Genomic DNA, 61098 nt, shown 5'->3' with positions numbered 1-61098 from the left:
AGCCGAATTCAGAAGTGGGGAGGAAGTTGCTGTTGTTCCATTCACATCAAGGGGGTTGTATGAGTTTGGAGTCTAGAATGCGGAATTGGTCCTGGTAACAGCACGGAAACTCGTCTCGAAGGAGAGCGCTCTGGGGAGGCGAGGTGAGGCCTTTCCAGGTACCACCTGCCTCTGGCTCAGCTACACTGCAGAACGACATTCCCAGGCCCTCAGCTGGAATCCCAGGGGACTCCATCAGGGAGAGAGGTTCATCTCCCAGAGCCTCCCTCCCCTCTGGGGCTCCTGTTCTGATTCTAGCTCCCTGCTTTCAGCAGAGGTCAGAGATGCACCCTGGTCTGGTCTGGCCTCTATTCAGAGCCGCTCCGGGAATGCAGACCTGTTTCACGGCTGTGGAAAGGAGCGGGGAAGGAAGAGGATGGAATCCACACTAGTCTGGCTCAGTGACCCTCCAGGCTGAGAGGACTGGCGGGTTCTAGTCTGAATATCCAGGCCCCGGTGAACTGGTGTCCATATTACAGATATACCCCTTGCAGTTGGACCCCTGCTGGCAACCTGAGAAGAGAGGCTGAAGACTGATGAGGCCGTGGTGGCCAAATTTCCCTCTTCGCCCTAGAGATGGCCCTGCATGGCTGGGTTGGGCTGAGCGGTAAAGCAATTAGGCCCTGTTCTCATTTACTCTCCAGCCCCTTTAAGATGCTCTGACAGTGTCAAGAGGTCTTAAAATAGGCAGAAATGCCCACCACCCCGATAATTGCTCCTGCCTTAAAGGACCTCCAGCTTGTGGAGAGAGTTCTGGAGCTGCCCCTGCTCCTAGCGGAGGGGGTGGATTGGGGCATGGTTGGAGAATGCAGTTACAGCTATTCTCGAATACCCAGAGGCCACAAGGATCAGTGGGATGTAGAGCACTAGTTAGAGCAGCCCCAAGGCTGCTGTAACTTACACTGTGTGCCAGTTAGGACTCTGCAGGACCCCACAATACCAGAAGCTCATAAGGGAGTTATAGGGCTCTCTCCCACAAACCTCTTTCCTCTTCAGGAATGAAGTAACAGAATCAGCTGCTGTGAATCAGGCTGTACCGGTCATCGGGACTCACGTCCAAGGCCATCAATCTGGCATCCTTCCCCAGCATGTTGCCTTTCTCAGGTTCAGCTGTTTCAATTCCTTCCTTCCCCAAAGAGGGTTCTCTCCCCTTCCCCCTTTTAAATTGTAGCTGTAACAGACACAGCCCCCGTCTTTCCCTGGCAGCCTCAAATCAACAACAAAATAAAAATACGGCTGTGAGCAAGGTTCCTCGAGTGCCATTCAAGGCAAACACATTAATTGTTTGTCATGACGTCTCCCTATCTGTGAGCTATTATGGTGCAGCTCTTAGGCAGGCAAGCAGCAAGGCTGGGGTAACAATAACCAAGGCACAATAAGAAAGAAGTGACAAAGGATTCTTTGCTTTTCAACTTGGCAACTGTTCTGTTCCAATGTGCGTACACATGCGCATGCAGACGCGCTCCCTCTCTGCTCTCACGGGGCTTGTCATGCAGGGAACTGACCAACAGAACCAGAGCAGAACAAAGATTCCCAAATAATTCCGCCCACTAGTCAGTTTCCCTGCGGACAAGTCCTTAGCGGAGCCGGTTGGAACAGTGTCCATGGAATGGTTTCTCATGGAAAAACGCTGTTTCGAAGCTGAAACATTTGCAGAGCTGGATCATTTTGATCGGAAGGCTTCTGAGGTCCACTCATCAGTCGATTCCAAAGAGAGACCCCTGAACTGAAAACCCGAACGTCTCGATCCAAAGAAGGGTATTTTGAGACAATTCCATTTAGCAGGGGAAGGGGGGAGGGAGGGACTTTTGAAAGATTTTGGTTTCACTCCAACACAAAATGAAAAAAAATTAAACCCTCGGAACTTCTCACAAACTGGAATCGTCATTCTCCAGCCAGCTTTAGTCTTTAGTCTTGTAACTAAGACACTGTGCTGGGGACTCTGCCAGCCTTGGGCAAGCCAGAGTCTCTCTGTGCCTCATTATCCCTGTTTCAGACGGGGGAAACCGTTTCCCTCTGGCACAGTGGGTTGGGAGGATTGTGCCATGTTTGTGAGGTGTTCCTGAGGATGGGGAGATCTTTGGGCTACAGAAGTCATGACGTTTGAGCAGGAAGAGGCCTGGGGCATTAAATTACTCATGTTTATTTATAACAGACCTTCAGCCAGTACAGTACAAAACTTACAGTAGTATATCTCCATTACACAAATATTTACTTACAATATATTACAGATACAAAAAGCTTTTGCGGTAAGAGTTCTGTTGAAAAGCGAGTCTAACCTCACAAAAAAGGGAAAAAAACCCGAAGACAACAGCAAATCCATTAACGATATACAAATGAAAAGTCATTAGAAAGGAAGGAGGAGTTGTTGGTGCTGGAAGAGGGTTGGGGTATTGCACATCATATTTTTTGTTGTTCATACATCTGATTAAAAATATATATATATATATATATATATTTACACAAGTAAAGCAACCTGGAGTTTTACAAAATTCCTACATTTGTTTTAGACTCTTTTTACAGGTAAAAGAAAAAAGATGCGGAAAAAAGGTGTTTATAAAGTTCAGAACTTCCCTTTCCCTTTGTTTAAAAAACACCCCCTCCCGCAATATTGTGTTGGTTTTACCTTTTGAAGAGGGGAATGGGAGGCATGGGGGCAGCGGTTGTGGGGCTCTTCATACTTATTCACAGTCTACTGGGGATAACAGTCAGGTTGAGCTTAACTTAATTTCGTACTAAATCAACAATAGGACAGTGCAGCGGTTGTGGTCCGAAAGTGACTATAAAACAGACATTTTCATTTAGCCCCTTGGCTGTCAGGGAAGCTGAGCAGATCTGATCTGGGCAAAGGAGTTTTTACTTCTGTGAGCCCTGCAGGAGCCAACTGAGCACCCGAAGGGTGATTATGTCCTGCCGTGTGCATCAACGGTCAGCAGCGCTGGTCCACCTGTGGACTTTAGAGGCTGGAGGTAGAACTAAGCCAGCCGGTTTTTCAGACTGAGTGGGAGATGGTTGGTGGCACAGAAGTTGCCTTTGCAAGTCAAAAGGTGGATTTTTCAAAGTGAATCGGAGAGAGCACACACAGTAGCAATAATGTCACCTTTACAAGTCTGCTTTTCAGACCACAACCGTGCTTTAAAAATCCCCCAAACGGCAGCCAACCCGGGCACCGGCTTTCCATGACGGAGTTTACCAAATGACAGTCAGAAAAGGAGACCCACGTCTCGCTCTCCGCTTAGTTTCCAGTTTTGCTCAGAGAAGACCGCTTTACATGATGTTTGTTTCCTTCTCTCTCTGCCAGCTCAGCTGCAGACAAGCAGCAGGGAAAGTGCATCGTTTCCGCGTGAGAACCGACAGTTTGGGGCTCCGTTGGAGAACACTTCTCAAAAATTGCACACAATCGATCCATTTTGCCTTTTATTGCTACCTTGTGGAAAACCAGCAGTTCCTTGCCAATTTAACAAGTGCTATCCCTAACATCCAGAAAGTCTTAAAGGCATAGCACAGCCCTGTGTAAATTGCCGCAAGGGGCCTGCCTGGTTTTCGTATTCATGCCGTACCTAGATGGAGATTTCTGCAGTCAGATCATATGGCAAGAGAAATTATTTCTGAGCATATTTATGAAAAGGGATTGAACTCCAGATCCTGGTATTTTGAGGATTGGACCAGTGCTGAAAAAAAACTGCTAAGGCAGTGACTTTGAAAAGGTTGGCTCTCTCAAATCACTAGGCCTAGAACTGAATGCTCTGAAGTAACGGAATCACGTCATTCTGATTAACATCTTGCTTCTCACTTCAGTTCTGTTCAAAGCAGATGCTAGCCCAAGAACCACTAGAGTTTAAAACCCCCATCGGCAGCTCAGGAATCCCACCTCTTGAGAGGTATAAAGTATGAGGTCAACATGTTCGAACAAGGATGACATCAGGCTCCTAAATATACACGTCAGCCCCTGAATAAGTAGCTTTATGCTCAAAGGTGCTAGCACCTACAGATCTCTTGGTCTTCAACAGCAGCTGTGGGAGCTCTCCAATTCCAAATAAAAGAAATACAAAAATAATCAGACCACTTATTTTAGAAGCTTAAGGATTGGGGTTTTCACAGATGCTTGAGGAAATGAAGTGCCCAATTCCCAATGAAAGTCAATGAGAGTTGGGTGCCTTTTGAAAAATCCCAGTCCAAATGTGGAGGTCAGTGCTCAATTTTAGGCAAAATTTTAGTCTCAATCTAACTTTGGTCACGCTCCAGAATGACTGATACAATCAGGCTTTATTTCGCACTTCAGCTGGAAGATGGTAATCAGAATGCTAGGATTTTATGGTCTGTTTTCTTGTGGTCTGCCAGGGCTCAATATGCTTTGGTGGAAACTAGTACAAAATGCTTTCTGAGCCACCACCACTGGCTCTGGAGAAGAGACCAGAAAGGAATAAGTGAGTTTGCACCACAACGGTTATATTTATAAACTGGAAAGGGGGTGTGTGGAGAATGTCTTCTAGGGAACTTTCCTAACCTCCTCGAATGAATTCGAAACATAGCATCAGACATGACAGGCCCTTCTGCCCAAGCCGGTCTGTGCCGTCAACGGGCTTCTGCAAAGAAAAACGGCTCTGCGGTTTCGTTTCACATCTGGATACACAAACACCGTCAACAGAAAAGCAAGAAGAAGAAAATAAAGAGCAACGAGTGTTGCAACTTGTGAGGTGGTTCTGTTTGTTTTAGTAGAAAAAGAACAAGCCTTTGGTTTAAACCTCAAGGGAGCAGTTTGTTGGGCTGCTGTTGAGTGATTATTTTTATGCATCGTGGGCCTTGGTATAAAGCAGGGTTCCCTCCTCTCACGCCCCTAAGTTATGGCCACTGGAACACAGTCAGGCTCTGGGGTCCTCCCCCACCCCGCGACTCATCTGTTTCCGATGGGCAGCATTATCCAAGACAGAGCAGTGGGGTTAATCGACACTGTGGCCTACTGACCAATTTATGGCAGGGAAGGGGAATGCACAGGCTCCTACCCCTTTTGTGTACTGAGGCCTGGTGTAACTCTCACGCCCCTTCGAAGTGCAAGTACCATCAGGATCCCAGTTGCAGGAGAGGTGGAGGTTTTTTTCCCTCTATAAAAATAAAATAATCGTGGGTGCTGCATGTTTCTCTGCCTCCTCTCTGGAGCAGGTGAAAGCCCGGCCATTGGCTACCAACTGCCCATCATTGCATCCCTCCCGCTCTTTGTCCGTGGACTGAATGGACTGTTTTCAAATCCCTCTCACGGGGATCACAGCTAGTTCTAGGATTCTGGGGACCTCCCGCTCATTATTTTGGGGCCTTCCACTGCCATGATTTCCTGCTCATCCTCTTACTCTGGGAAGCGACAGCAGAACCCACAGCCCCACAGCTCCTGCTGGTTTTGCACGTCCCAGAAGCTAGCAGTCACCTTTCCCCATTTCTTGGATGTTTCCCTACAGTAACTGAGCAAGATCCTGGACAATTCCCTCGCTCAGGAGGCTTGAGCACGTACCAGTAGTTAGCAGCCTGCTGGAGCAGACGCAACTCTCAACAGAAGCCACTTCTCTGATGCAGCAAATCCCCTCCCTCCCCCCCCCACTTAACATCACTCTAAAGACACAATCTGCTTACGCAGACGTGCTAGAGACGCAACTTCCACATCCCTCTGCTGTGCCACGCAGCGTCACAACTATTTGTGGGACCAAACGACCCCAAACCAACTCAACAACAAGCTTTCACATTGAAAGTGCAGCTCTTTAGGGCCTATGCAACTGACCCAATTCCTCTGTGCAAATAAGAGCCAGATACGCACTCCCTGGGAAGCTACGGAATCAGATGGCAAAGTGCCCAACAGCGACCCCTGGGGAAAGCTGCTGAAAAGGAAGAAACTTCAACCATGCAGCACAGAATGAAGCGACGGGATTAGGGTTCCTAGGGGCTGACCCGTTTAGCGACCGACCTTCCTTCCCTGGATACTGTCTCCAGCCTGACCCTGACAACAGTTCACTAGGTGACACCACCAAAGTCCTCCTGGGATCAGGTCCAGGTCTCCAGTGCTCAGCAGACGGAGGGGTCATTGCTATGCTTTCTAAAGGAAGCAAAGTGCTTTGGGGGAGCGGGGGTCAGTGACAGGTGCCCAATCCAGGACGGAGGCCTACACCTGTTTCGTACTCACACTTACAAGGCTATTCAAGACACAGGTGTGACAAGGAAGAAGTAATTCAGCCAGTTTCTCCTCAGCTCTCTGGGAGCGGAGTGGGCTGAACACGCCAGTAGATCCCAGCAGGGGAGAACAAAGCCGCCACTCAAAGACGCTTGCTATCCTCCCGGCTAACGTACTTTCATCTCATCACAGGCACAGCTGGATCCCACCCAGACCGTCCAAGTCTTTACCCTCCTACCTCTGATCTGAGACCGAGTTTGTACTTAAAAGCCACGAGCGTCGCAGCCCTGGCAAACGTCCTGCTCAGCTCCACCTTCCTTCAAACAGGTGGGACTGTGACGGCTGCCTACAGGAGACTGCACCACGAAGCTGTCGAACAGCCGCCTTGGGGACAGAGGGCACTATTCTGCGTTCCAGGCAGTTTCATGCCACAGAGATATCACCCATTAAAGCTTGGGGCACGGTCACCCTACGGACCCCTGTGGCTCGCTCGTGGCTTTCCTGGCCAGGGGAGTTCTCTTGACTTTAGCACTGACTCTGAGATTCTCGTCGCCCGACGGTGGCCAGGACTGAAACTGAAAAGAGTTAGAAGGAAGGGGCGGGGGCGAGAGGCTTAAACCGTAAGACGCGTGTGCACGCGTGTGCGTGTTACGTCAACGTGTGCTTGAGGTTTATGTGCTCCTCTCGGCAGAGAGAGAAGTAGATCAAGTCTCTGACAAAAATTCAAAGAGCTTTAGGGAGAGAGTTATAAAGAAATAAAAAGCTTAATAAATAACTAAGGGAGGACCAGGAAAAGCACAAAGAATGTAAAAAATCCGTTAACAATATTTAAATAACTCCGTTTATAAAAAGGCAAATCGTTAAGAGCTCCCCTCGTGATTTTTTTTTTTTTAAATATTTTGTAGCCAAAGTCAGTGCAAAGGAGTATAAAAGAAAAACAGGTCCATGCCCAGTGGGAGGGGGCGGAGCTAGAGCCAGGGGGAGGAGTCATGGGGAGATCAGGGCGAAGGGGCAGGATTGAGTTAGCCTACACTTTGTGCTCCCCCCGCACTATATGGGAGGAGAATTCGTACCGATCCTGGCTGTGGTAGCCACAGATGTTGCACTCGAAAGGGTCTCTGAAGCCATGGCAGCCCATGTGGATGGTGAACATCACGTGGTCCAGGAAGAGGATCCGGCAGTGCTCGCACTTGAAGGCTTTCACCTGCTCCCCCTCCTCGTTCACCACACGCAGGATGTCTTTGGCTGAGCTGGGTGTTGCTCGGGCAGCGGGGGTGCCCTCCTGCAGCTTGGGGTCCTCTTTGGCATAGGCTGGGCTCTGCCGACTGCTGGTGCAGTTCCCCACCGGCAGCTGCGAGGTCCTCTCTTCGTGGTTGCTCTCAGTGTCTGTGGAATCCTGGCAGCCGTTGCTGGGTGACACGCCCTGGTCGCGCCCCCGGTACACAATCTGCGCCCCCTCAGGAATGTCCTCGTGGCCTTCAGCAGCTTCTCGGCTCCCCGGGATTTCCAGCCGGCCCGGGATGGGCTGGATCTGGGTGTAGACGGAGCTGATTACAGGTGTGATCTCCGAGATGCAGTTTGTGGAGGGGAGGCGGAGGGGGCGGAGGTGCTCGGCCCCCACAAACGACAGCGAGCTGCCGTAACTGGGGTCGATGGGGTGGTGGGCGGCCACCAGCTCCACATCCTTCTCGAAGCTGGAGTTCACATCGAAGGGGAGGTCGGAGAGGTTGAACCGCATCTGCTTCTCCCCTGGGGGCAAGGAGCAAGGGGTCAGAACCCAGGGCAAGCCCCACACACTCCGCAGAGGGTCTTCGTCTAGAGACGAGCTCCGCTCTGCACGGCTCAACCTGTGATCCCTTCACACTGCAACCCACGCGGGCCTGGGCCTTGGCAGTGACTAGTACTCCTCCCTCTGGATCAGTACCAACCCTACTGCCCCAGGATGGGGCCAGGGGGAGCTGTGTGTGGAGGGAAGGGTGGCTCAGCAGGGGGTGCTCTCCGCTTTTACAGTACGATCAGGGCCCTGCTGTGCACACACGCTGACTGCAGTGTCTCAGCGTGGTCTAGTGCTCCTGGGGGGCACAGGCTTCCCAGTGAAGGTCCCTGGTCAGCCCTTGGAATTACACCCCCTCCTCCCAAACGCCCCCGGCAGTTTCGAATGGAGGAACGGTTCTACGCTGCCCCCTTCTGAACACCGCTGTGGTCCCAGTGCAGAACAGGTGCCATGTTGCCCCACCCCCGAGGGGGCTGCATTTCGGGGGGAGGGGGGTGGAAGGATCCCTGTCTGTACAGGACTTTGGGGGCCTGCAGGATGAAAGGCGCTGGGTAAGGTCAGTGGCATTTGTATGTACAGGGCCGTAAGCTCATTCAGAGGGGGCCCCGTAGAAGCGGTCAGTTCCTACACGTAGGGCCAAGGAACTGCTGCCAACCCACCCTCACCTCTCCCTCTGCTCTTCCCGGGAAGCAAAGGGGAGCCCCTTACCCACAAATTTCTGAGGTGTGGAGCGTTTCCGTTTGGTGAGGCTGTTCGCCAGCCGGTCGATAAACGTCGGCCGATCGGACGAGGGGTGAAGCAGAGAATCCGGCACCATCTCCAGGTCTCGCATCTCATCGCCTGCCAAGACAAGGGAAACCCACTCAGCCAATACCCGATGCGGGAGGGGTGAACAGGACCGGGGAGGTCGCTTCCACTCCCCAAGCTGAAGGCAGGGCACACGGTCACACCTCTCCTTTTATCCACTGCCTCTGGCTCAGTCTGCAAGCCAAATGCTTACCCACTTCTTTCACGGATCAGTCCTCCGACGGCACCACCAGCCACCCCACCACACGCTCCTTTGCCTGAGCAGCCTGCCCCGCTTGGCCATGGCTGTGCGGCACCGTAACCGCCCTGGGGAAGGGACTCTCTGCCCAGCAACGGCGCTAGAGAAGGGCTTTGTGGCAGGAGAGGCGTCTCCACCCCTGCCGGCAATCTGTCTCTCTCACCTTTGCTATTCGGGGGCTGAGATGAGCCAGTTAAAGCGTTACTTACTGACTACGCCCTCACCGGACTGGCATGGCACTTGGTTCTACAACTCCCCCCTTGCCCCGCAGGGAGACCCACTCCCAAGCAGGGCTTTCTGGGCAAAGAGCCAGAGCCCTGCTACTGCCCCTCGAGTGTACATGGACAGTGCTCCGACAGCACGGGTGGCTGCAGGCTGTTGGGGAAGAAAGGGCATGTGCTGCTCCTCAACTTGCCTTCCCTGCCTGGCCTCCCCAGAGTGCCGGGTCCCAATGTGGCATCCGACTGACACTTGGTGTTGTGTTTAATTTGGATTGTAAAGGCCTCAGCAGAGCCCTGCCCTTCCTGTGGCTGTGAAGTACCACCTATGTCTCTGGCAGCCTAGGAACAATAATGATGGTACAGAAAATTGGAACTACAAAGAGGCTGATAGAATCTCAGACAAACTGGCCTTGTAGCTAACATTCAGTGCAGCATCAGATCTGCCCTCTCTCCAGGGGATTACCCTGCCCTGGCTGGGGAGAGCCACGGAGCAGGTCCTGGAGGTCTGCAAAAAGAAAGCTTCACCATAAGCTGGCTGCCCCCCTTCGACAGACCGTCAGCCAGGTTAGACTTCGCTAGCAGGGCGGGTCTTTATGATCTTTAGGGTTGACTTTTCCTTTGAACCAAGGTGCAGATGTTGAAACTAGCCCGCTCGTACGAGCTGAGCACAAGTTTCAGTTCCACAGAGCTGATGGAGACGCACAGAAAAGCGTGTGAGATACACACCCACAACGCCAGGCCTGTCCCGTGGGGCAGGTTGGCGTACGGGGAACTGGTGTGCAAAGGAAGACGTGCACAGATTCTGTTTTGGCCCAACGTGGTCTGGATGCAGAATGATCTCCTGACCACGGAGGTGCCATTTTGGGAGCTGGAGGTGCTTTACACACTGCTGGAGGCTGTTAGATTTCAGAGCACAGTTAGTTTGGTGTGGATCAGTTTGGAGATTTTCCAGTCGTTCGCAAGACTCCTGCTTTGTAAGGTTCAATTCTTTGTTACAGCAGATGCTCAGTAAGCAGAGCCCAGGAAGGGCCACACTGGGTCAGAGCAATGGTCTGTCTAGCCCAGTGTCCTGTCTTCCAACAGTGGCCAATGCCAGCTGCCTCAGAGGGAATGAGCAGACCAGGGTAATCATCGAGTGATCCATCGCCTGATGCAAAGAGAGGCTAGAGCATGGTTCTGCACAGTAAAGTTCTGTTTGTTACTGGGAAATGCTTTAAGGTGTTTTCTCCTAATAGAATTATTTATAAAAGGATGTAAGGTTATGCTCCAAACGATCAACTTCACCAAATGACAGGCTCTGGGCAAGGGGATGTTCATAACGAGGGAATACTTTGCACTTACTTGGGCCGCAATATTAAGAATTTGTGCACGCGTAGCACTGTCCATCCCAGGGTCCCTAGAGCATTTTGATTTAAATAAACCTCAATTAATTACGCCCTCCCGCTTCCAAGAGCCATTATCCCGTTAAAGAAATGGGAGGTGACGTGTCCCAATGGTTCCTAATCTAGAGTCAGTGGTGGAGCTGGGAACAGAACCCCGGAGTCCACACTCCCCATTTTCTACTCTAACCGCTAGGCCACATGCCCTTCTGCAGCCAGGAAGAGAAGCTAGAAGTCCTGACTCTCTCCCCTGCTCTAAGCACTAGATGTCCCAGCGGGTGCCTGGGACTAGCTAGTCACTCGCCGGTTACTGGACAACGTACTGACCTGGCTGGCCGGCCAGCGGCCGCGGTTCAGTGTTCAGACTCTGCAGATAGCTGTGACAGCGCTCCTTGTGCTCCTCCAGCGTGCTCTGCTGCTTGTAGCTCCGGCCGCAGTAGTTGCATTTGTAGGGCTTGCCGACTGTGGGGGAGGAGACTGGAAAAAATGAAAAAACAGATCCTGGCCATCAAAACAGACATTACACAGAAACCCAGATATTACCCGGAAGCTGTCACAGCTACGTGCGGGCCAGCCACGTGCTGCAGCAACTCAGATGGGTTAAGGGCATACCATGGCTGGGACCGAAGCAGACAGACACAGAGCAGGCGGATTTGCCAAGGAGTGGATACTGACGTGCAAGGTCACTGAGTAATCGAAGCACCTCTTGGCGTTTGATGCCACAGCACGTCTGAGCTGGGCACCAAATCGGTCAGGCCCTTCTTGCAGACTCCAAACGGACCCTTCACATATTTCTCCTCCTCTACATTTTAGTCCGTAACAGCTTTTATAAAATAACTTTACTAAGTTTATCCAATGCACCAGTTAGTGTCTCACGTACGTGTCAGATTTAAAATGATGCTGTTTTGAACCAAGAGCTGATGAGATGTTTCCTCCAAAATAAACGAACACGCCAGTATGCCTGGCCTAGTCCTCGTAGGAGGCAGGCAAGCTCGATCCCTTCTTTACAGATCAGGTCCAACACAGCGAAGATGTCTCACTGAAGACTGCAGCAATCCAAGAAGAGTCAGGACCTCAAACCCAGGCCACTCACCTGGCTCTAATCATTGGGCGAACGGCCTTTCCAGAGCCAGGATCAGAACCCAGGAGTCCTGCCCCCCAAGCTCCTGATCTAACCAGGCTCCTTCACATCATCCCAAACACAATGTTACTGAATATGTTCCAGCGGCTCTCACTTCCTTTTGTTGAAGATTTCTCTCCTCCCAAGCAGTCTTCACCCAGCAACAAGGCGTCAGACGCTCCTGGATTTTGAAAGGGGAGGGGAAGGTTTGAGCTTGTGGAGTGCTGATTCAGGACACCAGCCTCCTCTGACCCGTCCTTTACTGGTGCGCGCTTTGTTCTCTAACAGCTGGCCAGCCACACTGTCCTGCCCCTCTCGCATAAGTGTGGCTGGTCTGCAGGATTGGACCTGGAAGCCAGGGCAATATTTAAAAATGCTGCTGGAGCCCTGCTGGAAATCCCCAATGCTTCGTTACATCTCTCAGCACATCCGCGCCGGGCCTGTTGCAGCTCACTGCAGAACGGTCGGCCGTTTTTGACTGGTGACTGATTGCTGCCGAGAGCCTGTGGGCTCCGAAAGCACTGGTAAGAGAAGTGCTTCGGGACGGGTCCAGGGCAACACTCTCACCTCTACTAATTTTCCCATTGATGGCTGATGGTTATCTCAGGTTCGGCCACTCGGTTCTGCTCCATGAGGGTCGACAAACAGCAGAGCCATTAAACGTTTTGGGCCACACTAGCCGGGCATACAGCAGGTTGCACTGATGAATTAGTATGGAACTTTTAGCTGAGTACTTCAAGAGGCAGACAGATTTGCAGATATAATCGTGACAGCCCTCCTAGATACCCCAACCCCTGAGCAGCTGTTGCAGTCTATGCAGAGGACGGGGAAGCACTTTTGCATTGTTTTAAGACAATTGGCTGTATTATGATGAATCCTGGTGCCGGGGAGCAGGCAAGGATGGAGCTGCATTTTGCTAGGCATTATACAAACAGAGCAGGGGATGGTTCTTGCCCGGAAGAACTTCATCGACACAGGCAGCACAAAGGGGGATACAAACCCAAGCAGAGCAATCCATGGGATGGCGGCAAACGTCACATGAGCTCCATTTGGGGAGGGGGGTTCGGCAGGCAGGAATACGCTCAATGGAACGAAAAGGGAAGGGAGAAGGGGGCAGCTCATGGGAGGAGAAGGGAAGATGGGCCAGAGGTGGAGTTTGTGGATGTGAATCCTGCAGGTGAATGTAATACGCCTTCTGCGACTCATTCACTCTTAGCAGCAATGCTCACAATCTTTTATCCCCATACGCGTGGGGCACGGGCCCCTAGCTGCTCGTTCCTCTCAGCCGAGAGATCACGAGTGTTTGATGTCAGAGGAGTCTGGAAGCTGCCCAGATCCTGCACTGCTGGCCACAGAAGCTATTTCTTAAGTCCCGCCAGAGGATGATTTTGGCCCCCTACTGCCCAGGAGGGAGCAGTTCCGCAAAGAGCAGGCCTTTTCCTACGAAGACGTTCTAGGGAGCGTGGAGCTTCCCTGAAACCCTTCAAAGGCCTTTTACACGAGTTCTAGGTAAGCGGTAACCATCACAACGCTCGACACGCCGCCTGACAAGCCCTGTGCTCTGAAGCAGAGGGGCTGAGCGTACCACCACGGCAGCTAACAGTACTTTGGACCAGATGCCACTAAGCATGTTAGTGACAAGCTGCCTCCCCGTGTCATAGCTGAAAAAAAAACCAAAGGCCCCGAGGTTATGCAGCAAGTCAGCAGCGGAGCTAGGAACAGAACTCGGGAGGCCTGACTCCCAGGCCTCCTGCTCTAACCACTATGCCATGCTTTGACCTTTGCCGAACACTCGGCAGGAAAGGGAAGCCCGTTCCCGAGACGAGGGGGCGCAAACAGGGCACCGCTAAGGAACTGGAACGTGCCATTACCGCCGATGGAGAGATGCACCACAGGGAAGAGTGTGGTCTGATGGGTACAGCGAGGGACTGCAAGTCAGGATTCCTGGGTTCCCTTTTAGACTGGAGCTAGGGTAGTATTCTGCTTTGCAGTCGACTTCTCTGAAATTGTGAAGTGCGCGCGGGGGCGGCGGGGGGATTCCTAGGTTTTTAGCCAACTACCAGAGTAATAGTCGGATACCGGCCCCATTTGCGAGACTCAAACGCCTTGCCAGAGTTCTCTGAACCATTCAGAGGAAGTGCCTGCGTGGAACGAAACCGTCACTCATCAGATATGGTGGCACCTGCGTCACGAATGCACCATCTTGGGGTCTGAGGCTCCGGTGGAGTTTTTCCCTCGCTGAAACCGCCATGCTCAGACCTGCCCGAACCAGACTTATTGAGTCACGTTACAAAAAACGGTTATTTGTTTTGCAACGTGTGGTTTAACCTTTAACTACTCTGATTTTTCAAGAAAAAAAATGATTGCCCCCTATCCGCTCACGCAGCTTTACTATGTCAAGTTTTGCTCTCTCATAAAAATCACTTCCTATGTATAAAGCTTCTTTCACCGGAGGACCTCAAGGCTACTTCGCAAACCTTAGGTAAGCCTCAAGCTTCTGGGACCAGGGCCAGTATGGTTACCCCCACCTTACAGAAGGTGGAAACTGAAGCACAGAGCTAGGAAGTGAGGTCAGAGAGTCAGTCAGTAACCACATCCTAGGTCAGCACTTGGTAAATTTAAAAATTCTAGCCAGAGACCTGAGCTCATCTCAGGCCCTTCCCCACTCCTTATGAAATACTCCACACTGCAGACAGGGCCCCAGGACGTGAGTTACTAGTCAAATCTTTCTCACCTTCAGTTGCATGTTAGTTCCAAGGTGCCCAGGTGGGCAAGAACCAAAATTTAGACAGAACAGAAAAGCCGATCCCCTTGTGGGAGTTTTTTGCTGTGGAGGTCAACTACATTCGAACTGCGTTCGTGACGCAGACGCCACTGTATCTGATGAGCGACACGTTCATTCCACCCAGGCACTTCCTATGAATGGTTCAGAGAACTCTGGCAAAGCATTTCAGATTCTAGTAACTGGGGCCAGAATCAGAGTATTACTCTGTTCGTTGGCGAAAAACACAGGACCCCAAGCTCCGCCCACTCACACCTCCACTTCACAATCTCAGAGTAGAAGACTGCAAAGCAGTTTACAATGTAATGTAATTGTAACTAAATTATAAAATTTGCAGATGACACCACACTGGGAGGGTTGCACGCATTTTGGAGGACAGGTTTAAAATTCAAAATGGCCTTGACAGATTGGAGAATTGGTCTGAATTCAACAAGATGCAATTCAATAGAGACAAGTGTCAAGGACTTCAATTTGGAAGGAAAAATCAAATGCACAACCTACAAATGGGGGGAATGACTAGCTAGGTGGTCGGACTGCTGAAAAGGATCTGGGGGCTCTAGTGGACCAGGAACTGAATAGGAGTCAACAAGGCAATGGACTTGCAAAAGAGGCTAATATGATTCTGGGGTGTTTTAACAGGAGTGCTGTATGTAAGCCACAGGACCTAATTGTCCCGCTCTACTCAGTACTCGTGAGGTCCCAGCTGGAGAACTGCCTCCAGTCCTGGGCACTGCACTTTAGGAAAGATGTTGACAAACTAGAAAGAGTCGAGAGGAGAGCAACAAAAACTTCTACCAAAAACCTGCCCTGAGGAAAGGTTACAAATCCCGGGCAGGTTTAGTCTGGAGAACAGACGACTGAAGGGGACCGGAGAACAGACGACTGAAGGGGACCCGAGAACAGCTTCCAATACATGAATGGCTGTTACAAAAAGGACAGGGATCGATTGTTCTGCAAGTCCACTGAAGGCAGGACAAGCAATGGGCTTAATCTTCAGCAAGGGAGACATCAGGAAAAGCTTTCTAACTCTAAGGGGAGTTAAACTCTGGAATAGGTTTCCATTGTTGGAAGCTTTTAAAAGCAAGTTGGACAAACACCTGGCGGGGCTGGTCTAGGTTTACCTGGTCCTGCCACAGTGCAGAGGCTGGACTTGCTGACCACTCTAGGTCCCTGCCAGCCCCGCATTTCTATGATTCTATACTTGAAATGGAGAAAGGTACGAGTCACACACAGGACACTGCAGGAAATGTCTGGCTTTGGATTCTAATAGAGGGAAGTTATGTGCAACTGTCGGGCTCTTGGGAAGATGCCAAATACAACCTGAGCATCACAACATTTGGACACCTGGTAATTCAACACCCAGACCCCAAGGAAGCCTCTGTCCCAGCAAAGCCACAATGAGTAAGTTTGCAAAGCCATTGTTTGACAGCTGCGAGTAGGAACTGACCAACATGGAACTGGCTTGTAGTCCAGGGACCAAATTCAGCCTTGGGGTAAAGGGTGAGGCGTCTTCACAAAGCCCACGAGGTTTACACCATTGCTGTGGTTATACAGGGAGAGGATGGATGGGTTTGGACCTGGATCTCCAGGGGACTGGCCCCATCCCAGACAAAGTGGTGCAACTAAGTCCAAGATCTTCACCAATACTGCATGTCAGGAGCAGATGGCCGCTTGTTAATGCCCTACACAATGAGAAAGCAAGTGTCATCGCCACACTTGGCTTCCTCTCTGATTTCCCCAGCTTCAGTGCTGGATCAAACCTCAGTCCAGGCTACTGGACCTAAGACGTCAGTGTTATTTTCAGCCTGAAAACACCTACTTATAAATCACTTCGGAGGAGTTGATTGCAGCTGTAAACCCCTTCCTTCCTCCCCAACTAAACAGCATTATTTTCATACAGCAACTAAAAATCTGTTTAACCCAGCCGCGAGGGAGACCGGCTAATGTAGTCTGCAACCACAGACAGACAACTTTGTGTTAGAAACATGAATTTATTTCCCAAATCTTTAGCTATTTAGATGCTAGTGACTTGACTAAAAGTTGCATTGCCTCTCATTAGTCTAGTGCTCTCAAAGCTCTTATGTAAAATAGATCCCTGACTGGCTTGGTTTGTTTGTTTTTAATCTGCATTTATGGCTTCACAAAAATCTTTTGGCTTCACAAAAATCTTTTGAAAACCAGGCTGGGGTCTTGAGTTAGGTTTTTTAGGCCAGAGTTTTGAAGCTCCAGGATGAAAAGCCCCACAGTTAATTTTCCCTTCTGGGGGAATCTGCCCTTAGATCCAACTCTTTCCTCTCTCTGCTGACCTGGCCTGTATTGCAGGGTGCTCTGGACAGACCGCTCCCAGTTCTTCACAAAGTGATGGCAGAACACACATGACCCAGACCAGCTCCTGTTTGCAAAGGAGTCTGGGTTTCAGCATTCATTTGCCACAACACTGGTACAGTCTCGGAGCACAAACCTGTTATTTCCTGGGCTGAGCCTCCTCACACACCCTTGCTAACGTACCTCGGCTCTGTCCAGTATCAGCCGCTTACTCTCCTGGGACCAGCCTTCACCCGAGTAGAGAATAAGTATCACTCTATGGTCACATGGGGGGAATTTGTGACAAAGAGGCAGAATGATGTAATGGTTAGAGAACTGGATTTCTGGGTTCTATTTCCAGGTCTTCCACTCATTGGCTTTGTGACAAGTCACTTCATTTCTCTTCCTCAGTTTACGCAGCTGAAAAACAGGTTCAGTACCACTTACCTACTTTACAGGACTGCTGGGCATAGAGCCTCCCTCCCGCCACCCTTGCTTTCATCGGTCATGGACTGAACGCTCTTTTGGCCGGGGACCAGCTCTCGTTCAATCATCTGTAAAGCACCTAAAGCAGGGCTGGTGGCAAGCGAACGCAGTGTAACGATTTCAAGAAAGTAAGGGGGTTATTTTGACTGTCCAGTCTCTCAAAATCCTGAGGGGGGCAGGGGGTTTCTTCAGGAAAAGCTCTCATGTGAACACAGGCTCCGTGAGGAGCAGCAAACGCTAAAACAGAAGGCGGTCTCCAGGGATGGGAGTCTCATCACAGCTGTCCCATGCGTGGGATGCGGCTTCTGATCTGTTTCAGAACGACGCGGCACGTTTGATCTAGATTTTAAAACCTCACTCTTTTGGACAGCTTATCTTCAGAGACTACAGCCTGGGCATGCCCAAGGGGGACAGCATGAAACGCACATGCCTTTAGCCAAGGGGGTGGGAGGAAAACCAGCCCCCAGTTCCTTTCCAGGAAGGCAGGACAGCCCCCTTTCTGTGGCTGAGAAATCCACACACTGACAAGACTTTTTATTAATAATTAGGTGTTCTAAAGATTCATGTTTGCTATTCTAAACCAGACCAGGGCCTGTCCTATTTCCATGCCTGATACAAGAAGAACTAAGGCTCTAAGGGACCCTTCCTGTGCCACGAGTGCAGCCCTGCAACTGCACCAGCTGGCCTCTGAAGCACAGGAAGGAGACATGGGTTTGAATCCTGCCTTCACGACAAGAACGTCACGAGGGACTCTGCTACTGCCAATCTGTTTGACGTGGAAAGTGCATGAGTGGCAGGACAAAACCTTACCATCAATGGATAGTCTCAGGGGAGACGTGAAGTAGCCACCCTCTCCGACTTGAATGGCTGATCTGTCTAGCATCTAACTGGGGATGTTTGGCGAGTCTTTGCTTAAGAGGAGGCATGGCCTAGAACAGGGATGGACCCTTTGCCCTGCTTCTACCTGCATGTTGCCAGGGAACAGCCAGGGCAACTGGCTCCTTTTCACACGCGTCATGTTCACGTTAAGGAGAACAGATGAGAGCCTTGGTGCTCGCAGTGCAAAGCTCAGAGCCAACATGACCCATGGAGCCAAGCCAACTGCTGGATCCCTTGCCAGGGGCCTAATTCACAGCCACACGCTACAAGATGCAACTGGTTAAGGCTGGTCATTTCACCTTTATGCACACCCAGCTCCCAAAATGGGGCTGAGTGACACAATGCAAAAAGACAGGTTTCAGAGTAACAGCCGTGTTAGTCTGTATTCGCAAAAAGAAAAGGAGTACTTGTGGCACCTTAGAGACTAACCAATTTATTTGAGCATGAGCTTTCGTGAGCTACAGCTCACTTCATCTGATGCATACCGTGGAAACTGCAGCAGACTTTATATATACACAGAGAATATGAAACAATACCTCCTCCCACCCCACTGTCCTGCTAGTAATAGCAATGCAAAAACCAACCTATGGAACTCACTGCCCCAACGTATCACTAAGGCCAAGAGCTTAGAGAACTAAAACAAAAACATTCATATAGATAATGAGACCTTCCAGGTACAACAGAGAAAATAAGACAAACAGGAACCCTCATGCTTCAGGGCATATGCCAGCCACTCAGGCAGTAACCTCCCTCAAGGGCAAAATTATTCTGTAATTGTCCACTAGTGGATTCCCTGAACCAAGTGGCCCTGGCCACTGCTGGAGACAGGGTATCAGTTTAAACAAGGACCACAGGTCTGGTCCTGTATGGCAATTCCTGTGCTCCACTCTCTCGCCAAAATACTGCACTTACTGAGCCTTTCTGAAGCTGCTTGTTAGCAGCCCCCCCTCAGGGACAACAGAGAGACCTGCTCGGGCTGCGACACACACACAGAGCAAGTGTCAAAGCACTCTGTTCTGCTATTTTTAAGTCCCATTTTTGTAACTCTTCCCCTGTTCGGAAACAAACAGCACCAGGTAAGATGGAACTCAGCTGGTGCTGAGCTTGGCAGGTACCTCCCAGCCTGCTCCCTAGCAGATCGAGCGGAGCCGTCATTACTAGCTGTCGCCATGAACAACCAGGAGAAGCTGGGGCTGGAAGGGAAGGCAACAGCTGGTGTTGATTGCTGTAGACTGAAGGCCTCTTCAGGATGATGAAGGCATCAAGGCAAACAGGCCGCAGCTCAGCCAGCCCTGGCATTGTACAGCGGTCTGGGAGCAGAGAAGAGAGCTCTTGCTGCTGCCTGGCTTTTCTCAACCTCCAAATGAGCCTGGATAAACCAGACAGGCTCTTTGCTCCCTCTGGAATGAGGCTCATTAAGGTTTCTGCTCCCAGCCATTGACTTATTTTATTTTTATTTAATTTTTTTGGCGGGGACGGTCTGGGGGAAAGGATCTTCTTGTTACTGGCTCCCTGTTATCCCTGCAGCCGTAAGACACTAATCTCACTTCATGCTGGTGGGTGAAACCGACCAAGTACAGCGTCAAGATGGTCAGAAAAGAATCGTTACAATAGAAACGTCCGCCACATTCAGTCCAGCGTTTCACCAGCAAGTTGACTTCGTTTTGCTCAGTTACGGTTTACGCAGAGACACCAGAGTCTGTTCCCTGTCCTGCAGAAACATCCAGAGATGCAACAGGCTCAAACCCACTAACTTGCTGTAAAACCCACCACAGATAGAGCACTGAAATGCAGCCAGTCGTGGGTTAATCAGAGATCAGTCCCTGGGCGGGGGTTCCTGCTCTGGGGTTGCTGGTGCCTCACGTTTCTCAGATGCCCCTTTGGCATCTTCAGGCAAGTCACCAATGGAACCTGACAGGTTCCCAAAAGATGGGGAGACAAAGCCCCCAGCCCCAGTGAAAGGAAAGCTTGGGGGCTGCAACATGAGGCCCCTGGCGTGGGGATGTTAAGATAATCAGGGCTCTCCGTCAATGCCATGGAAGGGAAAGAGTTCTGTGGCAGCTCAGTAAAGGACCCCGGGCAAGACCCCGATCAGAAAAGTTCCTGCAGAGGTTGCTTTTTGCAGCCCCCTTGAAGAGAAAAGAAGAGAAAAGAGAAGGAAGCTGGCACACGAGACTCCTGTTTCCCTTTGGCACTCAAAAGGTTAAATGGGAGAGCGTCACAGATGGCTTCAAACACCTGTGTGAACTTTAAAACCCCACAGACACTCCTGCACACAAGTCAAAGGAAAATGAGCGGAGCTCTGAGGGAACTGGTATCTTTCACTCCCACCCCACGCCCTCTCAGCCAGCTGTTACATCATGGAACCAAAGGGGAAAAGCCCCATCTCAAATGCCACATTGAAAAGGACACTGTCAAAACACCAACAGAAAACCCCAGCGGCTTGTTTCCACTGGATAGGGCCAACCCAGCACCTGCAGCTGGTAGGAGCCAGAGCGAGGACGCCAGCATGAACAACATGAAGGCAATCCCGGGGGCTCTCCTCTGCAGTCTAGAGGTGCGGCCGGGAAGTTCCCAGACTCTTGGCAAGACACCAGCGGGGCTCCCACTGCACCAAACTCACCGGCTCAGCGGACTGAGGCAGAGACACAAAGTGACTCACTCAAAGCCATGGAGCCAGTTGGGAAGACAGGCCGACACAAGAGGAAGGCTGGGCCAGCGGTTCAAGCGCCAGCCTGGGACATGGGTTCAAGTCCCTGTGTGATCATGGGCGAGGCTCTTACTCTCTTTGGATCTCAGTTCCCCTCTGTGAACAACAGCACTTCCCTCCCTCGCAGCAGGGAGGTGGTGTGGAGAGATACACTGATCACTGGGAGGTGCTCGGACACTCTGGTGATGGGGGAGCAGACTAGGCTAGATGGAACCCAGGAGTCCTGCCCCGCGAGCTACCCACCTGAGTGTGTGCGGAGGTGGCCGGTGAGCGCGTCTCTCCGGCGGCAGGCGTAGTTGCAGAAGGGACATTTGAAGGGCTTCTCGCCAGAGTGCAGTTTGATGTGCCGCAGGAGGTTCCCCTTCTGGGTGAAGGAGGCTCCACACTGGTTGCAGTGGAACGGTCTCTCTCCTGAAACGCAAGCAGCTCGTGAGACACCTGCCCCTGCAGGGCGGGTTACGAAAACCTTCATGTTTGCCCTGAAATGTCATGCTGGGTGAGGGGGGTCAGACTGACAGCCCGGCAGGGAACACATCCCGCCCCCCCCCCCCAGCCCCTCTAGGTGGGAGCACTGTTAAGTGCCCACAGCCCATTCAGTCCTGAGCATCTCTGCCCCGACCACCTACCCGTGTGGCTCCGTTTGTGCACCATCAGCACGTTGGGGCCGATACACACCATTCCGCAGATGTCACATTTCAGCTTGCCATTGGGTAGCCGGATGCCGCCAGGAGAGTGAGGCTCCTGCCCTGTGCCATCACAGTACCCCAGGGGCTCAGAGAGGGAGTCCTCCACAATCACGCTGTCCTCTTTCTCGATGAGGCGGTCGTCCTGTGACAGCAGCCTGCTGGCTTCTTCATCACTGTACATTTCCACCTTGATAGAGTTTGCTGCAGGGGGATGGGAGGGACAATACATAAATATACAGTGAATGGAACACACTCAATAGGCCATTTAAAACAACTAATATCACTGACATTCTGTGAGTCATGGCAAAGAAAACAGGGAAGAAAGTTAAATGAGTTGCTTGGCAGCAACACAACTGGTTAAGGGTGCATAAGGACATCGCTCCCCATGGTACTGCCTAGATTGCTCCAATTTCCACAGGAAAACTCAGCAACCTCCCATCGCAGGACATTAAAGAAACGATGGCTCATGGGAGCCAAGAATCACGAGACAACAAGTAGAAACACAACAGGAAAGTGGCCAGATGGAACAAGAAACTTCTCTGTTTTCGATAGTCAGGGCTGGCAAGTAGTGCTGAGAGACCATTGCCGGGTTGAGAAGGGTCACTCGAGAAGAAGCGGAAGACTATGGGTTCCGAGAGCAGTCACCGGGCAAGACACCACGTCTGCGTGCTGGCAGTGGAACGAGAGCTTTGCTGGGCAGCCGCATGGCAGAGCCAGCAAAATCACATCACCCCAGAACATTTGCATGAGAATGAAGGGATGGCTTGTGTCATTTAAACTTGTATGGCACGCGATCCATCACATAGTTAAAAGTAGGAAAAGGGAGCAAGGCCATGCACCGAGCGCCTGAAGCCAAACGCTCCACTTTCCCACTAGGGACGGCCAAGCTGTCAGAGCAGGCCTTGAAATGCACGTGTCCTGCATGGGACATTCATGTAGCGCTTTGCGTTAATGTCACACTCGCAAGGGAACTCTGCAATTCAAGTGGCAATTCCCTGAAAGTTGACAAGAGTGTGAGCAGCCCCACGACACTAACATGAACAACGAAAGGGAACATGGATGCAGACATACCCAGTGGGGGTACTAGGTAGCTACAATGGTAGATGCTCTGCAATAGGGCCCTGGGTTACTAAAAAGGTCTTGGAACAATCCAGAGCCTCTGGAAAAAAGGCGCGTTGTGGTAAGCCGGGGAAAGACACATGAATGGTGCGGGCCATTATGGAGGAGAGGTCTACAAATGGTGGCTGGCCAGACTGGCCAGGGGCTAGTGAAATACACTTTCAGAACCAAGAGGGAGAAGGGCTGGGGCCATGGAAAGGGATCCTGCTGCATGAGAGCACTTCTGGAAGTGGGGCTACACTGTACACCCCTGCCCCTCACCCTGAGGGAATGAGGAGGAGAGTGCTGGCCACAGAGGTTTATGGGGACAGTTAGCCGTACTGATCTGCCTGGCTCTTTGTTGCTGCCAAGGTAATCTATACAGCACGGTTTGGGGGGTTTCTAACGCACAGTGTGCCTGATCTCCAGCGCATTTCCCAGCCCCCCCGGTTGCAAGCTGCGTCTGTGCACGCGTCTCCTGGTTGCTACCTTTCTTCGCTTCTCCAGCATCACAGGCCGAGACTGGAAATCAGAACGGCGGTGCCAGCCGTGACCTACATTCCCAGCTATTCTAATGATCTGTGGAATGCCACAGATCAAACAGTCCTTCAGAAGACACAAGGCAACTGGACAGCGATAGCTCCCTGCTTATTTTGTTGAGAGCAAGCTAGAGCCTGGTGGGCAGAGGAAGGCCTGGGTCTCCCTGTCCCCAGCCTGCTCCTTCCTGAACAGTTTCTGAGCATTTCTCTCCAGATCTTTGGTGCTTTCAGCCCATCCTGGGACAGGTGGTTTTCAGAGTGCCTGACGAGATGGAAGAGAGCACCTCAGTTCATTAACACTAGTCACACCCTTAACAAGACACAGCGTCTCCATCTGGGTGTCGTTAGCCTCACGTGAAGTGTGTTTCACCTGGAGAGGAAGGTCTGTGCATGACTCAGTTTAGAAGTTTCCTGCTGTTTTAAGCCATCCCCATCAGCCAAGAACTAGAGGGAATTCCCTCCGGGGATTCCTGATGCTGCTCTTTAGACAGCAAGAGCTGCTTCTTTGTAATGGAGCTCCCCCCAAGCCGTTTTCCTAGCGCTCCTGCAAGGGCTGGGGTGGGCCAGTGAGAGACGGGGAACTGAACAGGTCACCCCCATGGGAGGGAAGACCACCACTAAGCCACATAGAATCTTAACTGCCTTCTTTCAGATATCAGAGTCCTATTTCTTCCATTTAAATGTACCAGATGTGGCTGTTCCTGATCTCTCAGCATGCCAGGAAATTGACAGGTCTGAACTTCAGATTACAAACAAACAGAGGGGCTTTTCTCCCGCTTGGAGGGTAACTGATGTTTGGATTCCCTCACAGAGCCCGTGTTGCCTTCTGGAGATGGGTGTGAGGGCTGGATGTGGGACTAGTCACCATGAACTCCAGAGGGCTGATCCCAGGTTTGATGCGGACACCACCCCAAGGAGCAATGCAAGCCATGTCCTTGTGCAACAGGGACAATTCTTACCTATTGCCTGAGGGGTTCAGTTAACGTGTGCAACATACTTTGAAGAGCTCGGCATGGATTTAGTGCTGTGATTCAACAAAAGAGGACAGTGATTTGACTATCAACCGGTCAATGGGATTAGAGCCTTAATAATGAACCAATTTTTGGATTTGGGGCAGGGCACGCATGTTCCTTCAGGGTGCATTGGCTGGGATGTTGCAGGTTTTCACGGCCCTTCAGTGTGGCAGGTGAGATGGCTGTTAGGTGACCTCCTGGACCACAGGCTCAGCACTGACATTCTTCAGCAACCTCGCTTCCCACATGCTGGAGATAAGTGAATCCAAACTGCTGTCTGGAAGTGACTGGTCCCTACTGCCTTCCCAGTGAGCGGGTGGCTCACAACAGGACACGTTGTAGGACTCGGTCGCCTGCACTCTGTGGCCCAAGTGCAAGCAAGGCAGCTGCTTGGACTGTCTGAAGAAGGATGGTGAATGCTACATTCCCTCTGCACATCTCTGGTGCCTTTCACCTAAGGATCTCCAAGTGATATAGAAGGCCCGCTTTCACAGATGCGGGAAATGGAGGAATGAAGAGTAGAAGGGGCTCATTTGAGGTTGCTTTAGGTCAGTGGCTGAGCTGGACTCTGGCTTTCCAGTCCCCGCTGTAGCTAATGGACAACGCTGTTTCCCAAAAATTTCTTGGAGAGAGGAACAAAGCTTCTGCTCGGACTTGGGCAATAGCAGATTGCCTGGCATGCCACCGGTCAAGCCTGCTGCTGGAAGTTGGCTGGGATCGACTCTAAGGCTGAAACGCTTTCTTGAGGGAAAAGCACAAAGTTCAAAAAACACCACATTCCACTGGGTGCATCCTGGAGACACAGCACGACCGGACGCCTCTGTGCACAAACACGAAGTGAAAAGCTCCTCTCCCTTGGCAGGAGCTGCCCGGATACGCGGATGTTTGCTGCACTTTGATTTTTTCTATCCCCCCCCCGAGGACTTATTTTCTTTCTGGGCAGAGGGAGGCTGACTATTGTTCTGCCATTCTCCTTTCAGAACCAATGCGGGGTCCATTATCGCTGGAGCGCGATTCTCTGCTGGCACGGCAGGTTATATAATATTCCCGCTCCTCTGGGGCACAATGCTCGCTGGATGAACCAGCTGTGAAGTCAAGTCAGATCAGGAGCAATACCATCACCAGCATCCCTCTGTTAAATGGGAAGAGAGCTCTCTTTTTCTTTAGGTCGGTCCATGGGTTGGATTCTCTCTGCTTATGCCCAAGTGAAAAGTTGAGCGTCTCTCTGGGATTTCCTGCCTGAGACCTAAAATCTGATTCTTTGAGGGGGCCTTCTAAACATTATTACAGAACAAGAGCCACATGCGAAATAATAGCAGAGAAAAGGGAACAGACTAGGGCTAATTCACCCTCGTGCAACCTTACTGCTTTGGGTCTAACTTGTCCTAGAACCCTTAGGGCAGCCTCCAGATCCAAGCATCTGGGAGCTAATGGAAGCACGTGCTGAAAGTGGGTGAACTATGTAGCAATTTCTCTTTTATGGAAAGGAAATTCCGAGCTTACAGGAGAGAGAGGAGAGATCAGAGCGAACGATGTTACCCGTTCAGTTTCAGTTTGGGGGAGGACTGAACTCAGGGCTTGCAAGCGGACCAGGAATCAGTTCTCGGTTCTCTTGCTTTAATGCTATTTTATTAAAGGGATAACAGTGCTGTACGAGCTGTAGGGAGACTCGGCCCCTGCCCCGGAAGCCTGTGATGTAAATAGCATGTTTACAATTGAAGCCTACATCAGCCTTGCTAAGTTCCACTTGTCCTAGGGTCATGCCATTTTTGACATGCAAGTGACACATTACATTTCTCAGCAATCACTGCAGTGAAGGGTGGGCGAGTAGATGGAGGATTTCGGGGGCAATTCTGAAATCAGACCTGCCTATTTTACTGATGTGGGCTCTGAAATGTATTTTAAAAAGCAGCTTAATTCATCTTTGGACCGTGGAGAAAGATTTCAGTTGCAATGCAGAGACGGAGCTGAAATGTTTCACCTTACAAACTTTCAATCGGAAGGGCGTCCAAACCCCATTGCTCCTTCCCACCCCAGCCTGGCTCATCACTCATCCTAGCCACTCTCACATCATGGGATAGTCCACCAAAGCAGCAGCTTGACACAGACAAGCCTTTATTGGGCCACGCCAATGCGACTCCAGGCTGTGACGTTAAAGTTCCACGAAGGAGGGGGAGAACGTTTCCAGAGTGTGCTGGAACTGGATCGACTTGACGACGCCTGCAATCTCAGGTGATCAGAGGTTGCAAATCATCGGTCATGGCTGGCGTTAAGACGGCATACGCCTTCGATTTTCCGGCTCGTTCCGTCTCCTAGGCTCGAGGTTAAGATTTAATGTTCACCAGCCCTACCAGCATGTGTCAGTGCCACTTGAGAGCTGCCCTTCCTAACCTTACTGCTTTGCCCATCCCTTCACCAACCTGGCCCTGCATGTTGCTGGACTTCCAGATACCTTGCTCAGCCAGCTGGGCTAGGAGGGAGCCCTACGCACGGCTCCAGATGCACAGGAGCTGTGTCCAGAGTCATGTTCTCATGCCGAGGTCTGGTCTCAGACAGTGCAAGCTCTTTTAACCACTTGTCTGGAGAGGGGCGCATGCGTCGGTCTCGAGCTGGAGAGGTCCATTTCAACATGCTCAGCAGCTTTCAGAACCCTACCGTCGCCCCAGAACAATCCCGCTCCTGCTAACACACGCTCCCAGCTGCAACACGGCTCTAGACACACAGTGCCCACTCTCTGCTGGATGTGAACGCAGAGAGCCTCATCACCACCAACTCCACGCCGGCCCCAACTCCCTTTGAGAGGGTAACAGAGAGGTGGCCCTGTTCCATTTCCCATGCATCGACCTGGTGGTTGCAATGAGCACTTCGTTACTATGCAGCCCCTGGGGTTTATTCTCCCCCCACCCCGCGCAAACTCCTCTCCTGTTAACAGAGGCGGGAGCACGCAGCTGTTTTGGTTCTGGGCCAAACAAACAAATGACGCTTATTTGGGGAGTATGGAATTTAGCAGGGCAGGGTTACACACAGGTGACTTTAAATCTCAAGGCAGAGAGGCCCGTAGCTCAGGTAAGTAACCCCATTGCGGCTATGAACACAAGAACTGAAGTCAGAATTTATCCTCTTCTGTTTGAAGAGTCAAATTCTAAAGGAAACTCATTGCACCAAACTTCCTGGTTGGCCTATCAGAGAGCCCAGCCTTAATCCGGAGGAGCCAGCTGCATCTGGCGAGGGGGACGCTGTACTCACCACTCAGGGAGCGGCTCGGGGAGGAGTGCTGGCTGTTTGGGGTGCTCACCGTGGGTCCCACGATCGCCGAGCTGAACTCCTTCTCCAGAGAGGAATCCCCACTACCTTTGGGAATAAGAAGCAGGGAACACAGATGAGATGTGGCTGCTCCTGCCAGCTTTAAGATCGCTTTCAGTCAGTGAAATCATCTCCCTCATAACCAAAGCCCCGGAGCCCGGGAAAGAGGCTCCGGCTGGCTCTCAGGCACCTCTCGTTTCGTTGTCAGAAGACAAACACCAGCGTGCTGCTCACAGCAAGACAAACCCTTCCTTACCGGGAGGTAGGTGTGTGCATGTGGGGAGAATACGATGGCCACGGACCTAGGTACATTCCAGGTGCCATGCAAACTGGGTTCTACTTTGCAGTGAAGTGGTTAGTGGACAGACAACCCCAGCAAACTTGAAAGGATCCACATATCTATGTGCAAGGATGACCACCGGGCCGCAGCGGAAAGGTGGATCACAGGTGTATTGGCCCCCTGGCTACGCAAGCGTTTGGGACTGCTCCCACGGGATCCCCTTTGCCAGTACAACAGGGCAGCAGTCAGACGGGCTGAAGCTCTCCCCAGGTGGAGGTCTGTTTTCTGTAGCCCAACGGGGACTGTGAGCGAGCACATGATGCACGCTGGTTTGCAACCACCAACTGGGAGTGGACATTTCCCACAACAAGGTGGCTGTCAAAAAATCAGCCCTGGGAGGCCAGGGTTAATTCAATCCAGCAGGGTAGATTCAGCTCTTCACCCTCCTGTGATTAATGATGCACAGCACGGCTTCTTGCTTGGACAAACCCTTACGGGCCAACAGCCTACCTGCTGCAAACAGACACGCAAGAACCTTTGGGGCAGCTCAAACGTGCGGTGCACGAGTGAATGTCCCCTCCCCACCGCTGTTGCATGCTGGCTGCTGCTCTGCACCCCAGGAGTGGCTGCGTCTCAGTGGTGTGGCATGAACAGGGTTGGCGAGAAGCTTTGGGATGAAGAAGGCTGTAGCAGTGTGAACTTTTAATGCAGATGGTAAAACTGTTTTCAATAGCTGCATCTGGATAAACCCGTGTCCCAACACACGCAGCGTTGAGCTCACCCCGTTGTCTGACGGGGCAGAGGGAATGCTGCATCAGGAGGCCAAGCCGGCAAGGGGAGTCATTTACCATAAATGCTCTGAAGTGATGTGGTGGGCTGCAAACCACCACTCGGCCACCGCGCTGAGCTGGGACTCCCCAGGCAGCTTTCTGCCCCCTCTAGCCCCACCCTGGAGCAATATTTTAAGAGAGATTTTCTGTTCCCCTGGGTTGGAGTGCTTGAGATCCCCCAGATCCTCTCCCCCATGCTTTGACTGGCTCAATAAGATGTTGCTGGAAAGTTTGAGTCATGCTAAGACAACACGCATCACCAGCAGAAGCCACACACCACGGATAATGGATATTAGCTCTGAATTAGGACAGGTTAACGAGACAATTTCAGACAAACACACACAACACTAAGAAACCCAGTGATGCAGCAGGGTTCAGTCAGAGCGATTTAACAGACCCTAAGAGCTGGACCCAGCATCGGCTCAGTCCCTGCCAGCATGAGTTAGGTGTTACGGTTGGACTAGATGCACGGAGCGTACATTCTACAGCCGGAAAGCCTCTCCGAAAAGGCACTTTGGGGAGGGGGAACAGGGGTACCCTGATCTCTGTTAAAGACACTTAGCACCTCTGATTATGAACCATGCTCTGTTCCCACAGCCCTGCCAGCATTTGCCTTTTTGTCATTCTTCCTTGGTCAGACGCCCGCGGTAGCATTTCAAATGGTCAAGTGTTTCCCTCTCCCCCCCCCCATCGCGTGATCTCCATCTAAAGATATTTCTTCTGCACAGCATGTTAAAGAACCCGCACCCCCTTCTTCCTCCCCACCTCCAATGACACCAAACGTGGAGAGAGACAGAAATGGCACGGAGTTATCCCCTCAGCCCTCCCATTTCACTTACATTATTCTACCTTGCTGAAGATACCCTGGAGTGTTCTCACAGCCAACTCCTTGGAAACAGCACTGGACTACAGGCTGTGTGTGCATGTCTGCATGGCAGTGGTAGGGTGAACTCAGCCACTCACCTTCCAGGAAGAGCAGATTCCTGGAAGTGAGAGAAACGGCCGTCATTTTACAGTCAAGCGGCATAGTTAGCAGGAATTCAGGGCTGCAGCATCCCCTTTTGCAGAGATGCACGCTCGCCGCCCCCCCGGCTGCTCGGCGGGTGGGCGCACGTGTCCGAAAATAGCACAGCCAGTCAGAGGGCAAGGCTGGGCCATCCCCTTAACAAGCCAGTTAAGGGAAAGAGGTGCTAACCCTGGAGCCCTGTCTCCACGGGAAATGGCTGCAAGGCACCCAGCACGCACAGAGCATTGTCCAAACCCACACAAGAGGGACTGAATGCTGCAGAGGGGGGAATACACCTCACACTGCAAAGCTACAGATCTGCCATCACGGACCTTGCAATCCACGGACACGCCACGCAACTGGGCAAAGTACCGTGAAATACAACGGGTGGGGGGCGGGAGGGAGTGTTTTCCTAGTACACGTAACCCATGACTAGGCCTCTAACAAGCCACCCTCCAAGCATTCAGTTAAGGACAGAACATTGGGGTAGCCCTGTCAGTTGTTGTAATGGGTTTTGAGGGGAGGGTGTCTTTAAATCTTAGTCATGGATTGAAGATGGGTGGGGAAATATTTAACGCAATCCAGACCCTGGCAAGCGACCGGGGTCCTGGGGAGCTCCAAGACAGCCAAGTGCCCCCTCCTCCAAGAGGACTTTAACCCTTTTCTTCTTCCTGCAAACTGCTCTGGTTAAGTCACCTGCACCTATCAAAGCGGCCCAGGAACTCACAATGGAATTAGCAGGTTTCCTTTCAATACACACACAAAGAAGAACTGCAGCTTTGTCCCACTCCTTTGACCTACTTTTTGGAGGGACTAGTGTATGGCTTCTGATCGTCTCTTCAGAGTTTTTGACTCAAATAATTCCTCCAGCTTTAAGACTTCAGGCAGAGTAAAGCAACACTTCACTAACTAAATGTGTGCATAAGTCTTGCACACAACACAAAATAACAATTTGCTAGTCTATAGCACCTGTTGTCCAAAGTAATTAAACCTCACTTAGCTGCTGTATGCTATTATCCCCATTTCACAGATGGGGAAACTGAGGCAAAGAGAGACCAAAAGCAACTACTTTCACCCAGATGACAATCAGCGGCAAACTTGGGAACAGAACCCAGGAGTCCTTGCTCCCATGCCCCCAGCCTCACACACACACACACACTTCTCTGCTTCCAGCAAACACCTCAGGCAAAAGGCGAGACAAAAAGACGGTGTCAGTAGGTAGCAAGGACCCCACTGTCCCAGTGTCAGAGAGCACATGTGTTTGATGGTAACATGACAGCAGAGTCCTAATCACAGAGAATGGCTCTTACTTTTTTTTCAAAACCATGGAGATAGTGTTCTCTCCCTGCACAACCCAAGGATTTGTTGCCTCAGGGAACTCAGATGTCATATGTGTTGTTTACTGCCTCCGTGACTGGTAGTAACTGAGTCATTACCAGAGCTGATCAAAAACTGTATTTTAATTTTCCCACAAAAAGTTCCCATTTTCTTAAAAAACATTTTCAGCTTTTCAGTTGTCCAAGGAAAGCCTGAAAATCTGACAAAATCAGAAATTCCCAAGTGAAAGTTTCCCTTTAATTACAGAGCCGGTTTTTGTGGAAGAGAGTTTTGGCACAAGTTTTAGTTTTGTTTTTTTCTTTTTGAACCAACTCTAGTCATTCCTGACCCTTGGCTAGTCAAGACGCGAATCAAATGATTGGGTGGCTCGTGGTCTGGTTCCTAGCAGAGAGGTAAACGCTGAGAACATCACACGGATCCCCCTTGCAGACTGTCTAAACTGTGAGGTCAAAGATTGAATGGGAGTAAATTCCCCCACTCCCCAAAGGGGGCCTTCAGGGCAGGGCTTGGTCTATGCTGTAGCTGAGCACAATATTCTCGTTTTGGGGTTAGAGGACTTCAGTCTCCAGCACGAACCATCAGGCACTTCTCATTGGCACTAAACTCACTTTAAAAGACACTTTCTGATGAAGCCACCGCTCCACGCGCCACTCACCATGTTGCGGGCTTGCATTCTGGGCCAAATTTAGATGTGGTGTAAGCAGGTACAACTCCACTGGCTTCCACTGGGCCTGACTTTCGCCCCCTACTAATGTGGTATCAAAGCATCAGTAAGAATGGAAGGTGGAGCCCGATCCCCTGGATCATTAGTTCCCATTTTCCTGGCGAAAGGTTTCCTGCTAGGTATGCCAGTGTGTTTAGTCCCTTGCCCACATCCCTTCGCAGCCTGGGACGATAAGCAGCTTCTGAATTCCTTCTGGTCACGCTTCCCTCTTGCACCAGGTGGCTGCAGGGCAAGTATGTGTAGGGCATCCTTGACAAAAAGCGAACACCAACCTGGACAGCTTTGCTACCCCACAGGGAAGAGGAGAATTTGATTGTGTGACTCCAATTCTTCTCCCCTCCTTGATCAGTCCCTTCGCTACTTTATTCCTTGACAAGCTGCCAGCAGCTGCTTGCAATTCAGAGTTCCCGCACCCTAAGCTCAAGCAGGATTCAAATTACATCAACGGAGCTGCTCTCTTTTCATTTCAAGCATTCTTATGGAACTACAGCATCTCCATGGAGTTCAGGGGCAAACAGCAACCTGCTGCAAAGGCGGCGGGGAGGGGCCAGGCTCACCAGAAAATTCCCAAAGAAAAGGAAAGCAACAGCTTGCAAGACAATGCAAACCTTGGAGCAGAGTGCACCCAGGCATGGTCAAACTCGGCTGCTGCAAAGCAGGGAGACGCAGCTCTGCCAAGTGGGAAACTGAACTAACCTAGCAAAGCAGCCACTTCCAGCCAGCGCCCACCCTCGTTCCATACGAGCCGCTGGCCTCTCCTCACGGAAGCGTTTTGTGACTTAACAAGGGGGCATCCTGGTGGCCAGAACCGAGGGCTTTACGGCGACCCAGACCCAGTCAAAGCACAGCACTGACAAAAACCAACAATCCAGCCACCAGCGCTCATCCTCCAGGGATCAGAGGAAGCTTCTTTTCTTAAAAACAAAACAAAAAACCAACGACCGACTCAAGCTCGTTGGGCTCTGTCAGTCAGGGAGGGCAGGACTCTGATGCAAACAGACGCCGTTCAAGTTTCCTTGCCCAGCTCCGTCAGTGCACCCCAATCCTGGCCGGTGGCAGTACCCCTGTTTAACAGCCCCGGCTCTGCCCCAAAGCTCTATATTAATGCACTTCACTTCCCACCTTCACCCCTGGGAGTCCAGGTCTTTTGGTCACTGCCCATGCAGCTCCATCCGCTTATCACCTTCATCTACAATCTGAATTCAGGGAAGCTCTATGGCCTGTGCTATGCAAGAGGTCAGACAGATGCCTTCAGTGCTCCATTCTGGTTTTATAATTGATAAATCTACCCCAAACCTTATCCTTATCCAAGGCTTTCCTTGAGCAGAGACTGAATTTCAAACTGAAAGATGATATGGACACATACCCACTAGAGAACTGCAGGCTAGCATTCACTTCTCACCTACAAAGACTAGGCACCAGGTTTCCAGCAGCAACCCTCTAGTCTCTGAAACCCACTGGCACTCCTGAGCCTATATCTCGAGGTGTTCACAAGTCACTGATGGCCTGACACTATCATTCTGACCCACTCTCTCCACCCACACCCAAAAGGGCCTTCATGTTGCCAACAGATTGTAACAATCAATCAACAACAAAGAGGTGAACTCACCCCATGCACACACCTCGCAATATTTCATGGCTCCAGATTTAATCTTAACACTCTCTAACAAACAATAGCACGCTGTCTGGCAGGACAGATATTTCAGAGACGCCATGGGGGTCTTAAACATCACATGTGATTGCAAGTTTACCATTGTGTATTCGTGTGCAGAAGAACGGAGTCTAACAGGAGAGACTAAAATATCCATCCTATAAACATAAGCGGGGTACTAAACACCTTTGACTATCTATTATTGCAGATCAAGCGAGATGTCACTGGAAAGACACTTTTCCTTCTGTTTGCAGCGAGGGCCGAGATCTGACCTGTGGTCTGGAAGACCCGAGGTACTAATGATCACCATGATCATGGAGAGGGAGGGGGAGACAGTATGGTTACACCCCAGCAGGGAAGAGAAATTTTATTTGAGGTATAGAGACACGGGGTCTAAACATCAAATCATATGCAACTGAATCAACTGACTGAATACAACAACAGGTCATTTATGAATGCCTGGAACATGCTGGAGATTAATGTCCTTGGGAAATGTCTGTACTAACGCTGTAGGAGGAATTATGAAGACTCACTAGTAGTATCTTTTAAAACGTGTGGCTTAAGAAGAGAAGGAACAGCTCCCCCCAAGACGGGGAGGTAGGGGAGGCAGCTGTGTATTAGTCTCTAGGCTCAGCAACCCCCACCCCCTTGGGTTGAAGGTCTGTGGGAACTGGACTAGAGAGAGGGGAAGAGAGCCCCGAAGATCTTTCACTTGGGGAGACAAGGGAAGCTAGCCTGTTGCTCTTCTATGACAAGGTCTTGGCCTTGGTATGATCAGCCATTTTGAGTTATCTTGCTGGGAGCACACGTTAAGGATTTTACCTTGAACCCAGACAGTAGCTTGGTAAATGAAGTCTTAGCCATTGGAAGCGTGATTTGTTGTGTGTTACTTGGAATCCTTTCTACCTTTATTCCCTTGAACTCACTTAATTCATGCTCTTTTGTTAATAAAAGAGTTTATTTTTACTATAGACCAAGCGAATGCTGTGTTGAACTGGAAGTGAGTATCAACTCCAGTTAAAGTGATGAGCTGGTGGGATGGGACTCTTCACAAGAGCAAATCAACCTTATTATTTCCCCGAGCTGGCCAGGAGAGGGCTGGACACATCAAGGCATACGGTTTTGGGGAAACTCGGGAAGGAGGGTGCATTGGGGTCATCTCAATGGTTGTAACCCAGGCTGGTGGAAGCCAGAATGGGGCTATATTCAGGCTGTTGAACCATGGCTGTCTAAGCACAGACACTCAGGATGTGATCTGCACGCTTCTTGCTGACTGTGAGCTGGACGTTAATCTCCAGCAGGCCGAGAACTACAGTATCAAGGCCTTGTAAGGCACCCAGGGTTGCATAGCAAGTAGTGAGACAACCTCTCGCTGGCCTGGATTTGCACCCTGAACAGACTGGACCATCACACACGAGTAACCAAGTTTTTAAAATCTGGTATAATCAATTTATAATTGATCCTGGCAAACTAAATTCTAACTCAGTTTCGAAAACTGTCCTTATTGACAGTGGACGTATTTGTTGCTGAGAAGGGGAAGGCCAACAACTTGTGTTAATACTTTTCAGATATTAGTATTAACAAGATACGCTAGATAATCTGAAAACAATCCATATCACCACCATAAATTATGTGCCTTACGGTAGAGCTGTGGAGCAAAGCAACACACCAGCATTAGACTCCCATACAGGTAACTGCTGAGCATCAGAAAATGGCCTTTTGAAATATAGACATCCAAAATATCGAACAACAGCAAAACAAGTGACATACCAGATATGTAGGAGCGTCCATTGCAGTCTTCTATATCCATCTTTAAGGTACTTTGCTGAAAGAGAAAGCAGGGGTCTATCAGCAAGTCTCTGGAAATGCAGGGCTGGAATCTCTTCCCAGACACAACCTCTTTAGTAAAAGGGCCCATCAACCTCTGATAGTGGATGAATTACTTACCCAGCCTTGATTTATAAATGCCAGCTTGCAGCACTGACTTTGACACAGTGGAACAAGCTAAAACTTTGATTTGATCCCCGCTTTGGAACTAAATTTTTATTGCCCACTAAAGAGCTACTTTCTAGGCACCGAGAAACAACTTTCTATTGGAAAGCAAAAACTGGTTTTAAGCTGTAGCTATTATACAGTGGTCAATGCAATGAAGGGTTGGCAGTTTGCAGTACATAGCATCCAACTAACAAGCAATGATTCCCAACAAACAAAACGAATACAGTGTGTTTTCATCCGAGCCTCTGCCTTCAGCTCTCTGCCATCACAGTTCTGCAGCAGTTACATGGGAGTCTGTTTTTCAAATGGCATTAGTTCTTAAGAGTCAGACTTGTAACACTGGAAGTGGTGTAAGATGGGAGGGAAAAGCAGCTGTCAATTCTCCTGGAGCATCTGACAAGGCAAGACCTGATTCAAACTTCACTGTCCAGAAGGACAAGTGCCCGCAGGCCGCTGCTAATTAATTTGAAACCTCAAGTGGTGAGATATGATAGCAGTTGTACATACAATTCATTTAATCCACCTGAGTCTTTGCTGCCATGCCCCATTTCAACAGGGGACTTCTCTATTGAAAACCGATGCTGGTATAAATGGGGTGGCAGCAGGTACATGAAGTCTGGAGTGGGAGAAGTGTTTAACTGAAGCATTCAGCTTCATTTTGTCAATGAAAGAAGATGCTTCTTTGGGCAATGAGACTGAAAACTAGCACACAACGTGCCACTGAGCAGCCTGGCAACAGCCATTCCAAAGATCACGCTCGAATAAAAGCAAAATCTGCCTTCTATTTTGCCTCTTGATGCCCTGCAGAGATAATGAACATTTTATACATCCAAATGGCTTTTTGTCAATGACATTGGTTGTTTAAAAAACAAAATGAGGACAGCCTCAAAAAACACAAGTTTGGCTGTTTAGAATTCACGCTGTAATTGGCAGTTGGTATGTTCAGAAACTAAGAGAATTTGCTGCAGAGAACAATTAAAAGTGATCATTTGCAGAATGTGAACACAAAGGGGAAAAGACCAATAGAATTAACTTTTTTCCTCCCTTTTTTAATGATCAAATGTTACTTAAAGACAGTGCAAACTGCTTTTTTTTTCCCCTTTTTTTTTTTTCCTTTTTTTTCAAAAAGGTCAGAGAAAATCTGAGTTACCCCCTTCTGATCATTCCCATTTTAGAGAGGATTTTTTTTTTTTAAACCAAAGGAACTCAAATCATAGAATATCAGGGTTGGAAGGGACCTCAGGAGGTCATCTAGTCCAAACCCCTACTCAAAGCAGGACCAGTCCCCAATTTTTGCCCCAGATCCCGAAATGGCCCCCTCAAGGATTGAACTCACAACCCTTGGTTTAGCAGGCCAATGCTCAAACCCCTGAGCTATCCCTCCCCACACAATAAATGGTGTTAATATTACCAATTTTATAACCAAACTGCTACCAGCGTAGAGGAGATCACTACAGAAATAGACAGGGCAACCAGGGAGACAGGATGGCTTAGTGGCTTGAGCAATGGACTGGGACTCATGAAAGCTTGGGTCTAGTCCCAGCTTGGGCCAGGTCACTCTGTATCTCATCTGCAAAGCAGGGACAAGTTTACTGACCACCTTTGTAAAGCATGTTCAGATTCCTGGATGAAAAGTAGGACATATTTATTTATTTCATTAATTTACTAATCGCTTTCTATTAAGCCACCAGCTCTAATTACTCATTTTTAAATGAAGTTTAGGTCTTGCCAACCCCCACTGCGTCGAAAAGCATCCATAAAAACAAGCTGGCTTTGACGACACAGAGCCTTTCGCTCCTGGGTCACCAGTTTAAAGTCAGGCCAGGTCAGCAGTGGTGGTGGTTTCCGTTGGAGAGCTATTTGTCAGTCTGTCTTTCTCCTGTGAGCTGGTGGATCTCCGCTCAGTTCCAGTAACGCAAGTATCCCCACTACAAATACTAAAATGGGCTCTGCTGCTGGTAAGAAACTGCCCTTTCAGTCCTAAAGGTGGTATGGAATCTCCAAAGCAAAGACAAACCTTGATGGTGGGAGTGTGGGGGAGTTTATGTGGCTGCTTGCTCCTATTTCGTAGATAAACAAGAGGACTCGGTCCCCGATGCGTCACTCACATTTTCACAGTTAATCATGCTAAATAAACTGACCAAAAAAAAAAAAAAATATCAAGCAGAGAGGCTCCTCTTCTTTTACTGTCATCCCAGTTTTAAAAAAAACTGGAGACAACGGGTCCTTACTCTACCTGCTACTCAAAATGCTGGATTTGCCAGTTATCCAGTTCCAAGGGCTGAATTACACAGGAAAAGCTTCCTACCCACAGTGGCTATTAACTTTACGAGATGAAAATAATGTAGGTTGAAATATATATTTCAACCCCAGGTTATACAGTAACTGCCTCCTGCATTTTTATTTTTGTTGAATCCATAATTTTGCTGTTTAATGTTATACACACACACTTGGGGATTTGCCTGGCTCCATACAAAGGGCACACGACACGCTAATAAAAATAATGGTTATTTAGTGCACTCCCTCCCCTTTCCCTGTACTCTGCAGAAGCCATTGAAAACACTCAATTAAAAAACAAAACACAAAGCACCAAAACAAAATGCGAAGGGATTATCCTAAAATCTTTCGAAAGATGAGTGTTTATTGATGTTTAAAAGTGGATTATTTGGTATGAACTGGGTCCATTTCTCAGATTTCCCCAATTGATTTTATTGTTTAATAAAGCACGTGCCCATTTCAAATCATGTTCTGTTGACGCCAACTTGAACTAACACGGCCCCATCTATTGCCATAAGACCCTTAACGACAAAGCAGAGTTTGCTTTGGCTCTGTAACGCTACATGCAGGACAAGCCAAACCGGACTTACTCTTGCAGCCAGCATGTTCGTTGCTTTTCCACCGACTTGGTGCTCAGCAGAGCACCATCACTTGAACACACAAGCAGTGCAAGCTTCCCTGTATGCCCCCCAATATGCCTCAGCCCCGTCCTAGAGGGAACTCTGGGCCCCATTCAATCCTTTGCATCTTGGCCTACACGAAGAACAATTTCAATTTCTGTTTTCAACTGTGCACAGGGGCTGGCAAGGAACAGGACCGAGATCAACTCATTTCACACAAGCGAAGTAATCGGAAAGTAATGCCGCGAGCGCTGCCGAGCTGGAGGCCCAGGTCTGCAGCCATGACTCCTTATTCACACCAGCAGCCCCAATCGAGTCAATGAGTCTGGGCCCAGCATCGAGGAAGCGAGGCTCAGACGCCGTCCTGTATTTTAAAAGAGGAGAAGAGAACCGGGAACTCCTTACAGCAGTTGGCCAAGCCAAGTGCAGAGCAGCAGGAATTTTTACTTTTGAAGACTGGCTACGTCTGGTGAATAAGGCATTACTCATCTAAACCCACTAGCAATGACTGGCCTTCAGGACCCACAGCTGAACAAAGAGTTTTGTTGATTTTTTTTTCTGAGACACATTTTTACACACACACACACACCCCCCATCTGCACTGATTAGACCCTAGATCTCAAAGTCAGCAATGCCCAGTGATTGAAAACAATCCTGGGTTTAAAGGAACTGATTGCTTCAAAGGATGAATTTTACATTTTGGTGACACGCGCTGGGTCTGGAAGGAATCTGATTATAAAGGAAGATCAAATGGTTACGTTCTCAGGTTTGCGCTCAATTGCCAGTTAGCAATTGCTTGATAGGAGTGCGCTTGTATTTACAACACTACCTTTGTCCCAAAGCCTTTTACAAATGCTGAATGATCAGCCCCTATGAAATACAGCTGCCTCCAGAATGGTCTGCACAATTGAAAGGAAAGGGGCTATTTAGATCACTGGAGGATCCCCTATTCTTAAGAACAGTGTCCCATGGGATCTTTGATGTCCACACAGAAAAGTCATGACCCTCCTTGGTTTATAAGGTCGTGTGTGAAAGATCCAGAGCAAAACGCACAAAACAGTTTCTACCCTTTCCAAGGAGATAGTCCATGCTTCTGGAGATTTGACCCTGCAGCAACAGGGACATGAAACATGTCAAACTTCACACTTTGACCATTGAGTCATCCCATCTCACGCTGCTACTGTGGCAGAGAGCAGGCCAATACCTACCCTGTCCTCCTAGCTTTCAGACTTGATCGTCAGGTTGAGCATTAGGAACTTAAATGCACTAAAATGAGAGCAGAGTGGCTTTAGAACTGCTTGAAGTTCTCATCCCCTCTGAAATAAGGACTTTTTCCCTAGTGACAAGACTCAGGGGAACAAACCTTAGAAATAGCCCAATTAAAAGCAAAATCTCCAATCTCACTGTGATGCAGTTTGTAAATGTCCTTTGCACTGAGAGAGGCTTTTGAGAAAAGCTAGGCCTGGAATGCCTTATGGAGGGGGGAAAAGGGCTGCATCACAATGTATTTAGTAATTATTTGGATTATGAAAGAATTCTAGAGATAGAAAAGTCCTGTTACGTCACACCTAGTCCATCTGTCCCCAGACTTCTGTCTACTTCCAAGCATCTCAAACCACGAGGATTCCATCAGTCCCTTGAGACACAATTCTACAGTCCTATTGTTCTCACTGGAAGACAACCTAAATTTTTCTTCTCTTAATTTCATCCCATTACTCTGGTAATACCCTAAGTACTGTGAAATAGTGCTCTGCATTTTAAATATCCCAATGTCAGCCGTGGAACACTTTTCAGATTCCTGATGCCATAATTGCAAGAGTGAGAACACTAAATTCCAACCAAATTATACCGAGGCATCTGCATTATTACAAGTAGGATCACAATGAACATTAACCCCTAACGAGAAGAAGCCTCTCAGGCCGCACAAGTCTTTGAACCACCGCCTTCCCCGGGCCGTGAGGCTCGCGGAGAGCGCTAGGTACCTGGCTCCTGGGTGAGGGAAACGCGGGAAGTGGGGTGGAGTTGTTGGGGGACGTTGCGTTGGGGTCGGGGAAGCAGGTCGGCTGTGGGGATGCCGGCTCCCAAGGGGAGACGGGCCTGCCCTGCATGGCTGTCTGTGGTGGCACGGCCGCCCGTGGGGTCCCGGTCCCCTCCCCTTTCCCGGGTCACGGCGGTGCCCGGGACCGGGGCGCGGTCAGGGCGTGGGAGGCCGAGACTCGCCAGGAGGAAGCGTGTGGTGGGCGACAGAAAGTCAGGGAGAGAGAGAAGGAGGAGCGGCTGGCATGCGCGCGTGACGGTGGAAGATAAGGGAGGGTTCGTTCGTGAGGGTGCCCAGGATCGGAACCCCCCCTCTATCTCCTCCGTCCGGATCCTACAGCAGGGTTATGGAAAGCCTGGCCACAACGATTAAAATTCTTCAGGTCCTCACGAGAGCCCAACACTCCAAGTTGATCTGCATGTGAATCGTCTCCCTGGAGAGAACGTACATTTTATTTTTGTGCTCGCCATGATTCACTGTTTAAGATGCACAAATTGGACTCTTTGTGCCGTTCAAGCTGTGCGCTGGGATAAACAGGAGCCTCCCTAGGGAACGGATGAAATGAACACCCTCACATTCTAATGGCCTGAAAACAATTAACCGACAAAAGCAACGCAACAGATCGCAAGGAGTGATGAAAACTTCCAGCTTCAGTGAATCCACTAATCAAGGCAAAAGCAACAGCTTGGGCTTTTCAACTCAGAAGCAAACTTGCCACCACCAGCTTCAGAGTGTTATGCGTTTATTTTTCCCTCCACTAAGGGTGCAAAGAAAACAAGATACTCACAGGGTCGATGGTGCTAAAACGTACTCGCTTCATCCTCTCCTTCAAGGAGACGGATCTTGTCTAGATTGAGAATCTTTCAGTGACCTTTAGGGTTAGCATGCCTCCGCTTATTATGCTGAAAGAGCTGGGGAAATACGTTATAATTGCGTGAGTTTAGGGCCCCCATTCTGCACAGGGGGTGGAGAGCTAAGAAGATATTGCAAGATGTATACTTAGCTTCCAATCATTTACAGAGTTGGACATGACCTTAAAATGGCCCTATTAATGCTGAAAGATCCCAAATTGCAGCCAAAATCCATCTTTTCTCTCCTACCTGTAACCTCTGAATTTCTATGCCCCCTCTTCAGCTGTTATTGAACTTTGTTTTGGGACATAGCTGGTATAAGAAATACAATATCAAATAAAGTTGTAATGCAAAAAGAGGCAGGAGGGCCATGTTTTAAAAAAGCAACAGAATAAACTTTCAAACAATAGCCGGTAACATACACTGGATAAAATACTCTGATTTTTCAGTCAAGCCCATGTAGGGTCTGTACCTGATGGAATATGTTTGAGAACTTATGTATTTTCCTTCACAGGCAAGAGGGAAGACATTAACACTTAACACTTTTTGTTCACGAAAAAGGAAACACACAAATCAAAACACCTTCAAGCCAAACTGTGTTCATCAAATAGAAAGCTGCATTTTTTGTGGTTGAAGACATTTCTCCTCTCCTGTTATAAACATTCCCTAGACAAAGCCCTCTTCAAATAAGGACATTTTAAAATTTAATTTTTATGTTACCATTAATCCAAACTGCATGGCAGAAGTGAGATTTCAAGCTGCTTTTAAATCCGTGTAGCTAATAACTGTCCAATACGGTTTCTGAATTAAGAACGTAAGAATGGCCAGACTGGTTCAGACCAATGGCCCATCTAGCCCAGTGTCCTGTCTTCTGACAGCGGCTACTGCCAGATGTGTTAGAGGGAATGAACAGAACAGGGCAATTTATTGAGTGATCCATCTCCTGTTGTTCAGTCCCAGCTTCTGGCAGTCAGAGGTATAGGGACACCCAGAGCATGGGTTGCATCCCCGACTATCTTGGGAAATAGCCGCTGATGGACCTATCCTCCATGAACTTATCTAATTCTTTTTTGAACCCAGTCACACTTCTGGCCTTCACAACAACCCCTGGCAAGGAGTTCCACAGGTTGACTCTGCGTTGTGTGAAGTGCTTCCTTATATTTGTTTTAAACTTGCTACTTATTAATTTCAGCAGGTGACCTGTGGTTTTTATGTTAGGTGTGTGGGGTAAATAACACTTCCTTAGTCACTTTTACCACACCATGCTTTTACAGACCTCTCATTTCCCACCTTACTAGTCTCTTTCCAACCTGAACAGTCCCAGTCTTATTAATATCTCCTCAGACAGAAGCTGTTCCAGACCCTTAATCACTTTTGTTGTCCTTCTCTGTACTTTTTCCAATTCTAATATGCCTTTTGAGATGGAGCGGCCAGCACTACAGGCAGTATTCAAGCTGTGGGCATCCCATGGATTTATATAGTGGCATTATGATGTTTTCTGTCTTATTATCTATCCTGTTCCTATGGTGACCAGACGTCCCAATAAAATTGGGACTGTCCCGATTTTTAGGTCTTTGTCCAGCGTCCCAAGCGATGTCCCGATATTTTGGCTTTGGCCGTGGGGCCGTGGCGTGGTTTTTTTTTTTTTGCGCTTCCCCCATGTGTCCCAATATTTTCTCCGTTTCACCTGGTCACCCTACCTGTTCCTAACATTGTTAGCTTTTTGAAATGCCACTGCACACTGATCAGATGTTTTCAGAGCACTATCCATGACTCCAACCTCTCTTTCTTGAGTGGTAACAGCTAATTAAGACACCATTATTTTTTATGTATAGTTGAGATTATGTTTTCCAATGTGCATTATTTTCCATTTATCAACGTTGAATTTCATCTGCCATTTTCTTGCCTAATTACAGAGTTTTGTGAGATCCCTTTGTAACTCTTTGTAGTCAGCTTTAGACTTAACTATCTTGAGTAGTTTTGTACCGTCTGCAAACTTTGCCACCTCACTGTTCACCCACTGTTCCAAATCATTTATGAATAAGTTGACCAGCACTGGTTCTAGTACAGATCTTTGGGGAACCCCACTATTTACCTTTCTATGCTGTGAATACCAATAATTTATTCCTATCCTTTGTTTTCTAGCTTTTAACCAGTTACTGATCCATGAGAGGACCTTCCCTCTTATCCCACGACTGCTCACTTTGTTTAAGAGCCTTTGGTGAGGAACCTTGGCAAAGGCTTTCTGAAAGTCCAAGTACACTACATCCACTCAGTTACCATGTTTGTTGACCCCCTACAAGAATTCTAATAGATTGGTGAGGCAAGATTTCCCTTCACAAAAGCCATGCTGACTCTTCCTCAACAAATGGGCTTACTGGTGTGTAATTGTCAAGATTGCCTCTGGAGCCTTTTTTAAAGATTGGTGTTATATTAGCCATCTTCCAATCCTCTGGTACAAAGGCCAATTTAAGCTATAAGTTACATACCAGAGTCAGTAGTTCTGTAATTTCATATCTGAGTTCCTTCAGAACTCTTGGGTGAATCCCGTTTGCTCCTGGTGACCTATTACTGTTTATCAGTTTGTTCCAAAACCTCCTCTACTGACACCTCAATCTGGGACAGGTCCTCAGATTTGTCATTCTAAAAATAATGGCTCGGGTGTGAGGATCTCCCTCACAACCTCCACAGTGAAGACTGATGCAAAGAATTCATTTAGTTTCTCCACAATGGCCTTGTCTTCCTTGAGTGCTCCTTTAGCACCTCGATCGTCCAGCGACCCCACTGATTGTTTGGAAGGCTTCCTGCTTCCGACATACTTAAAAAAAATAAATATTAGTTTTTGTGTTTTTTGCTAGCTGCTCTTCAAATTCTTTTTTGGTCTCCCTAATTATACTTTTACACTTGATTTACCAGAGTTTATGCTCCTGTTCTAATTTTACTTTCCTTTTGCAATAGGAATTTGGTTTATTTTCTCCATCACCAAAAATGTTTTATATTAAGAATCAGCCATAAAAACGGAAAGCTAAGCAATTAAGAAGAGGAAGATTTGTTGGTTTATTTTTCAGCCAGACTTATTCCAAACATTGTTTTTCTAAGCATCTATTTAACTCCAACATCTGATGCACTCTTGGGACAAAAACTGTGTGTGAAAGATTCAAACTGGTACTTCAACTGAGTGCAGAGAAAGTTCCCACAACAATTTTCTAGTCCTGCAGGAACCTTCCATCAAAAACAAGACAGACAAGACTTGATATTGCTGACAGTTAAAAAACCAAACAAAAACCTTACATTTTATCATCACAAGAAAGGAATAAGTAAATAAAATACAAAAAAAAGACAAACTTTTTATTCCTTTGCGGGTCAGCTTTATATTATTAAACTTTCTTCAGGAACTTGGTTTCATAAGGAAGCATTGTCAGAACTTTGAAATACATCCTTGCTGCCTTCCTACAACATAAGACATCAGAGAGATGGCATAGTCTAGCAGTCCGAGCATCAGGTTTGGCAATCAAGAACTTCAGAGTTCCACGCCCAACCACCACTGACACAGGCAAGTAAATTTCATCTCCTGTGTTTCAGTTTCCCCATCTGTAAAATACAGGTGAAGATCCTTGTAACATCAGTTGTGAGTATTAGCTAATGTTTGTACAGCACTTTGAGATCTAAAGCCAAAGGCCAGGAATTGAGATAACAATGATCAGTAGACAAGCAAGTGCTTAATAAGCGACATCACTTCAAAGATTTGCAGAACCTCTCTCTGCTTGGACTTTTCTATGTTGGTTTTACCAATTAGAAGAATGCTTTGAAAACTGAAGACAATTTATTTTACTAGGGTGACGGGATATAATTGAAATAGTTTCAGTCCTGACACGAAGCTAATCAGGAACAGACAGAGACATTCCCAATCCTGCAACATGCCCATGGAAAACATGCCAAGAGCAAACACTGCAACGTAGGCTACCTTTCTCCTTCCGACATAGGGCTGTCCAGGAAGAACACAGGGAGGCCTCACAAGCTGACTGCAGTGTCAGTTCAACAAGTGAATCATTCAAACAAGGGAAAGCAAATGTCTAAAAGCAAACTCTTCAGAACATCTTCATTCTTCTAATGACGTGGTCAGCCATGGAGTCACTGACAGAGGATAAACTTACCCAAGAGGTCTGTGCACATTGGCAGCTCCAACCAAAGTACTAATGGTGGGAGTGCTAATGTGTACAGAGTCCAGAAGAGGACTACGGTCTGAGGCAGCATGGCCTAGGAGGACAGAGCACTGAACCCTATTCCCAGCTCCACCACTGGGCAAGTCACCTTAACTCCGTGCCTCAGTTTCCCCATCCTACAGATAATGATACTGACCTCCTTGGTAAAGCACTTCGAGACTTATGGATGAGAAGCCCCTACACAAGTGCGGGTAGTAGTAGAATTTATACAAGCATCACACCACCAGTTGAACTGCAACTGTGGGACGTGTGAAGAAATAGATCTAGGGCAGACGCAGCCATAATTAGCATCTCTGCTAGGGTAAGAATTAATAAGAGCCATAAACGCCCCTGTATTTTCTTTTTCCAACCCATTGTTTCCATCACCAGCAGTTTATTTTCCAGCATGAGGACTTTTTTCCACCTTTGCTACAGGCAGACGCTCATCGGATGAACCATTTTTTTTTATTTTTGGGTCACTGGAAGCATTTCAAAAAAGAAGCTCAGCGCAAAGAATTTAAAAAAACTGTTTGTTTTTAATCAAACTGCCAATGATTTAAATGCCAAGGAAGCGGCTTTCCCAGCTCCGAGTATGTACTCACACGCTGCCGCGGCTAGCTGCAATTATCTGCTAGAGCAGAACTGGAGAACACCCTTCGCAGCCGAGTGGTTTGGACAAATTAGCAAGTAAATAGACAAAATCAAAACACAGCGCTAGCCCATCGGGATGTTGTCTTTGTCCCTTAAATAATGAAAACTCAACTGCAATGGATAAAATTAATGCTTTGTAATAGCTTAGTAAACAGCCTGCAGTATAACTGGAAAAATGAATTCAATGTAATACTAGACCAAAAGGCAGCGTCTACCTGTGCATTGTTTCTGAATTGGGAAGGGACCACTGATGCTCTTGGGCGCTTATTATGAAGCGTGCTGTCTAATGAGGTGTTACTGGGCAAATTTAATGCAATAATAAGGTGTTAAGCTGCAGCCTTTTTAAGTTACTGCTTTAAGAATGGGAGAAAGAAATGTGATCTAGAAATAAATCTAACTCATCCACTTGACAGAAGATTACTGCATCAGAACGGCCATTCTGGGTCAGACCAATGGTCCATCTAACCCAGTCTCTTGTCTTCCAACAGTGGCCACTGCCAGAAGCTTCAGAGGGAATGAAGAGAACAGGGCAATTTCAAGTGATCCACCCCCTCCTTTATCCAGTCCCAGTTTCGAGCAGCAGTGGTTTAAGGATATCTGGAGGATGCGGATGTGTCCCTGGCCATCTTGGCTAATAGCCATTGATGGACCTTCCTCCAGGAACTTACCTAATTGTTTTTTTGGACCCACTTATACTTTTGGCCCTCACAACACCCTCTGGCAACGAGTTCCACAGTTTGGTTGTGCGCTGTGTGAAGCGGAACTTTATTTTGTTTGTTTTAAACCTGCTGCCTATTAATTTAATCTGGTGACCCCTAATTCTTGTGTGATGTGAAGAGGTAAATAACACTTCCCTATTCACTTTTTCTGTGCCATTCATGATTTTATAGATCTCTATCATATCCCCCTTTAGTCATCTCTTTTCTAAGAAAAACAGTCCCCGTCTTTTTAATCTTTCCTCAGATGGAAGCTGTCCTATACCCTTAATCATTTTCAATGCCCTTCTCTGCACCTTTTCCAATTCTAATGTATCTTGCAGATGAAGTGACCAGAACTGCACACAGTATTCTAGGTGTGGCCATACCATGGATTTATAATAGTGACATCACGATATTTTCTGTCTTATTATCTATCCCGTTCCTAGTGGTTCCTAACGTCGGGAGCTCTTTTGACTACGGCTGCACATTAAGCAGATGTTTTCAGGGAACTACCAACGATACACTCCCAAAAGAGATCTTAGAGGCAACAGCTAGTTCTGACTACATCATTTTGTACGTATAGTTGGAATTATTTTTTTCCCCCGAACGTGCATTTGCATTTATCAGCATTGAATTTCCTCGGCCAGTCACCCAGTTTAGTGAGATCCCTTTGCTGTAGGGACTTATCCTAATAAACAGATCCCCTTTACTGCTCTGGTCAACTCATCACCACCTTTTTCTTACACTTCGCAGCATCCTAAGCTATAAGGATAAGTTGGATATTTTCCCCTCTAAGAACATCAGTGGACAAGCACACTTAACACCAAGCAGCTCTTAAAAAATCTCCCATGTTAGAGTCCCCTAGTCTAAAGGCTGCGTAAATATGAGTAAAATTCTGTCCCTTCTATGAAGATAATGCTTGAAAAATCAGAGTGGGTGGGGGGGTGTGCACGCAAGTGATACGATAAACTACTTTAGAGATCTAAATCCATTTCCTTTGGACAACACCCAAAATTAGGTCCAACCTAGTGGCTTTATATAAAATATGAACTGTTACAAGAACTCTATTTGACTGAAGCAAATGTGCTTTATTTTTTTTTAGGATTATATTATTGGAAAGAGTCTCTCAGAGATGTAACTTTCTAATAATGCTAATAGGAGGCCTATGTGTACGTTTCCCACGTAGCAATATACTTTTTATTTATTGATAGAGGCATAACAAAATAGTAAGTTCAACTACTGCTCCTAAACACAGATTAAAAAACTTGTAAAACAAAGTTTGAATTCAAAGCATAACAAGAAGGACCGCCTCTTACCGTGGTTTTGAACAGCATCTAGGTCCTTGCTGAGTTCTCGGGACACTACCACAATTTGAATCAACAACAACCATAATCATGGGCTGCTCTGCTCAAAACTATAAGAGGTAGCATGAAATGCAAGAAGCTTCTTTTATTTCTAAGGGAATGAAGGAAAACCCGACCTCCTCGGCATTTGCCTAGACGGATTCACAGACAAATGGAAAGTCAGTCCCACTCCCACCCACCACCCTAGAGTGACAGCGATCTGTACAAATAAAGGCGTACTGCACTTTTGAACACCAATATTTTGAGATCCAACATGAGGCAGTACAGAAACACAAAGTACTTGACTAACATTAACTGTACCAATGCCAGACACACACAAGCTTTCAACTGAATTGATCCACTGCAAACAGAATAAATAATCCTCACACGCTCTCTCTCCCACCGCATTGGCACTTTCTACCTCTTCCCCCTCTGGTGACCTCACATAACCCCATCTCCATCTCACAGGATGGGAGACCAAAACCTAATATCTGTGGTCCTATAATTCCGTTACCAGAGTACAAGCTGCTGCTGTATAAATTTCCCAAAGGAATTAAGGCTTTTGGGGAATCAAGTTAACTACTAGGCCAAGCTGCCTCCCACTCTAAACAGTGACCTTTCACTAGGTCTCCAAGCTCAGCCTTTGCAAGCTGGGGACATGACTCACTGAGGTCTCTGAGGTTTCATGGAGTCCCTGAAAGTGAAAGTTAAGACGAAGCCCAAAATCATTATCCCATCTGCACTGGGTCTCTCACTACATGCACAAGACAAGTTCTAAGTGAGGACAATACTTACCCTTCTGCTCCCGATACCTCTGCAGCCTTGATCAACAACTCAGCAATAACTGTGCCCTGGTCTTCACCAAGCAAGAAGGGGAGCGATCATACCACGCACTAAATAACGTGAGGCGAAATCCTAGGGAAGACAAGGCATGCTCGTTTTCACATTCTAGTTTCCTAGAGTGTACCTCAACCTGCTAACACACATGACAACTACAGACTGCCTTGTCTTTAGTGGTAAGAACACACCTTGAATCCTAGTCTGAAAACATGCCAAAGCTTTGCCTAGATAACGTTGCATTTGGCACTTCTGTACGCCAAACGTACTGTTTCAGAGGAGCAGACGTAGGGCATGAGGAATGGACTGCTTCCTGCAGTAACACAGCACCACTTATCTGAGGACCTTGAGACACTTTACAAATATTATGATTAAAGCGTTACATTTTCTTAACCTTCCTCAAGATATTCCCCCACCTTACTAATAGGGAAACTGAGGCATGGAGACATTATCTGACTTGCCAAAAAGCACACATTGAGTCAGTGGCAGAGCTAGAAACATAGGAAGGGACTCCTGCCCTGTGCTTTGGTCACAGGACCAGCCCTCCCTCTGGGGGCAGCTGAACCACAGATAAGAAATATCATTGCTTCTAACACACAGGTTCCAGGACAGCCCACTTCTAAGCCTGGTCAGCTCACTCAAGAGTTCAAAAGCCCCACAACCAGACAGAGGAGTACACAGAAGAGGCAGCTACGTTTATCCTCAAGCTGCCAACAACAGCTTGTGGTCCAAGAACGTCTCGCTGCAAAGCTGCTGCTGCTGTCTCTTCATGCGCCTTACCCCTGCCACACTAGGAAATTTGGATCCTTCTTCCTTAAGCCTCCACGGCCCCTACCTATGCTGAGGTACTGCATGTGGATAGAAAAGAATTAATACATCCCTCCCCTGCGATTGCTGGAGAACCCAAGCCTAGCCTCCATGGAAATGCACACGGACTGCATGGACAACCTGGGCTGATAAGGGGCAATTGTACTGGGACCCTGAGCTCAGGGCTGCCCCCCAAAACATCTGTCACCTCTGCATAAATAAAGTGAAATGGGAGTGGGTGGGGCCCTACTGAATGTGTCATACCGGGCCCGCAACTTTCTGAACGGCACCTGTGGACAATGCCTTGTCCCAGCGAGGAATGCTTTTGTGGAGAGTTTGTGTGTGCTGTAGTGAGGCAATACTCCTCATGTAGGAAGGAAGCTTAGATTTTGCTTGGATCTAAGTCGTCTTCAGTCATGAGGCAAACAACATACATCATTGGTCGGGTGCCATTCAGCAGATGGCACTCTGCACAATACCTCCTCCTGAGGTACCGAACATCAGGTGATAAAGAAAGGATGGTCCACTGGCTAGGTCTGTACAGCGCCTAGCACAACGGAGCCTGGTCCATGACTAGGACTCCTATGCATGATGGTAATACAAATAAAGTAATCACAGGTGCTAGCGTGGGACACCTGTGTTCAGTTCCCTGCTCCACCATTGACTCCTTGAATGACCTTGGTCAAGTCACTTAGGCTCTTTGTGGCTCAGCTCCCCATCTGTAAAATGAGGATAGCAGCCCTTCCCCCCCTCAGGGGGGTTTGAGGCGGGTAAAGACATTCAAGATTATGAGTAAATCTTCCAAATACCCCAACAAATGGAACTGCTAGTGCAGAGATAAAGCTGAGCAAGGAAATCATCATCTAAGCCAGACACCAACCTGACAGTTTCACGCTTCTCAGACGAAAAGTGCTAAGTATTATCCAACAGCAGCCTTAACCTTAACTCCGCCATCTTGTGCGTGTGCATTACAAGACAGTATTCCATTTCACCATCACACCGGCTGTACGTAATACAATGTGCACACAGCTGCATCTGCTGGGCTAGGAAAAGGGTAAGTTACTTTGCCCAACCAAAAAAATAATTCCTCCAAGAACGTAAGATGATCAGACAAATCAACCTACAAGATACTGGACTGAAGCAGGGAAGCAAAGCAATTTTATGAAAATCCAACAAGATTCACTGTCCCTGAAGGACTAGAAATAAGCAACTTTCGTTGCATTTCTAAAAACGTGAAACCCTTCACTCTTCCCACACACCCACAGGGTGCCTGGTATCACCATGCGCCAACGAAACAGTCAAGTTAAGTTTATTTTTTCTTCTAGAGGAATATCATTTCAAACTACAGGACCATTTGAGAGCTGGGAGTGGTCAGCGTAAAGGGAGAAGGGTAACAAGGCTGGAAGTGGGGGTGGGGGAAACGGAGAGCATTTCTTTCCTCTTTTCCAAAAGTAACTACAAGTAAAACCCTAGGAGGCAACGATTTATTGTGGATTCTTTAGTCTGATCCCTGTAGAGGGTAGGGTGTAACCCCCTCCCCTCCCCAGTTCCCTAAAGCTACCAAGCTTGCAAGGCAGTATATGGAGAGGAACAGAGAAGGGAAAGTAGACGGACCCAGGTATGTCCACGGTCTATCCCCTCTTACACCAGTGCTCCCCCCTTTAAAACATGAAGAAAAGGGGCTTCAAAAGGGAAGTCTGGGTCTCCTGTGCAACAGAGAAACACTCCCCAATTCTTCCCCCTCTCCAGTCCCAATAGTTCCCCTATCAGCCTCCACCCTCAGCCAGCTGCACCCCATTACCCTAGCCACCTCCTCTCAGCCATCCCCTCCCACCCAGAGTGATGCCTCTGTACCCACCTCACCTCCCCCCGCCCACCCCAGATGCCTCCCTTAGCTCCCCCTCCACTCCTGGACAGCTGCCCCTGCCCCCAACCCTTCTGCCAACCCCCTCCCCACAGCCTACCCCCACCCCTTCCCAATGACCCTCCCCATGGCCTACCCCTTCTCCTCTATCCCCGCCCCACAGCCCAGCCCAGCCCCCCTCCCCACGGCCTACCCCCTCCCCTTCCCAATGACCCTCCCCACGGCCCAGCCCCTCCTCCTCTATGCCCTCCCCACCCATCACCTCTCCATAGCCACAGCCCTCCCCCTCCCCTCCTCAGACCCGCCAACCCCCCTCCCCGCTGACCCCCCCCCACCGCTGCACAGCCACCCCCGCCCTTTCCCACTGACCCTCCCCCAGGCCCCCCAGCCAGGCTGCCCCGCCCCCTTCTCACCTGAGGGGGGGCTGCGGGGAGGGGCCCCCCGGCCCGGCCGCTGCGGGGTGGGGACTGGGGGGCTCAGCGGCTCCGCAGCGGCGGCTCCATCGGCGGCGGCTTCACCTGAGGAGGGACCGGGCCCCCCTCCCCGCCCCGAGCCACTTCCGGTCCCACTGCCAGGAGACAGGCGGGGGCAACCGCGCGCCGAGCGCATCGAGCTGGCAGGGAGCAACCGAGAGCATCGTTCGGGGGGGGGGGCCGTTGGCAGCAGCCGAGCGCCGAATGAATCGAGCGAGCAGGGAGCCACTGGGCACCGAGCCCTCAGGAGCCAGGGAAGCAGGCGAGTGCCGAGAGCATCGAGCCAGGGAGAAGCCCCGGGCAGCGGCGAAGCGCGTCGATAGCCAGGTTGCCGCAGGAGCAGCCGAGAGCATCGATTGGGGGAGCAGGCCGGCGTCGAGAGCATCGATGGGCAGGGCTGGCCCCGCAGGCTACAGCTGGCGGCAGGGCGGGGTGGAGGGCATGGGAGATAATCGATTAATAATGATCGATCAGCGGTATTGGCAACGATCGATAATCGATCCTGAATTAACTCCCCCTCAACGGACTGTCATTATTTATTTGGATTAGCAAATGATTTTCCAAAGCGACGGCTGATCAAATCCATCGATAATCGATAATCGTCTGATTAATGATCGATAATCAGCTGATAATCACTCCACCCTAACCCTCGGGTAAATAACAGGACAACAGCTTGGCAGTAAGTCACAATTCATCAGTAACGTGTTAAACACAATTCAGCCACATAAATAACTGGCCAATAATCGATCACCAGAAACCTAGCTCGTCCATTAGAGTCCAGCGCGAACAGTTATAAAATCAGCAGAACCTGCTGAAGACGTAACATTCGTGACTCATTAGTGCAGAATTGATTCATTTGCCTAAAGGCATTACCCACCAATGACCAGCAAACTGATGATTAAGCTCATTCCTTACGAATGAACGTGCAGTGTGTGTGTGTCCCTGCCTATCAACCCCCAGCCTCGCATGGCCTCCCAGCGCCACCATGCGCTTCCTCTCCTTCCCACCTGTTTCTGGGAGTAGTTGCTGGCTGCCTGCCTTTTCAGTGCAGGACCCAAAACAGCTGCAGGACTTGCCGCTCCAGCAACGAGCTCTGCTTTTACACACAGCTCACTGCAGGATGGGGACCAGAGTCGGTTTCATTGTGGTCCTGGCCCTTTTAAAGAGCAAAGCTGCCTGAAGTCAACGGGAGCTGTCGACACTCGGCACCTCTGAAATCAGGTCTCAAGTTGGGTTCCCAAAATCACTGGCCATTTTGAACGTTTGGCTGCAAAATCCCATCCTGAGGGTAGGGTTATTACTGACCTGCGCTTAGCAGAATTAATTTCATTACAGAAATTAAAGACAAGAAATATGGATGATGGGCCAGATTCGCTCCTGCCACGAGCAGGTGCAATTTCAGGCTTCAGTTGGGAGCTACACCTGCTTACGCTGCATAGACCGTCAGGTCTTTTGTTGTGTGTTTGTACAGCACCTCACACAGCGGGGCCATGACTGGGGCTCTGACTGCACTACAAGTTATACGTAATGATCAGCATCAGAACTCTTACCAAAGCTCAAACGGCGACTCTCCCTGGGCCGCTTCCTCTCGCTGCTTCTCTCCCTCTTCAGGCTCTGTCTGGTCAGTCCAAGTCTGAAGTTCCCTTTGAAGCCTGAGGCATTGTCTGAAGGATGCAATCAATTCCCTGCATACGCTAATTCTGATCTCTTTGGAGTTGGGAATTTTTGACCAAATTAGCTAATTCAATCGTTTTATCCAATATGCAAATGGCGCAGAGCCTCAGAGCTGACTCAGAGTCAAATGACCTTTTGCTCCCAGAACTTCCCTTTGATCCAGACATGAGCCACTTCAAACCTTTGCTGGCTCGCTGCATGAAATCTGATGTTTTGCTAAATGTGCCATAAAGTGAGGGGCCCCTCTGTTGGCTACATCATGTTATTTCACGGCCCCTGCTATTTACACAGTGATCGCTGCTTTCTTGGTGAATGATGCTGTGTCAGTTACCCCAGGAGTCAGGTTTGATTCCTAGGTAGCCAGGCTTATCTGCATTTCTCCCTAAGCAACCTGGGGCCCTTCATCACTTGAAGTGCGTTGGTGACTCGGTAGGTGGCAGTCTTCCCTTGGAGCCAGCACTGAGGGCTGGATCCTCAGGCATTTAGGCACCTAATTCCCATTGAAATCCAATGGGGGCAGATGGTCAGCGCTGGCTGATGTCAATGGGAGTTAGGCACTTTGAGGATCTGGGTCCAAATCAATGCACCAGAGATGGATGACAAAGACCCCATGACACAGTCTGTATGCGCCTCAGTGCCCTGGCCCTGTTCTGGCCCTGATCATTATAGTCTGTTTCCTTTTGTCATTTCAATTGGGTACAATGTTCCTCTTCATTTCCCCACCTGGAATCACTGCTGTCTTGTCACGTGCTGTTCTACAGCTGCCATGTTCCACCTCAGAGGTGGCTGCATTTCAGTGGCAGGTAGAGAGGCTGGAAAGTGTTAGAGAAGTAAGGTAACATTTGTTATTACCAGGATCATGGAAAGGCTGCAGGGATGGCACATCTTCCTACTGCAGAGCAGGTTTCCACGGCTCCCGGCCTCCCGTGACTATTCAAATAGGCTGTGGCCTCAGGTCTAGCTCCCTGCCCTTTGATTTAAATGCCTTGTGAACCCCCCACTCACACAGCACATACCAATGAATCCATTAGCCACGAATCACTGTCACTGGCTCAGGGCCAGGCTGAGTAGCCCATTTCTTGGGTGGTTGTTTACAGGCCTGATCTAAAGCCTGTGGAAGTGAGTTCCACTGACTCCAAGGGAGGTTAGCTCAGATCTGCTATGCCTGCCACTTGTGTTATAGGGGAATCTAGATGCCTCGGCTGCAACTGGCCCTCGCTGTGCCAGGTGCTGCATAAACATGGGGACAGGCTCTCTCCACTGGGCCCTGCTGCCTCCCAGAGTCTCTATCACATGCTCTCTGTGGAGGGGAGAATTCCCCCCCAGTCAGTCAAACCTGGGCAATGCCAGCTGGTGGCACGGCCGGACACATACACACCCCCACCCTCCTCAGCATTCCTGGGTCCCACTGAGCAGTCAGCCCCTCACCCCACTCCTGCCCCGAGCCAACACACTCTGCTCTGCCTGGGAGAGGACAAGCCCCTGGCCGCGGGAGTGCCGCATTCCCTCCCCCTCCACGCACTTGCCCAAGGGTGGGGGTTGGGGTGTAAGGGGGCTGAGGACCAGGCGGATCTGGGGTGTTTTCTTGGAGAGCCCCCAAGCCCTTGGGGGGCCACTCGGTGCAGGGACACCAGGGCTGTATGCTCAGTGCCTGGAGAGCGGGCGATGCAGAGACATCTGCAGGGCACGGCCAGCCTTCGCCCCAGGGCAAATCTGCAGCCCTGGCGGGAAAAAAACAACCTGGGGCCGTTAAATCAGAACCAAACTGGAGCTTTTATTAGGGAAGTTCAGCTAGAAGAATAGGTTTTCCCCCAAAGTTCAAGGAGCCAGGCCTGGAGCCTCCTTGCGATGGGACTGACCCTCCCCAGGGCTTCCACTCCCCCTTTGAGGTTAGAGTGGGGAGGGGGCTGCTGAGAGGACACATCATCACTATGCGTGTCACCCCCCATCCCCATAGGGCGGGGGTTTCAAGCTCCCAAAGCCTCACCCCAATTTGAGGAGGGGGAATCTCCTCCCCACCCCGACCCCACATTCTCTCCCATCACAGCCTCTTTCAGGGGCTGTTTCCAGTTTGGGGGTGGGGGAGCAGTTCCCAGAAGCAGCTCCTGGGCTTTTGCCACCTCGTCCCTTCTAAACCAGGCCCGCCGAGCTTAGCCCTCATATCCTTCCCCTCCCTGGGTGGGCGTGCGTATCCTGGAGGGGTGAGGTTCCAGAACCAACCCACAACCACTCCTTTGGCCCACCCCGACCCCATGTCTGCAGGCTCCTGGCGAGTCCACAGCACACCCCGGGCGGGCTCCTTTCCACCTGACTCAGGGCTGGTTGGGTGGCTTAGCCAAAGGGAACTGGGGGGGGTGGGTACCTACTAACCACTCCTGCCTTTCAACACAACTGGTCTGCGAGTGGCCCTGTGTCCACTACCCTCCCCAAGGGCCGCTACGCGCCAACGTGGGCCCATCTCTTCCCATCGCAGGCCAGACACAGCTTCCCCGACGGTGCCCTTATTCCCTCTGTGGGGGCCCAGCCAGCGCTGTGTATTCCCACCCCACCTCCACTGCGGCTCGGGGCCCTGTAATTGCTCTGCATCAGCTGCCCCCTAGACATGCTGGTGAGACCGTCCCAGCCACGTGAAATCCAGAATCTGAACAGCCACCCCGGCGGCTGCACCAGGAGGGATTGGGGAGAGCGGGCAGGGCTCTGTTCTCCCTTCCCTGCACAGGCGCCAACTCCGTTCTGCCCCGGGGTCCGCTCTTGCTGGGGATCGTACAAGGTGCAGAAGGAACCGAGCTGGGGGAGTTCATGGGCCTAGCAGTGAGAAACCCAGGACGTTGGCTCAGAAGCTGAGATTGCTTGAATCTTTGAAAGACACAGCTGGGGGCACACAGACACGCCAGCGCCCTTCCCTCCCCCCCGTACTCTCTCTGCCCCTGCTTCTCACCCTACGACACGTCACCACAAGCCAATGCTCCACGCGGCCTCAGCCCACGAGCCAGGGAGGTTGATTACAATGCACGTGGCTCCTGCTGCTGAGTACTTAACAGTCAGGCCCGCAGGGCGGGACGCAGCCAGTCCCACCCGCCCCGAGCAACGCGCCCAGCACAGCGGTGTCTGGGCACGGCTCAGAGACCAGCAGCGAGTTAGAGACAGACACTGGGGGACAGGCTCCCCAGGGGCCCGGGGTTCCAGGGTGGAGTGGGAAAAGCATAAACTTCTCCTGCACCAGCAGCTTCCTTCAGGTATTCCGGAGGGAGGAGCCCCACTCCCCCAAAGCACCTGCAGTTCCCATGCTACGTAACAACCAGCCTTCAAAGCGCCCATCCCCTTGGATCCTGTAATCCCCGAGGCACCGTCCCCGCACCACACAGCGGAGAGGCCCTGGGTCTCAACCCCCTGCAGCTTTCAGCACCAAACTCACAAGCCCTTACACCTTAGCAGGGAGCAAGCTGTGGCAGGGGCAGGTGCCAGACGCCAGGTGGAGCCATGCCCACAATGATGCCAGTGGGACCGTGACGGGGGCTGAGTGAGAAGCACTTGATCAGCCCCTGCCACTCCAGCCCCAATCAAGGGGAATGGAGTGGAGCTGGCTGGATAGCCCTGCACTAGCCAGGGCTAGAAAGGCTGGGAGGAAGCCAGAAGGAGTGGGGAAGAGAAAGGCCCCAGAGGGAGCTGGGAGCCTTCTGGCCTGTTGCTGGCCAGGCCTGCACCCGGCAAAGTTGGCTGCGAAACCCCCCCGTAGGTGGAAAGCGGTGGTGGGAAAACCACTGTAAATAAAGGAGACTGGTGCTGCATCAAGCGAAAGCGCTCCTGACTTACGGGAGAGGGCAATGGGCCGAAAGCAGAGGGGCCCAGCGTCCAGGTCTGATCTCCTAGGGAGACTGGTTTAAAGATGGCTGCTTTCCCTCGAGGCCGTCCAGACATTGCAGCCTCGTGCCAGGGCACAGGAGAGACAAGCGGCCCCAAGAGCTGATGAGCCAGTTCTGGGGATGGGTGGGGGATCCCCACTTTCCGCTTTGATTAGACCTGAGCCCATGGAAATTCCGAGATTTTGACAGGTGTTTCCCTCCCAACTCAGACCAAAAAGTTGAAATATAAAAAAAATTAAAAATCGTGAATGGAAAGTTCCGAAACATCTCAACTTGGAAACATTAAGCCATTGTCTTTCACTACTGCGCCACGTCCCACCCCAGGGCCTCAAGGGAGGGGTAGTCTGGGTGCCTTGTGTCCCATAGAAGAGAATGGGGCAAGTTCCCCAGATGGACTACACCTCCCATGATGCACCGTGGTGGTTCAACCAGGGGCTGACCATGGTGCATATCTTGAGAGATGTCCATAAGAACAGCTATACTAGGTCAGATCAATGGTCCGTCTAGCCCAGTCTCCTGTCTTCCCACTGTGGCCAAGGCCAGGTGCCTCAGGGAATGAGCAGAGCAGGGCACTTAGTGTGGGATCCTTCCCCGGTCATCCAGTCCCAACTTCTGGCAGTCAGAGGCTTAGGGACACCCAGAGCCCAGGGTTGCATCCCTGAGCATCTTGGCTAATAGCCAGTGATGGACCTGTCCTCCATGAACTTCTCTAGTTCTTTTTTGAACCCAGTTATACTTTGGCCTTCACCCCATCCCCTGGCAAGGAGTTCCACAGGTGACTGTGTGGTGTGTGAAGAAATGCTTCCTCGCGTTTGTTTTTAAACCTGCTGCCTGTTCATTTCATTAAGTTACTCTGGTTCCTGTGTCAGGGGAAGGGGTAAAGAACACTTCCTGAGGCCCTTTCACCACACCAGGCATGATTTTATAGCCCTCTCATATCCCTCCATGGTCTAAACAGAACGGTCCCTGTCTTCTTAATCTCTCCTCCCCTGGAAGCTGTTCCCTCCTGCTAATCACTTGTGGGGCCCTTTTCTGCGCTTTTTCTAATACATCTGTTTCTGAGATGGGGTACCCAGGACTACACACAGTATTCCAGGTGGGGACCTACCCTGGTTTTATATATTGGCATTATATTTTCTGTCATTATCTGTGCCCCTTCCCAATGTTCTGTTCACTTTTCTGATGGCTGCTGCGCACGGAGTGGATGTTTTCAGAGAAGTCTCCACAATGGTGCCAAGATCTCCTTCTTGAGCAGTAACAGCTAATTTAGACCCGTCACTGTACATGTGTCGTTAGGATGATGTTTTCCAGTGTGCATGACTTTGTATTTCTCAGCACTGAATTTCATCTGCCATTTTCTTGCCTAGGTCATGTCACCCAGTTCTGTGAGATCCCTTTGTAGCTCTTCGCCGTCTGCTTTGGACTTAACTCTCGAGTCATTGTGTATCATCTGCAAACTTTGCCACCTCACTGTTTACGCCCTTTTCTAGATCATTTTATGAATACGTTGAACTGCTCTGGTTCTAGTACAGATCCTTGGGGGACCCTGCTAGTTACCTCTCTCCACTGTCATTACTGTGTGCGAGGCCTTCAGGAGTCAGTGACCCGTAGGACTGCCCATGGTGAAAGCCGCAAGGAAGCCACTGGCATGAAGACTGAAGTGCTCAACTTGTTTTTTGGAATGTACGGACAATGTACGAAGCAGGGAAGCTAGCTCAGGTCCCAGCAGAGATGAACACTACAGCTTACAGCTCCTGGGGCTCAGCAAGAGCAGATGGACGGGATCAGGAAGATGAACAACAGCCTTGGGAGAAACTTGGCCGTTTTCCTGGATGGGATGATAGACAACACCATGAGGGTGTGGCCATCCTTTTGAAGGGAGTGGAGCATTCCCTGCTTGAGTGGAAATCCATCAGCAGCAGACTTATGAGAGCCAGACAAAGGGAAACATAATAATATCACCCTGATTCGGTGCTAGACTCCAACAAATGACTGTGATGAAGTAAAGGACAAATTCTACCTTACACTCCAGGCGGAGTTAGAGAGAGTACCACGCCGCGACCTAACTATCGTCATGGGAGATGTGAATGCCAAGGTCGGTAAGGACAACACAAAGACAGAGCAATGGGAAGACATGGGTGTGGCACTATTAATGAAAACAGAGGGAGGCTTGTTGATTTCTGGAATATGAATGACCTAGTCAGCGGCGGAACCCTATTTCAACACTGTGAACTTCACAAGCTGACATGGTGTTCTCCAAATGGCAGAGGTAAGAACCAGATTGACCATATCATGATCAATGGCAAATGACCACACTCACTGACAGATGTGGAAGGGGGGCAGATGTTGGCAGCAACCACCACCTTGTGACAGCCTCCATCAAGCTAAAACAGATATGTGGGGCCACCAAACAAGGGCCATAGACGTTATGATGTTGACAAGCTAAAGTCCCCTGAAATACAGAAAGCCTTTGCTCTGCAGTTAAAGAACAGGTTTCAAGCACTTGCAGACCTTGATGAAAAGAAGGGGAATGCAGATGAGGAGATCAACAAGTGGGACAAAGTAACAACAATTTATAAACAGAGCAGTGAAGCCTGTCTAGGCTACAGGCAGAAGAGTGGGATTACACCCAGCATGTGGAACGCCATAGAAACCAGACGAGCCCTGAAGAAAAGTTTTAGACAAAAAATCCTCGAAGCTAAAGGACAAATACCATGAGCCATACAGCAAGGCCCACTGGAAGGTCAAAACACCTTGTGAGAGCGGACAAACGGCATGATATTGATGATCTGGCAACACGAGCCGAGGATGCAGCTGCTCATGGTGAACAAGGAACCGTCTACAAAATCACGCATCTTATCGGTGGTAAACGGCAGACACCAACAAAACACTCATCAGGAACAAACAAGGACACATACTAACAGCTGAAAAAGAACAAGAAATGTGCTGGACAGAGCATTGCAAAGAATTGCTGAACAGGGAGCCACCTAAAGAGGAAGCAAACATCCAGGAGGCAGAAGAAGATCTGGATATCAACACAGACAACACCCCACTAACGAAGAGATCATTCACACCATCAAATCCTTAAGAAATGGGAAAGCTCCTGGCACAGATAACTTGAATGCAGAATTGTTCAAGGTAAATCCTAAATTAGCGGCATCTATCCTGGCCCCTTTATTTCCATCAGTCTGGGAAAGGGAAAAGGTGCCAGATGCGTGGACCGATGGGGTTATAGTGAAGATACCAAAGAAAGGAACTCTCGGCGATTGTGATAACTGGTGTGGTATCACACTTCTCTCTGTGGCAAGCAAAGTATTGTGTAAGATCATAGCCCAGCATATATCAGAGGCAGTTGATGGCGTTCTCAGAAAAGAGCAGGCTGGGTTTCGGAAAGGGCGTGGCTGCACAGACCAGAGCTTCACTCTACGAAACAGAGCAGAATGGTGCTTAGCATGGCAATGGCAACTCAACATACATTTCACAGACTTTGAGAAGGCTTTTGACAGCCTTCACAGGGCCAGCCTCTGGCGCAGTCTGCGGGTGC

At 49.5% G+C, this 61098-nt stretch overlaps 1 protein-coding gene across 14 annotated transcripts; it reads right to left on the bottom strand.

The window, feature by feature from the left end:
- Positions 1 to 5634: 5634 nt before the first annotated feature.
- On the bottom strand, positions 5635 to 52147 carry IKZF4 (IKAROS family zinc finger 4). Of its 14 annotated transcripts, none has more exons than XM_077838844.1 (10): positions 51958 to 52094; positions 48832 to 48951; positions 35132 to 35186; positions 29482 to 29625; positions 27476 to 27580; positions 21520 to 21780; positions 21137 to 21304; positions 10940 to 11089; positions 8676 to 8807; positions 5635 to 7942 (listed from the first exon to the last, which is right to left on the bottom strand). In XM_077838844.1, the coding sequence occupies exons 6-10, from the start codon at positions 21758 to 21760 to the stop codon at positions 7221 to 7223; spliced, it is 1413 nt and encodes a 470-aa protein (XP_077694970.1). In that variant the 5' UTR covers positions 21761 to 21780; positions 27476 to 27580; positions 29482 to 29625; positions 35132 to 35186; positions 48832 to 48951; positions 51958 to 52094; the 3' UTR covers positions 5635 to 7220. The 14 variants fall into 14 exon arrangements, with proteins under 14 accessions (XP_077694970.1, XP_077694972.1, XP_077694976.1 ...); XM_077838846.1 differs by having other exon boundaries at positions 27525 to 27580; XM_077838850.1 differs by lacking the exon at positions 48832 to 48951 and having other exon boundaries at positions 29606 to 29625; positions 51958 to 52147.
- Between the last annotated feature and the right edge of the window lie 8951 nt (positions 52148 to 61098).

The sequence above is a fragment of the Eretmochelys imbricata genome, chromosome 20, assembly GCF_965152235.1.
Source record: "Eretmochelys imbricata isolate rEreImb1 chromosome 20, rEreImb1.hap1, whole genome shotgun sequence".
NCBI lineage: Eukaryota > Metazoa > Chordata > Testudines > Cheloniidae > Eretmochelys > Eretmochelys imbricata.
This window is presented reverse-complemented; position numbering and strand designations above follow the sequence as displayed.

What these genes read in the sequence shown, in the direction of transcription:
- IKZF4 (XM_077838837.1), bottom strand. Translation starts at nt 29,651, where the DNA reads ATGACGGCCGTTTCTCTCACTTCCAGGAATCTGCTCTTCCTGGAAG. An exon ending in GCACAAACGGAGCCACACGG is followed by an intron (nt 21,305 to 21,519) that starts GTAGGTGGTCGG and finishes CTTGCGTTTCAG; the next exon opens with GAGAGAGACCGTTCCACTGC. An exon ending in GCCGCTGGCCGGCCAGCCAG is followed by an intron (nt 8,808 to 10,939) that starts GTCAGTACGTTG and finishes TTGTCTTGGCAG; the next exon opens with GCGATGAGATGCGAGACCTG.